General features: G+C 43.1%; 4 protein-coding genes across 6 annotated transcripts in view; 1 reads left to right on the top strand and 3 right to left on the bottom strand.

Moving 5' to 3' along the window:
* The window catches only part of LOC116491445 (cytochrome P450 2H1-like), an 8619-nt gene extending 608 nt beyond the window's left edge, over positions 1–8011 (top strand). Inside the window, exons 2-9 of one of the 2 annotated variants that reach the window (XM_032191398.1) lie at positions 1611–1773; positions 2612–2761; positions 4007–4167; positions 4616–4792; positions 5272–5413; positions 5674–5861; positions 7197–7338; positions 7830–8011. In XM_032191398.1, the coding sequence (XP_032047289.1) occupies positions 1611–1773; positions 2612–2761; positions 4007–4167; positions 4616–4792; positions 5272–5413; positions 5674–5861; positions 7197–7338; positions 7830–8011 (1305 nt within the window). The remainder of the gene's footprint in view (positions 1–1610; positions 1774–2611; positions 2762–4006; positions 4168–4615; positions 4793–5271; positions 5414–5673; positions 5862–7196; positions 7339–7829) is intronic. The other variant, XM_032191399.1, reaches the window with a different exon arrangement.
* A 6866-nt stretch (positions 8012–14877) lies between these two features.
* On the bottom strand, positions 14878–18724 carry BLOC1S2 (biogenesis of lysosomal organelles complex 1 subunit 2). The gene is made up of 5 exons (XM_032191667.1): positions 18619–18724; positions 17796–17912; positions 16774–16893; positions 16148–16252; positions 14878–15581 (listed from the first exon to the last, which is right to left on the bottom strand). The coding sequence occupies exons 1-5, from the start codon at positions 18668–18670 to the stop codon at positions 15550–15552; spliced, it is 426 nt and encodes a 141-aa protein (XP_032047558.1). The 5' UTR covers positions 18671–18724; the 3' UTR covers positions 14878–15549.
* Positions 18725–19364: 640 nt separating this feature from the next.
* LOC116491592 (broad substrate specificity ATP-binding cassette transporter ABCG2-like) lies at positions 19365–36005 on the bottom strand. 2 transcript variants are annotated; one of them, XM_032191708.1, is made up of 16 exons: positions 35881–36005; positions 33138–33424; positions 32458–32517; positions 31065–31179; positions 29306–29458; positions 28384–28541; positions 27120–27271; positions 26102–26218; positions 25018–25283; positions 24413–24495; positions 23978–24067; positions 22530–22654; positions 22020–22174; positions 21510–21599; positions 20698–20810; positions 19365–20211 (listed from the first exon to the last, which is right to left on the bottom strand). In XM_032191708.1, exons 2-16 carry the CDS (start codon positions 33419–33421, stop codon positions 20064–20066), a joined length of 2109 nt encoding a protein of 702 aa, XP_032047599.1. In that variant the 5' UTR covers positions 33422–33424; positions 35881–36005; the 3' UTR covers positions 19365–20063. The 2 variants fall into 2 exon arrangements, with proteins under 2 accessions (XP_032047599.1, XP_032047598.1); XM_032191707.1 differs by having other exon boundaries at positions 33138–33421.
* A 9659-nt stretch (positions 36006–45664) lies between these two features.
* Positions 45665–61831, bottom strand: PKD2L1 (polycystin 2 like 1, transient receptor potential cation channel). The gene is made up of 15 exons (XM_032191341.1): positions 61537–61831; positions 59154–59267; positions 57727–57854; positions 56441–56697; positions 55261–55485; positions 54690–54918; positions 54120–54290; positions 53506–53687; positions 51459–51579; positions 50731–50829; positions 49808–49929; positions 49356–49473; positions 48993–49129; positions 48049–48196; positions 45665–47647 (listed from the first exon to the last, which is right to left on the bottom strand). Exons 1-15 carry the CDS (start codon positions 61829–61831, stop codon positions 47438–47440), a joined length of 2556 nt encoding a protein of 851 aa, XP_032047232.1. The 3' UTR covers positions 45665–47437.
* Between the last annotated feature and the right edge of the window lie 8741 nt (positions 61832–70572).

The raw sequence follows: 70572 nt of genomic DNA, 5'->3' as shown, positions 1-70572 counted from the left end.
TTTGGAGGTGCTGTCCATTCCCTCCCCTGGCTATTGTCATGCATCTGTCAAACAAAACTGGTGTATTGTAATGCCTGGGAGGGGTTTGATGGGGGCAGTTTGGCTGTAGTATCTGTTCCTTAGGGGACTGTGAGGGGATGGTGGTAGATAGATGGGAAGGGGCTGAGTCGTCACTGGGTTTCCAGACACTTTGAGCAGGGCTCTCGTCCACAGGGTGAAGGCTCTCTGGGGCAAATCCCAATCTCTGTGGGAGGTCAGGCAGTTGAGAACCTCCAGGCTTCACATCCAGCCCCAGTGAATCCACAAGTTTTAACAGTAGTATGAAATGGTGATACTCTAGTGTTTTGCCAAATACGAATACAGGGGAGGTCAAGCAGTAACACAGGTGACCAAATCACTAGATTATGCAACAGGAGACTTTTCAGTGTTCTTGTCAGCAATCTGCTACTGTTTCTTTCGTTCAGCTTTCTTTTATTTTCACTCTGTGTGGCAACATCATACAAGCAGCACAATTCCTCGAAACACCTCTCTGGAGAGCTCAAAGGTGTGAGTGCCTGGCACTGTTAAAAAGAAACCCTTGTGGATTAAATATGCTTGAGTCAACATTTATCCCAACTCTAATTTCACACACCCTTAGCATTAAGTGAGATGAGGATCTGTTGAATCAAAGCACACTCCCAGCTTCCACACTGTGAGTGACACTGAGCCTCTAGCTGGGGTGCAGTTAAGCTGCTCCATGTATTGGTGCATATCAGACCTTTTGTCTGTCACAGTATTGTGGGATCTTCAAGTGTTTCCAGAGATTTAAAAAAAAAAAAAAAAAAAAAAAAAAAAAGATTTTCATATGAAAGGCTAGCGTTGACCAAGCCACTTCTGAGTGTTCACTTTGGAAAAAAATGTGGCAATGGCTAGCATCACCATGTCCATCAGCAGATGCACCCATACCCATATGAGCTTCTTTTTGCCTTGCTGCTTGTGACTGTTGAGCATCACAAGCACCCTGCATTGTTTCAGAGCCCTAGGTCACTCGGTTTCCCAAAAATACTGGGACTATAACTGTCTTGTTCTTAAAAAGTGAACTTCAGAAGAGGTGTTCCAGTTCAGACCAAATGGCCCAAGAATCTTTCTGCAGCTATAGCTAAAACCAGATGCTTGGGAAAGAGTACATGATAAGCACAAGGATGCAGTGACTATTCACTGGTGTACTCATCCAATTTACAGAGATCTGTGGATTTTAGAGACAACTGTAGTATTTTATGTGCAAAAACCCTTTAGGGACTTGCTTTATCAAGTGTATATAATTGTTTTTTGAGCTCGTGCAAAGTGTTACTATCTACCACATACAGTAGGAAGGTGTTTCAGACCATTTACCAGCCTCGTGAAGATTAATTTCCTTATCTCTGATTTGGACCTGACACATAACTGTTCCTATTCAGATACCCTATTTCTCACACAATTCCCCTCTAGGTGTACTCCATAAGCGAAAGATCTCTGCACTGCTGCTAATCAATGTCGTGCCTCAGTGATGCTGATCTCTTAGCTACATTTTTTTTTTTTTTTTTAACATGATTAACATCCAGATGTGGTCTTTGTGTTCTTTCTTCCTACAGCTCAGCAAGAAGTATGGTCCTGTCTTCACTATACATTTAGGCCCCCAAAAGGTTGTGGTGCTGTATGGCTATGAAGCTGTGAAAGAAGCCCTGATCGATCAGGCAGATAACTTCAGCGGAAGAGGCAGTCTGCCATTGCTTAAAAAACTCTTTGAAGGCACAGGTATGTCCCTGGTAATGTCAGCATGCAAAGCCCAGGCAGTCAGTGTTTCAGGAATACAGCTGAGAGGGCAGTGGTGGATTTCATTTACTAGTTTCATACATAAAAAATAGTAGGAAAAGATTAAAAGCCCTGCACCTTTGAGTAAACTGAACCCCTGGAGAACTGTTTAAGATCCCAGGCTGGCTTCAGTCTGTTCCTTTCTATTTCCACCACTCTTCTAATTCTGGTTAAAATCTTGTTCATGAAACGTGCCTCTAAGATCTTACTGTCTTTCTCCCATTTCTGAAAATACTGGGAAGATACCCACAGCTCAGGAGCCAGCAAGAGGAAATCCCAGAGCATAATAGCAACAAGCTAATATTGTCTGTCCTTGTAAGGGTCACACTCAGGATTGGGCCCTGGGCCCATTCACTAGGACAGTTCCCAGTATGGCATTTAACCACATAAGTGGTTATTCCAGAGTACTTATGTTCCATGGTATTTTAAGGGATCACACATTGTGTGAAAGTGCACAGCTGAACATCTGGTCAGTTACCTCAGTGCAAAGGCCATGTGCTGGTGGCCAAGTTCAGGTTAGTACCAGTGGTGCCTTCTTATTTACATCCTGATGTAGTTTCTCTTATTCTGTGAATAAAATTCTATTTTACTCAAAGTGCTGTGATCACATTGATCAGATTTGTCATCTCCAGAACTGAAGAAAAGTTAGATTTGGGGGCATACATGTACAGCGATTGTGGTAGAACTCCACAGAGAGGCATATTTGCATGTTGAGAATTTACCACGTAACACCTATTTAGGGGGGAAAACATCTGTTTCTTCTGTTTTTCCTTCCTGTCAGGCATTGTAACCAGCAATGGGGAGACCTGGAGGCAGCTCCGACGATTTGCCCTCACCACTCTGCGTGACTTTGGGATGGGGAAGAAGAGTATTGAGGCACGAATCCAGGAGGAAGCTGGTTTTCTGGTGGAGAGGCTCAGGAACACACGTGGTAGGACATGGACTTTGTGCCTGCTAGGACACTGAATCTGCAATGGGACAGTGAGGGCAGTGGGGCTGCTTCGCCAAACCTGTGACCCAGGAAGTGGGTATACAGCTCCTGTTTCTGCTATTTCAACCTACAAATGCATTTTTTTAGTAGTATGCAAATTAAGACTACTTATTTTATGTACCTCCCCTGAGAGTGGCACCACCCTGGACTACAGGCTTCCTTTGCACAACCAACCTTCATGAGTGATAATCAGCAAGGGAGGAAAAGCAGATGGACCTAAATAGATGACAATCACTGTTTCCTATGAGCCTCTAGGAAATTGTGACCCTTCATCTCTGGGTCACTTTGTTCTGGCATCTTTTACTATGTACTAAAATGTTGCGCAAGCAAGATATATGCAAATGAAAAGTATAAAGCATATTTATTCTTAAAGCTAACAATAAATAGCTAGGAGTACTAATCTACTAGGCTTAGGGTTACTATGCTCACCACTTCTAATGGGACTGTGGATGGGTCTTTGCTGGCCAGGGAGTCATCAGACAGGCAGGCAGAGAAAGGTCGGCTGCAGTGCTCCTTGGAACAGACTGCTCCTCAGTGCTGTTAAGTTGCCATTTTCTGTTGCCTTTTTTTTCCTTTAAGATTGTATACCTTTTCATCTTGATGCTTCTCCTCTTCCATCCTTGATATGTACCGCTGTCTGCAATTTTATATTTCCTGTCTTTCGTGGGTCTAATACCACTTTTTCTCACACAGGTAATTTTCTAAGAAGTTTATTCAGTTATGTTATCAAAATTCTACTTTTGATCATAGGTATCTGAACCCCTAGGAGAGGGCTAGACAACTGAGGTTATGCTAATAGAGTTTGTACACAGGGTGCAATAACTTAAAGACACGGATAATGCAAAGTCCTTAAAATTTTCCTTAGATTTTGGAGGGATTCTTCAGGCTGTTTCTAATAGTCTATAATGCAGAGAGGCATGTATCATCTGAAGAGGAACCAAGCCACTCAGACCAGTGTTCTGGTGAGAACAGGAAAAAAGAGGTATTTAAACCACCTAGACAGGAAAATCAGATCACTTAAAGTAGAGAAAAATAAATTGGATAAGCCCTCCACCAGCTTCTCAGAGAACTATACAACTCTGAGTCTCAAAGACTCATAGTAGATGCAAAACTTCCCCATAGTGTTGGAGGAGGGAATAATGACCAAAATACTGAAAGCAAGGTACCGTTTTATTTTTGTTGCAGAGAAACCTTTTGACCCTAGCTGTTTCTTAATCCATGCTGTTTCCAACATCATCTGCTCTATTGTCTTTGGGGATCGGTTTGATTATGAGGACAAGAAATTTCTAACTTTAATTCAGTTGATGGAAGAAAATAACAGGCTCCAGAACAGCGTACAGACACAGGTATGTGCAATTTCATTTCAGTAGTAAATTAATTAATTATTATGATTTTAATGAATATTTATTCACATTATTCATTTTTTATTGGGGTAAATTTTCCTAAATGTGGAGAAGAATTTTCCTAAATATGGAGAAGGCCAAAAAGTCAATTAAATGATCAAGTCCTGATTTTGCGTGGTGGTTTTTTGTTGTTGTTGTTGTTGTTTATATGTTTTTCTTTTAATTTACGGACTCCAAATTGTTTGCCCAGAGAAGGGTATCATTGCAAAAGTAGCTCAAGTGGAGTCTATCCTTGAAACCATAATGTAAAAAGCATTAAAATCCACTTGAATAATATAGGCCTACTGTTCCAAAATATCTAATTACTAATTTTTGTAGTAATAGTTAGGGGAAAAAAATTATTGTATCTACATTGAGCAAAATGTGCTTTTGCATCATTTTATTTTTACAGATATACAATTTCATCCCAAATATCATGGAACGTTTACCTGGGCCCCATAAGACACTCATAAAAAATGTTGAAGATATAAATCAATTTATTTCTGAAATAGTAACAGCACACCAGGAATCTCTGGATCCCAGTTGTCCTCGAGATTTTATTGATGCTTTCATCAACAAAATGGAACAGGTAATGTAAGAGTGAGAGGATTCTGGATGTCAGAGTGAGAAGGTTTTGGATACTAAGAATACCACTGTTTGAATCCCTGTGTTTTCTCGCAGTTGTAGCAGGTCACTGGGCTTTTGCAAACACAGAGAGGAATACACTTCTATTGGCACCATTGTTCTATGCTCACCTTCATTCTACCCTCTCCATTTTATTTTTAAAGATTTTTAAACACAGAACTAACATTGGCATACAGCACTAGGCAAACCTAGGACAGCTGGTGACAAACCTGACTGATGTAATTTTGAATTATATTCCTCCCATATCAAAAATGTTCACATCATTCAGTAGAAGTACCGTAATTGCTGGTGTTCTGGAGATCATTTTATTTTCAAAAGGAAATTAGATGTACTTAAAAACATATGTTACAGGAACAAGACTTTCCTTTGTAAACAAGCTTCTTAGCTTTCTCATTCAAAGAATTCTGCTAAATCTTCCTTTAGGAGAAAGGGAACAATCACTCAGAATTCACCGCTGAAACCTTGACCAGAACCACGCTCGACTTGTTCCTTGCAGGAACAGGGACAACCAGCATTGCCTTGAGATATGGACTTCTGATACTCCAAAAACACCCACATGTTGAAGGTAAAAGAAAGGGAATAAATACCTGGAAAAAATTTAATAGGACATGGGTGCAATTTGTACAATTCCTGTCACTGCCACAGGTGGCAATGGTCCCCTGGAAGATGTCTGTCAGTCTTAGTTCTATTCATAGGAGAGAGGCATTAGTACTAAGTTTGTTCATATATTCTTGAGGCTCTAAAAGTTTTGCTGTAGCTCTAGGAAGAGGTTTAGGCAAACAGACAAGAGACTTGACCATCCAACACTTACTTATTTCCTAACAGAGAAAATGCACCAGGAGATTGACCGTGTGATTGGCCGAGACCGAAGTCCTTGCATGGCAGACCGGAGCCAGATGCCCTATATAGATGCTGTGATTCATGAAATCCAGAGATTCATTGATTTCCTTCCACTTAATGTCCCACATGCTGTGACCAAAGACACCAAGTTCAGAGACTATTTTATCCCCAAGGTCTGTTCCACTGTTTCCGAGAAAGGTCATAATCTCTTGAAAACAATTATGAGTTCTATTCATTATCTTTTACTTCGCTTATTTTCAAACACAGAGAAATAATATATAGAATCAGAATAATTTAGTATGGGAGAGTATCCTGAAAGTTATTGAGTTTAGCCCCCTCCATTGTATTTGAAAAAAACCTTTCCATCCTCTGTGAGAAGGAGATGGAGCTTTCTATTTTTCACATAAACATGAACAATCAAAGTTCTAATTTATTTAAAAGCAATGTTAAATACTCGAACCAACCTTACTATTAAAATTCATTACAGAACATCTTTAGCATACTTATAGCAGATATTTGTATTTATTAAATACTCATTTTAAACTGGTCAAACTTTGCTGACTCGGATAAAATATGTTCTGTTACCTTTTAAAGAGGTAGGGGAGTAAAGGATCATGAATTGTTTTTCAGTTACAGTGTCTTTCCAGCTGTGCTCTTTTGCTTAGGCAAAGAGTGCTTTTAACCTTATTATAGCATACATGGGTTAAATAGTGATTCTTTTTACCAATTTCCTGTATCATCAGAATTTTTGTGTCCCATGTGCATGTGCAAACTTAGGTATACAGAGATCTGGGATTGACCAGAGGTCTGCTTAGTTTTCCCTTGTTGCTTTCCATCCAATGTGTGTGATGATCACAGAGCTTACCCAGGCCAAAACTACTGGGGAATTAAATAAATGAAAGCTGGAGCTTCCTATTCCAGTCTTCAGGGTTATCAGGATATTGACTCCATACAAACTTTGGCACTGGGTTCTCTTTCTATAACAAATGATTTCAAAGCTGATACAGTTGACAAGAGAATTTACTTTTCAACATTCTAGAAGATGCATATGGTCCTCTTGAGGTATCATTATGCATTAAGCATTATGCAGTGCTCTAAGTTTTTATTTCCCTTTGTGAAATAGTCCTCCTGATTTTTACTTATTATAAAAATAATTGTTATTGAATGAACTGCTTCTCTGGAGGAATGTAGCCAGTTAACTCCTATACATGAATGAGTACTGTTGATCTCAGTCAACTCTTCTGAAAGTTTTTTCCTCAGGAAAAAAAAAAAATCCTGTTTCCCTAAACCTTTTAAATCTCACCCAAAAACCCACTTATGGCTCATGAGGAGTTCTACCAGCCTTTCTCATGAAATTTTAATTTTGCTACTTCTGACAGTTATATGTACTGAGACTACTTAGCATTTAAACCAAAGCAGTGCCATGCTGTTCAGCTGTGGGAACTGCTCAATACTGCTGTGTTTTGGCATGTCCCCACTTGAATTTTCTTCTCTCTTTGCTAATTCAGGACACTATGATATTCCCTATGCTGTCTCCCATCCTAAAAGACAGCAAGGAATTTCCAAATCCTGAAAAATTTGACCCAGGACACTTCCTGAATCCAAACGGTACCTTTAAAAGGAGCGACTACTTCATGCCATTTTCTGCAGGTAAGAGCTCTTTCTGCTTCAGATCCTAGGCTGTGCTTTGCTAGAACCTCCAAACATTTTGGGGGCTCTGTCACCACTGTCTGTACAGTGATGTAGAATAGAAGAGTCACTTCTGGGCAACCCTAACCCCTGTACTAGAGTTTCAGTTGGCTTACTTTCTTAGTAGTTACAAAAGACCACCCTATGCATTCTACACAAAGGGATGCATGAGGTGAGACTCACAGCCATGCCACTTCTCTCTCTCCAGACTTACCATCAAACAGCAGCAGAACATGAAAAACTGAAGCTTTCAAACTGCCTTTCCCCACTGAGTGCACTCACATTATTTTGGATACTGAACCCCTAGTTTAATTCAATTCACTTCCCAAAAAAAGCTCCAGTGCTGCCCATCTATTCTGAGATGTCTGAACTTTCAAAGAACAGGGGTTAAAATAAGTTACCAGAAAAATTACTCTACAATCACCTCCTTTTTTATTATTTGTTCTTTGCAGGAAAACGCATCTGTGCAGGCGAAGGCCTGGCCCGGATGGAGATATTCATATTTCTAACATCCATTCTGCAGAACTTTACTTTGAAACCTGTTATGGATCGGAAGGACATTGACACTTCCCCAATAATCACCAGTCTGGCAAATATGCCCCGATCTTATCAGGTCGGTTTTGTTCCCCGTTAGACAATGAAGACAATTGGCAGCTCCCAAATTCATGAAAATTCTTTTTGCATTGAAGTCATTTCCCAGCTTGATGAGACTGAGATCATTGTTATATTCTTTATGGAGATAAATATTATGCTTTAAAAAAAAATTTGTATGGTGTTTTGATAATCACCACAGCCAGCTCTAAACAGAGGCAGAGTAGGTAACTGCATAGCAATTAGCAAAAACTCCCTATGCTGAACGATAGAGGGTCTCCTCTGCCTAGCTCAGGTTCCTATCTGGTTCCTGACATCCTGATGTGTCAGGCTGTGTGGACTAGTGCTGTGAGAGTCCAGCTGCTGCTGTCTCTGTCACCTGCTCCTCTCAGCACAGCAGGAATAGATGCTTGCATTAGAGGCTTTTTCCAGACCGTGCTTGAGGTACATTTCTACTCTGTTTTCAGTCTGTTTGTGATCTACTTGTAAGCATAAAGCAATATGGAATGATTTTCTTCTGTTAGAAGATGACCATCTACTGTAATCTTGCCCCAGTACAAATCCTCTCATATGATGGGGATGGAGTTAATCTGATGGCTGGGCAGATGGGTCCTCTCTTGTGTGATTATAATGAAGATCTGTAAAATTAGAACTTATACTGCAAAATAAAGAGCAAGTAATGCACTGAATTGCTTTGTTAAGATCCTAGAAGGACATGTTTTACTAGAAAACCCTTCTACACAAAGCTTAGACTCTCAAATGTTTTCCAAGATTTGTACATATTTGACTTTTATTTCACTCATTTATATGAAAAGATTTACAGCTTGAAGACTGAGCTACAATGACCTATAAAACTTATATTTTCAGTAACAAAGTGGTAGAAGGCTCAATTGGCCTTATTAGACCTATCAGAACCAGAACTGTGATTACAGCACTGACCATTGTGCAAAAGAGGACAAATAAAATAATACTGGGATCCCCATGACGTCATTTACTAGCTGAATGGCAGCTTACATCTTCCCAGTACTTTTATGAAGTATGTAAAGATCTCTAAAGCAATTTTACAACCATTAGGCAGAAAGAGATAAAAGGAGTTTACATGAGATGCCAAGCATAGATGTACAAATGTAGAACTAGATTTCCCAACTTGATCGCATTTCCACCAGTGTATAACTTATAGTGATTACAGTGACAACAGAGAGCTGAAACTATGCTATGTGGAACAATGCAGCAATTGTAATATTGCCACAATGGCATTAGCTGTTCATGTAAGCAGCCAAAAGATCTTTCCTTTTGAAGTATTAATTAGTTTGATATACCTTGAGTTGTTAGCATGGCATTACAAAGTCAGTCCATAGCAAAAAATATTACAGAATCACAGAAATATAAATGTAAAAAAAAAAAAATCTAGCTTATAACCATATACAACCAGGACCAACTGTTAGGAGACTTCACGGCAGGAGAAAAAAAAAAAAAAGCACTCTGTACTTCCCCTTCAGTTGTTCCATGACTAAAATAAGCAAAGCAAATGGCCTAAGGGGCAACTTCCCTGTTCCAGATATCTTCATCCATGCTGAATAAATAGAGCAGGCAGCCAGTACAATTCAGCAATAAAACAGCTTTAGCTCACAGAGACTCCACCATGATACCGAGCAGAAATTAGAGATAAAGGAACACTGAGGCTGACTACTGAAATAGTCCTGACTGTTTCAGGAAATACTTGTCCCATAGAGATGACCTACCCAGCTCCTAGTGTGGAAAGCTGGGTGAGAATGACAACACTGCCACCTGTTTTCCAGGTAGTAACCCAGACATTGCAAAATGCAACAGACACCATCTACAATAGCAAGAGAATGGGACCATTTAATGCCTGTAAGCCAAAGGTCTGTTCAGCTTCATACAGGTTTTGCTCCTGTACTAAATGAAACATCAGCTCTTCCCTTTTCTGACTTTGCAGTTACATCCTCCTCCTCTACCCAGCAAGAATCTGTCAGGAAAGTACATGTTCCTCTGGAGAACTACTAGGACAGTGGAATATGTCCTCTTCCACCAGACTCTTTGTCAATCAGAACCACTTTCACAACATCACATCCATATAACACCACTGCACATACTGTGCCCAAAAATACATTGTGAACATGACACCATCCTTCTTACTGAGCTGAAACAATTTACCAAAAAAGAACTTTTAAATTACACCCATATAATTACAAGAACATGAGCAAGTCATACTACATAGAAATGAAAAGTGCTCTTTTAGTTATTCTTTAGCTGCAACATTTTTCCTATGAAGGGCAAAGGAAATGGCCCAGGAAGTAGCTTCCCTGTTTCAGACATCTCCAGTGCTGAAGAGACAAGGAGGCAGACAATGAAAAATAGCAAGGAAATGGTTGTGGCTCCCAGGGGTTCTGTTCCAATGTGAAGCAGAGATGTGGGATCAAAGGAGAGCTGATGCTGCATCCTGAAAGTCTCACTTTATGTAGCCTATGGTAAAAACAACAATGAAAAGATAATCAATAGATCTAATTTCTTCCAGGTTAAACATAACTGGTTAGATAAAATCACTGGCTGCTGACAGACCTGCATGAACTGCTTTAATTTGTTATTTTTGGTGACCTCTGTCAAGGTTCAACTTTGTTCTACTGTAATATCAGAAAGCAGGGACAAATACTAATCATTAACAAACTTCATCATACTTAAATATCATGTTTGTGTTCTTATTACTTTTGCTTGTATGTTAAATATCATGTTTGTGTTCTTATTACTTTTGCTTGTATGTTTTTTCTCAGATGTAACACTCACATACAACAACATATATAATAATTATATATTTAGCTTCAGGCCAATATACATTTGTGATTAGCACCCCATTGGATATCTTTTAACATTTCTATTGAACAAAGAGTTGCATGTAAAAAAGTATACTCCATTCTAGAAGAGTTATTTTTCAGCTGTTGAACACATTGCAGTTTCCATTAATGATTTAAGACCCCATCCTGAATACTCTGGACATTTCCACAGAATATTGTTCAGAAAGTTGGATCAGACTCAGAATCATAGAATCATTTAGGTTGGAAAATACCTCCAAGATCATCAAATCCAACTGTTAAGTCCAACTTCTGAAGAACCTGTTGGAGCAACTGAGTAGAAATGCCTCAAGGGTGTTTGGGAAAAAATCCTTCTCTGGAATTGAACGCTTCTGTTTCTGCTTAGCTGTATTTTCTAGGCTATTAGTCCCTGGTTTGCAGTTACAGTCCTGTCAAGAACTACAGACTTGTCAAGAACTGCTTCAGCTTCAAAGCAGCTGCACAAACCACTTTGACAAGATACTTTGTCCCTTGATTTTTATTTGTCAGCCCCCTCTTCCCTGTGTGATCTTCCATGTTCTTCCCTTCGAGCACATGCTGCTTTCTTATTATCTTTTCCACCAGGAAATGCCACAGAAGAGAAGAGATGATGTTTTAATATCCCTTGTGTCTCCTCTGAGATGTCTAATGGACTTTGTAGGAAAAATGTTTGAGCAACAACCAAGCTGTGCCTTGGCTTTTAGACTATACAATTCACTAGTAATATGCTGTCCACACACACTTCTCCATGCCTCTTCTGTGGTGCTGCTTTTCAAGGACCTGCCAACCTTGCCGTGATTTGAATTCTACCAGTCACACAGAGGGCCCTCAGGCAGAGAAGGGAATGGTCATTTAGAGACAGAACTGAGAAAGCAGCTGCCAGCTCTTACCACTGGCATATAAACACTCAGGTACCCATTCTCGAAAATTTCGTCAGTAAAAATTCACTTGTGGGACAAGCTCCTCTTCCCATCTCTGCTTCCTGGAGATATGATACTCAAAACGTTTGTGAAAGAGTTTGCTATTTCTTAGCTCTCTTACCTGAAAACACTACGTGAAATCCATGGCTAGACAGACTTCCATCTTCAGAATTCCTGAGGCTCCAGAGTTCAAAGAGTTCATCTTTGTAATTGTAAAATATCACTGTATTTTCTACATGTAGAAAAGCAATTATTTCAACACAATATTGGTTCTTACTTTTCCTGCTTTAACTGCTTTATCTTGGCGAAGTTTTCTCTACTGACACATCACCCCCTTGTGGCCATCTTGCAATCCTGTCAAGAAAAGACAATGAGCAGAAAAATGCTGTATTATTTTTCTTTGAAATTTTCTATGCCCTGATCATACAGATTCCCAGAACTTCCAACAGCATTCTGGTTTGTATGTGGTGAGTGGATCTTACCACATCAAGTCTACCTGTGAGTAAAACAAGCCATGGCTAAGCCAGCAGTTCTACTAAACCAGATCCAAACAGGAGTGTCACTGCAGTATATTTAAACCTATTCTTCAGCCTTCTTTGTAAAAAGAATTTTAATTAAAAGAATTTTAGTTAAGAATTCTAAAAGAATGTAAAAGATTCTTTGTAAAGACACAAATCAGACACTAGACCTTTGACTATAAAGAGATAGGATAGGGCAGGCCGGGAAGCTCCATGCAGACTGAGCATTCTCCAGGTTGAGGTAAATGCAGAGGTAACAAGATAAAACGGCTTTTGCTTGCATGGGAGCGTATTTACTTGTCCACTGTCACTCTGTCCCCTTGATGCACTCGGCCCTAAAAGATGAGAAGCAGTACCTGTTAACACCAGCAGTGTGGATGCTCTCTTTAGAGGATTCCAGCTTAGTTTCCAGTTTAGAGGATTCCAGTTTCCAGGATTCTCATTCCAGTTTTAGTTGTGACATTGACAGAATCCTCTGCTTTCAGACATGCCTTTGGAGACCCTATAAGGTGCTGATTAGTGGTGTTCTGTACAGTCATAATCTGCTTAATCAAAATTTTCCAGTTATCTGCTGAGCAGAGGACAAACTCTAGCCTTTGTATCCTTGACAATGTGTTATTGTTTAGCTAGCAACAGTCTTTGAGTGCAGTCTCTTCTATCCAAACACCCTGGCAATACTTGTATCCAACTCCTGTGTTTGGAAAAATTCCTACTGGGTTGCCATAATGTCCAAAGCTACCATTGGCAATATATGATGCTGCATGCACACATTAGGGAAAGAAAGTCTTGCTGGCACAGGATGAGCTTTGTACATTGAACACTACTTGAGGGTGAAAAACACAAGTGTCTCATATTTTCTTTTACGAAAGACTTGTAGCCCTGAAACTTCTTCACCATTGTGTACCTCCCCATGGCCTCAAGACGAGCAGGTGCCCTACTAAAGCAGCCGCAGTAGGAAGTATTAGAGGATGTGAACAAAAACAGAGAGGAGACCTGCATTGTTCTTCATAGTCAGTTCAGATTACACAGCAAGGCTGCTGTAATGATCCCAGTAGCAGAGGATTTTTCTTATTCACGACACTATGAGCCTTGGCATCTTAACTGGAATGTGGATGTAAGTATTAAGGAAAACTGAATGGTGACTGCAACACTTAAAGACAGAGCAGGGCTGCCATGCATCCAGTTCTGCACCCAGCTTGGTGCTGTGGACTGTCTCCGACTGAGGATCTTAGTACATGGCACAGATCCAAGAAGGGAGTGGATTTGCACCTAAATTGAAAGCATGCTGCTATTAGAGTATGGAGCCTGTCTGGGTCATGTTCTCAGTTCAATACCTGATTGGCAGGTTATCTGCCAGGAGCAGAAGAATGTATTTAGCTTGCTGCATAGTGATAGGACAAGCACTTTGTGCTTGGTATTTTCCCTATCGCATAAACATGATCACAATGCTCTAGACAGCATCTTATCCTCAGGAGATTTTACATCATCAGCTGTGATTCTCCTCCATAATGGCAAAGAAAAAGGACAGTACTATCAACTACACTGGTGAGTCTGGCTGAATCATGTCCACCTCTTGTATAATCTAAAAGTGCATGAAACCCTGGAGACACAGGACTTGTAGACTCTCTACCACCTTGTCTTATTGCCATTGATATATTATACTTCCCCATATCAGAGATCACCAAACAGGCCACTGTCCAAGCTGTCATTCATGCCAGTCTCTAGGAATGAAGATTTTAGATCTGCCTGGTGAAGATCCTCTTGTCTAGCATAACTGTGAACACAGCATGAATCCTAAAATTATGATCTGTGAGATTTTAAAACACGTGCTGTTATACATGGTATGATTTCCTCCAACACAGAAATAACTCATCAGTTGGTATCTCTTCCTGTTGGACTGGAGGATGTTGCTTTGATAATGATGCTAAGTGTTTAGTAGCTAACTACGGATAAAAGCAGACAGACACAAATGCATGGATGCCTCTGGGAGACTTAACCCTGTTCTTAAGATACTCATTCAAGAAAATCTTTCAAAGTGAACTTGGCCTTCTCAAATCCTACGTCAAGGCCATCTAGAATAGTATTTACCATGTTACACCCAGGATTTTTAAAGTGATGCTGAAGGCTCTCAGAGGTCTTGCTTCACTGCTTTTACATAGCACTAGGAAAAACTGTCAATCAGTGGCTGTACACAGAATTATGAGTTTTACCATATTGTCACCTGACTAATCATTCTTCTAAATAGTCTGTAAGAAGTTTGAACTTCCTCTTTCCTACATCAGCATTTGTAGTATCATCTACTGCAACTCACTCAAAAGCCAGCTTCAACTAGTATAAGTCAATAGGAACCAAAAACCCACAAATTTTGAGTGGGAGTTTCTGTTCAGTGAAAAGGGCCTTGTTAAATTAGCAATTTGGAGCATTGTTAATCTTGTATAGAAGGAGGTTTATTTGCTGGGCATGCCCCTTCAAAAACTACCAGGATCAAAATATTATACAAAACTTCACTGGGAAAGCAGAGAAAGGATATGCTAAGTTTGCTAAGCATGTGATAATGTGATACAAGAATTCCACCTGAGTTCAGGACAGGTAAAGAATATAAGTGAAGAAATACTTGACACAGAGTTTAAAGCATGTTCTCTTGTATAATCTCCAGTAACTGGAAAGAGTTTGTCTTTATTAACAGACCCTTTGAAAAATAAAAGGACAACTTACATAGTCTTTCCAACAGGAATTTGAGATTCCAGAGAGACAAATGCAGCAAGTTGTTTTATTGTAAATTTATCATAACTAGTCTCTCTGTTGCAAACAGATAAAGATGGATATCAAACTCAAGTATTTTCAGTATCGCATTTATAACTCCAAAGGCCAGGGAATCTTCTTTATGCAGAACTCAATGAAAGAAAAAAATAGGTTTAGGATAAACCTGCTGCTACTATGGGAAAACATCTTTATAGGTTATTCAAAGCTTTTCCTAGGTAGAATGTTTCATGTGAGACATAGGACTAACACAGATAGCCAGTATCAACATACGGGTTAGGAACAAGTTTCAACTTTTCACCGTGTAACAACGGAAGCAACAGAAACATTTTAGAAGAGGAAAATACCATTCAGCCTTAAGCATGAATACAGCCTACTGTATTCAATAGATACAAAAGATTACCAGTCACGATGCTAGCTGTTACCAAATCCTTGTCAACATATAAAACTGGTGTTGTGTAACTTAAGCAGGGATCAGTCTGACTCATACCCCAACTTAAGTCCAACTTAAAATCCAACTTAAAGATTGTTGTAATTTCATCGTTTCTCCAGTTTTTTGTACTTGGCTTCTGCAAGAGGAAAAATAACAGTATTTTAGGACTCAATAGGTAAAAATCTTAAATCTTGTATGCAGCAATACAAGACATCTTACAACCAAGTTAATTTAAAGAAATCACTTGAGACCATTTTTTCCTAAAGTACTTAGGCAAATCTAATTGAAAAATGGGATTGTCAAGATCTAGGTGCTTAAGTCAGACAACTCGTACTAACTTAAGCCAAGAAGACTTGGGTGCCTGGTGGAACTTAATAAATCTCTATTTGTGGGATTAAATATCTATCTTTAAACTTTGCATCAGTGCACACTGCAAAAAAGAAATCAAGCTTCATTAACAAGTTGTAGTTCAATAATACCTGTATTTTATCTCCATGTAATTTGATATATTAATCTTTTATCAACTCTTACCACTTCACACACATTTCTAATGTTCATTAACTGGAAGTGGATCAACACTATGCTGCAGGGGCAACTCTGCCACTCAGACTTGTTAAATAAAGTAAGAGTTTACTTTGTCTTGGGAAATCTCCTTATAAGAGAATATGTTGCTAGGTAGTAACAGTAGAAGATAATAGTTACCAAGTTTTTTGGAATATGCATCCAGTTTATAAGCTGCTTGCTCCAGAGCTGCAACCTGCTCCTCAATTAGGTTGATTTGTTCCAGATATGGCTGAAGAGCAGCATCTTTAAAAAAAAAAAAAAAAAAAAGCAAAGCTGTTAGTTCTTGTTAATTCAATTCCAGGAAACAGTTCATACTTCAAACATAAGAATTTCTCATAATGTTCTCCAGATAAAATACTTCAAAAGCTCCTTCCTTTTCCTACCCCAAAATTGAGTGGTGATGCTGATAGCCATATTCCAGCAACTTACAAAAAGCTTAAGAGGCTAGACTGGATTACTGGAAAAAGCTTACTGGCTAGACTCCACACAAATAGAAAAACAATGTGCAGCAAAAGAATTGTTATTTAATCCCTATCAGTCCAAAATTTGGGGTAGAACAGGACATAAATTCTCTTATGCTAGTCTATGTAGACTGTAGTTTTGTAAAGATATACAGAAGATTGGCATTGTCTAACAGCATGTATATTTCAGTGAGTTTTCTTTCCCTGAGAGCCTATTGGAGTGTAAACTATCAAATCTTAGATGTTTAATTACCCATACAAGTCTATAGTTAATTATACCCCTCCCTTATTTGGTTTACTTACATTTTTGATTTAAATCCTTCAGATTTCTACTGATGTTTATGGCAATATCTTTCATTTCTAGATACTTCAAGCTAGTCAACTTGTTCATGTTTTCCAAGAGTTTGTAGTCTTCACTGGTGGCTTAAAAACAACAGAGTACATTTTAATGTTCATGCAGGTTGAACTGGATGCAGACTCTTCTAGAGAACAAGAAATTTCAAAACAATAGCTAAATATAATGAAGAATAATTTAGGTGGTAGTAGAGGCATTAGTATAATGATGTGCAAAAAGAAATGACATTCTGTGAAATGTAAAAATCAATTGGACTCATGAATTTTTTCTAAAAAAAAAAATAACAAACAAACAAGAAACAAGCAAACTTGAGAAACTTCAGGTGGAAGGAAACTGTCATTCCAAAGACAGGCTCCAATTCAGCAAAACATATAAAGGAAGAATGCTTCAAAGATCAGAATGGTTGATAGAGCTTTGGGCAATCCCTGAATTTTTTTCAGTCTCACAGACTTCCTTGCCTGTTTTACCAAAGTCACTTTCATTCAGATTTTCAAGACAGAATCCAGTGAAATTCAGAAGATAAATTAGCAAGTTTCCACTTCCTGCAGTTCCCTATCTGTTTAACAGAGATAAGAGATCTTCTACACATTCACAGAAATGTGAAAGGATGATCATATCAGACAGATCATCAACCTTATGAAGCATCTCAGCTAGACAGGTATCTACTTAAGTAACCTAACGGCTGAGTTTCCCTTGCTTTTAACGCAGAATTAATTAGATGACCTACAGAGGTCCCTTCCAACCTATATAATTACATGATTGCCTGATACAGGCTCAAAGCAGTTGGACAAGACTGCTGATTTTTAAAACATATGTGTGTGAAGCACCTATGAGGAACAGAACAGTTACTGCCAGCATTGTCAGGTATGATAAAATAGGTATAGTTTATACAAGCAACACAACAGAGTTCCTGGAAAAAATATGAAAAGAAACAAAAATGTACTTGCCTGTCAGTACTGCAGTGCCTTACCTGTCAGTTCACCTGTTAAGTAAGTGGCCATTTTGCTGAACATATCTTTACATAGTTCATTGATGTCCGCTTCTGCGGGCTCCTTAGCTTCCTCTGCTGTTTCAACAGCAGGATCCTCTAATCAGGGCACACACATTACAGAGTTAGAGAAGGTTAGCAGGTACAGAAACAAGACATAAAAATGAAAAGGTCCAAGTGCTTTATTTTTGTTGGTGTTGTTTTGTTGCTGTTGTTGACTATGCCTACTTTCCATATAAATTGTCTACTTTGCACAAAAGGAGAACAAACCAAGCCTTTTCCTTAAAGAAACATCAAGATTATTTTTCAGTAATACGTTGGGAAATGCGTAAGGGGAAGGCACCTGGCCTGACTGCATTTACAAATATCAGCCCTGCCTCAAAGGAGTACGTGGAGAACTTCTGCGGGACGTCGCCTCTAAGAACTTTGTGCACAATTACATTGATTTTTATTTCTAGTCGCTGCCTTAACGTACAAAAACTGCCCCAAGCCCGCTTCACAAGGGACAAACACGGATTGCCATCCACGGCAAACGACGATCAGCGCTCCCCTCCTCGAAACCCATCTCCACCACGCTCGGCCCCTGCTCTGCTCTCCCACAACCTGGCAGCTTGCTCTTTGTCCTGTGACAGCGTTTGCCCGGCCCGAACGCAGAGACGCCCAGTCCCCGCCCGTAGGGGGATCGCAGATCCATGGCAGTTCGCTGCCATCGGACGGACGGACGGACAGACAGCCCCGGGAGCAGGCAGCGCCCCACCACGGCCCCACCGCCGCCACGGAGCCCCCCCGACCCCCGGCCCCTTACGCTTGGCGGGCTGCGCGCCGGCCTCGGGCAGCCCCTCCGCCGCGGTCGCCATGGCGACAGGCCCCTGCCGCGGCCCCCGCCGCCGCCGCCGTCGCCCTCACCCAGGCCGCGGTCCCGCCCCTCGCCATGGCGGCGCAGGCGCGGCCCTGGAGAAGCGGGGCGGGCCGAGGCCTTCTCGCAGCGCTGGGCGCTGCCCGGCGGGGGCGCTGCTGCCCCCCGGCGTGAGGGGAGGCCCCGGCCCCGTACCCCGTACCCCGTACCCCGAGGACACCGTAACCCGAATGTTTATTGCACTTTGACAGGGCAGCCCAGTTCCAAGGGTTGCGGCTCGCACAGCCGTCCCCAGCACATGCTGGCAGCGTTTTCCTTGGCGTAGCAGCTGCGCTGCCGTGTGAGGGGCTTCGTGCAGCCTCAAAGCTGGGGTTGTAAGGGGACAGCTGCTGGCATGCTGCAGGCTGTGCTGTGTCAAGCTTTGCTGCAGTTAGCACAGCAGGAGCTCTGTGTCTTACTCTGTGCATAGTATCATATATAGTATATATATATATATACACACACACGCTATACTATATATAGCATTGATATATAGCATATATATAGCATGGCATAGTATATATATATAGTATAGCATAGTATATATATAGTATAGCATAGTATATATATAGTATATATATATATGCATCTCTATATAGAAATGGCACAGCCAAACAGGAAGCCTGCTAAAAAGATTTACCATACATACAGGTTTTTATTCACTTATTAAAAAAGAGGGGAACAAAATCCCTTCTTAAGTAATATAGAATTCATTTTTACAGTACAACTGTTATCATATTTCTCACTCTTAGGTTCCATGGCTTATACCACTGTTTAGATGCCATCAGCAAAAGCTGCTTCTGCAAGTATCTTCCACAGAGGAGCTACTAGAAGTATAATTCTTGCCTGGCACTGAGAGCACATTCCCTGTATAGACGTCAACCTTGAATGCATCTCCAACTCATTTTGATTGGTTTCTGGCTCTCCTCAGGTGTGACAGGCACCAACAAGAGGCAACATATCGACACATAAATGTCATCATTACTTTATGCCATGTGGTGGAGAAGCTCACACTTTCAAAGGAAAATGTTTCCTTGTGTATATTTGTAAAAGTTAGCCACAGAAGAATGAAGCTCTATAATAAACAGTTTGATAAGCACCTAAGAATTATGACAAATACATTCCCTTACAAAAAAAAAAAAAAAATCATTTATGCAATCTTACAGTAATACATTTCCTCTTAAAAAACAAAATCATACAATTATATGGAGATCATGGTCCAGAAACACTGGGACAGGATTTCCATCTTAAGTCCACTAAAGAGTCAGTTAAAATCTTTGGCAACCTCCAGCAGGCTTTAACAAGCTTTGCTGTTTTAAGACCTGAGAAGTTGCAGAGCAAGGCAGTGCAGGAATCTATGTGAACTTTTTCATAAACCGTAGTTTGGCATAGGCAATGATGAGGAAGATAACAGTCATGCAGAAGAGAGCCACTATGTTTTCCCACATTGCCCAGTTGGTAGGTGCAATTCCTTGGCTGCACAGGTATGCTTCACCAGAACACCTGCAGAAAAGCATGGGACAGAAGTTTATTATATCTGGTGCAAGATACTGTAAGTCTTCAGTTGGTTACTTTTATTTTCCCGTCATACAAAGATTTCTCTACCCACAATTATGCAAGACAGAGGTGATGGAAATAGAGTGACTTACCATGAAAAAATAAAGCTTAAGGGACAAATCTGGATCTTTTGTTCTCATAATTTTTCAGATGATTCGATAGCATCATAATTGTTTCTTACGGATAACTGGCAGTTTATGAGCAAGCCTCAGAACCACATCAGACTATGATACATATAAAAATATTTAGTTTTATGCATCAGTAACTGGAGGTCCACAGCAGGGGTTTGGGGCCCAAAAGCTATAGAAACAGTTCACTTACTCTCACAAACACTTATTCTCTGGGTAATTGTAAGCTCTGAAATAGTCTGACTTGTCCTTTAGCAAGCCATTACAATTCAGACCCAAGAACAGTCATAAGGTAAAGACTTACATTTCTCCTGAAGTAACTGAAGGACAACTGCCTGCATCTCCCACAGACACTGTAACATTTGGATCCTTCTCACCACAGAAGTAGAGACCCCTAAACTCATTCACTTGAAGAGCCTAGGGAAAGAGGCAGACAGCAGTTTTTTACAAAGAGCTAGTGACTTGGGGTGCTAAAGCTGAAACACCTTCAAGGTGCTTGATTATTAGAAGATATATATCACCACTCTTGGAATCATGTTACTTTTAGGTGTGAACTGAGTGGCCCAGAAAAGTTACTTCTCAGCACTTATTCTGAATCTCTTAACCACTAACTTTCCAAGGAACTGCTCCAACGTCTACATGCAGGATGATTTGGTGTCTGAATCTGTAACTTCAGAGTTATATTTCAGTGATTTAGCCATGGGTTTCTGTCTTGCCAGCTACAAGACCCCATTTATCCACCTTTATCTGAGTCAATCTCCTCTCCCAGAAAACCATATGGCTGCATAGTGACACCCCAGCACCAGCACTATGAAGCAGGAGGAGTCAGCTATTCAGGTTAGGAATTAGCGCCTCACTGGGCAGTTTGCTCTGCTGCTGTCAAAACAGTACTAACATTGTGGCACAAATTAATTGTTCAGTCTTTAAGGCTTTCACCTTTTACATAGATTAACTTTTCTTCCTTTTTGAGGATGGCTGGTTTTTTCTTTCACCATGTTCATGTGAGGAAAGAAACCAAGCTAGACTTTTAAGAGAACTGCATTTATACACAAAACCTCCCCAGGATGCAGCATGGTAGCCACTACTCACAGGAGACCAATGCTACATTCTACTCACAGTGAGGCCATATCGAGGGATGCTGAAGTACTTGAGCCAGTTCAGCCAGCCCATTACAGAAGGGAGGTTTACTAGAAGACCTGAAAAGATCTGAAAGAGAACAAAAGAGACTGATGAGTCACAAACAGTTTACTGCAAACCATGTCATTCCTGCAAACCCCACTGGGCAGCCAAGTTACTGCAACAAAATCAGCTAATCTAAAGTTTATTTCAACCTTTTTCCTTTTAAGCAATCTAGTTGATCACTTAGATTTGTAATACTGTCCTTTTTTTTCTAAGGACAATTTACAAAAACACCTTTTTGAGGCACACTTTTAGCACAGCTCTGGTGACACCACACCTACAGAACTGCATTTGAGCAAAGGTTTGACCCTTAGATTACAATTTAGCAGACTGACTGAAGTCTGACTACAGCATCAGTAAAATTGCAGGCAGAGAGTAACAAGCTACTGGACCCATTCCTGTAGAGAGCCTGTCTCCTAAATCCATCTGTGCATCTTATGTACTTACAAGCATCAGGACAAAACAAATAGTGATGAGCAGATTCGCCACAGCCACCACTTCCATCCCAGCACTGATAGCCAGAGACATGGCTGTGGCAGTGTACGACACCAGTATCAGCGCCAGCATGAAGAAGAAGAATCGGCCTGCAACAGCTTGGTATCCTGTCAAAAAGCAGAAAGAAAAAGTCCAGTTAATAGCCACATCACGAACTTCGGAGAGGTACCCTCGGGCTCCTACACAAGACATGAAAAGGAGGAAGAAAGGCTGAGTCTGGAGTTGGCAGCAACTGTGAATGCTCTAAAGCAGTACCAAAAGACATGGACAAGCAGGTCCCCATCTCTGATTGCTGGTGTCTCTGCCCCTGCTCCAGAGTCTTCAGAAGTTATGATGCCAAGCACTTAAAATCAGCTGAGGGTTCAACCAGTTTCAATTTAGATAAACAAAATAAACTTTGGCTAAGTCAGAAATCAAACGTGTTAGAAGACGACAGGTTCAATGAAAGCATCAGTTCATTACCAATCATCCAGTAAGTGATGCATGAGAATATTATGGCTGGAGCAGTTCTCATGGGCAGTAGATCTCCTATCATCAAGGCCAGGAAGTAGGCAGACACACGGTAATATCCACTGGTGTACTGATGACTGTGAGGACAGGAAGGAGGCAAGTTTTACAGGTTTAGAGGTTATCTAGGAAACAGGTTCGGTATATGTGTCTGGTTTATCCTGATTCAGTTTGTTCTTTCTACCACTGACTCCTCTATATGCAAGTTGATTATTTTCTCTGTGCTGCCACTTCCCACTCCAAAGTAAGGGCTGATCTATCTCACAGGCCCTGCAGCAATGCTGGGAGCACTCTGAGAAGATGAATGAGAATGATTTAGACTACTAAATAGCATATTGGAAAAAGGCTCCTAAAGCTCTGTTCAAAGAGAATGATCCTAAACACAAGAGCAGGGGAAAGTATGAGATTAACTGGAGGAACAGTTTATCCACAGCTATCTCATACAACTGTTTCTAAGGGAGAAGGAATGATAGCCAAGAATGAGAAAACACCTGTAGGACATTAACTCACCTCCAGTTCACAGGGCAATTAAATATCATTATGATTGCCTTGCTGCATAATGGAGCTCATGGAAAGACTCAAGTGGTGAGGTGCCAGAATCCCCACCAAGAGTAAGCAGGCCAGACTAGCAAGAAATGTCAGAGATTCATTCCTGAGCAGCTGTTAGGGGTAGTACTAAGCAGTTCTGAGTAAGCTGCCAGTGGTCATGTGCACATCTAAACTAGTGCCTCACAAAAACACAACACTCATTTTCCAGGCACAAATCTCTGTTTTCCTTTTTACTGCATGTCTTTTGCCCTTTCATCCCATGAGCTGGAGGCTATTCCAAACCATGTTTTCAACATGTATATATACACACTTCTTTATGCACACATATACATACACACATTTATATATGCATTTAATATACATATATATATAGACAGATATACTTGATTGTTAAAAATATCTTGTAAGCCAGTCAGCAGCCCTTTTCTTCTGCTCATCCATTGAGAAGATTTTCTAAGAACTCCCCCTTCATCTTTGCACAGTCTTACCACTTTGGGACCACTGCAAAACCCTGTTTCAACCAGGCCAGCAAGAGGGCAGGCAGGGTTCACAATCTTCAGGATTCACATGCAGACTTCAAGAACAGGCTGTTACCAGAAGTGGAAAAAGCACTTCTTGGTAAACCGTGATACAGCAAGCAAGTAAAAGCATTTTACTTCTCCCTTCCTTCCCTCACTTCTTAGCATTTGAGCTCCTTGCTTTACTGACTGATTTAGCACTACTATTGCATCCTGATGTTGGAAGAAGAAATCAACTCTCAAGTCCTCGTTGGTAGAAATATTTTTTGTTAGCTTTTAAGATATTTCCCCCCCTCACTGCAGGGTAGGAAACAGTCCAAGAACATCTCTACTTACACAAATAGTTTCTTGTCTCTGATGAACAACTCAATTGCAGAGACACTGGAAAAGCATTGGTTTGTGGTGACAAAAAACAAGGATCCAACACTAGAAAGACAAAACAGAAGTCAAGAAGTGAAGAAACAGCCAAGTTCAAGTCAGCACTTTTCTGTCTCTGTCCATAGAACAGAGAGGTTTAATTGTGCTACTGTAGATCTTAGCTGCAAAGTCAGGTTTATTCCTTTGTCTTCACCTGCACATCTCCTTCAGACATGTGGAAGCCCAATGGAACTGTGGGTCCTTTAGGACCTCTGATAGTACCATTCTGCAGGGTGTTCAGGCTGGTGAACCCAAGCCGCCTTTGTGGTCCAAGCAGAGACCAGAGCCTTTCTTGTGGCTGAAACCTGTGGTCTATCAGCACAGAAATGAGCAAGCTGCATCTTTCCAACTTACCGATTCTGAATGCCACTTTGATCCAGTTTTACACCAAAAAAAATGGCCCCCACAACCAAGGCTAGAATTATCGTCACTGCAATCTGGAAGTGAAAAGAGGAAAGGGAGAATGGAGTCCTTCAGATGGGCAAACAGGGACAAAGCACTAGATGGTCATTAAGGTATATACAGGGTTTAACATTCATGCCTACCTAAAACTTTGCAGTGTGAATCCATGTAAACATAAAACACATACAATTAAAAACCTTTAGCCAAATTGTCGTGGTTTATCCTTTTCCCTTTTCTCCTTCCTTTGATCTTTAGCTCGTAAAAGCTAGCAGAAGCACACTCAAAGAACATCCCAGCTTGAAATGTCAAGTAAGCCTCAAGATCTATGTCTCCCTCGAAGCTCCCCATGGGAACCAGATAATGGAGCATTTCCCCCACTCCCCAGTATTCAGTGCCGTAGTCCTTCTGCTATTTTTTTTTTCCAAAGGCAACAACCTGAGTGGTAGTGGTACATGACTTTTCTGTTCCCCTGACTTTGAAAACAGAAGTGTGCTCAACAAACTTCAGACTGTGGGACTGAAATCAGAAGTCTGAGACTTCTAACAATTGTTACCAACCTGTGCAACAGAGGCCTGTGGGTTCCTGATGAGGTTTTTCAGGGAACGCTTGGACACCCAGTACAGCTGGGTGAAGAATCCATTTGCATAGGTAATCTCGTGCCCTTGCTTGGATATTTTATGATTGCTTCCCCGTCCCAGCTCCACTTTTGCCAGCGCTTCCTTTGTGCTCTGGTACAGGCTGGAGTTGAGGTACTTCTGGTGTAGCACATCCACCACACTGCTGACCACATTCTGTTCCACTGCTCCATTTTCACTGTTTACCTCTAAGTGGCAAAGACAAGATACGGCTTGTGATTCCCCATGAACCCCTATCTTCAAACATGGCCCATCAACATGGGTCTGCTCTGGAGGCTGGACAAAGATATGATCAGGAATAGCCAGAGAATTTGAATAATTCAAACTGTAGCTCTGAGCTTAAGAGAAGAGCTTGAGTGAGAGGGTTTCCTTGCAGTTTTAATCCAGCCTGGATCATCTGCGTGTTCTTTGTGGCATAAACATGGCCACAGTCTTAGAATAAGCCATTAGAAAACCTTCATGGGATTTTTGGGAAATCAATGATTTGCCATGATCCGTTTCCCAAAAGGCATCACTATGAACACTGTTCCCTTAAAATCCTTCAGTCATGGATATGCTAAAGCATCCCCAGACAAATCTTCCAACATTCACTCACAATATTGTTAGAGAATTTGTTTTCACGTGTAGTTCTATCTAATCATTCTTGATGCCACATAAATCTATTACTCTTAGGCCTATCTGTCTTCTTCCATATGGCAGCCCCTTACATGACTGAAAGCTTGTCTTCTTTTCTCAGCTATTTCTTGAGACTAAGCAATTCTAGTTTTTCTGTCTTTCCTACATTTTGCAGACAACTAATATCTATCACTGTCCTCCTATATTACTGAAGGAAGAAAAAAATCCCTTTTAAGTCTTCTGAGATCTTGAAACAAGCCCAAAGCAAAGTTTATCTATTAGTAGGAAAAATAAAAAGATAGTAAAGTGTCTTTAGAATGGAGAAAACACAGAGAATGAAAGCTTGCCATAACTACGTTTAACCCAGGTGGGTTTCTCCTTGACAAGTTACCTTTTCCTGTGTCCACGGGTTCATTAACTTCCTTGTTCGCTGCTACAGCAGTTGAATCACCATTTATGATATCAAGGAAGAAGTCAGCTGGGTTGTTAAAGGGTTCACATTCATATCCTTAAAAATAAATAAATAAACAAAACCCATACAACAACATGTTTGTACTACACAGAGCACAGCTTGAAAAGTGAGGTTTAATACTATATCACCCTGCTATGAGAGAAAACCACTGCTTCACTGCTTTTCATGAACATTAGTTTACAACAGTAGAATGGGCAGGATTTGGCAGATGGTGAAACTGAGGTATCTATACAGAGTTTCAGAGCTGCTTATTCCTCACTGATTTCAGATAAGGAGAAATCTTCAGCTTGCTTCTTTCTACAGAGCTCAGCATGGACAACTCTTGGCTCCTTCCCAGTGAAAAAAGCTTGCAATCAAAGCTTGCAATCCAATGTCCATGACTGCATCTATACTGGGAATTCACTCCATGTTCTCTGTCCATTATAGTCAGAAACCCTCATCCTCCTTATCAGTAGAGGGGACAACCAACCAACACTGCTATTATTAATCCAACTTAAGTCACACCATGGTTTTGCCCATTCAGTCACCCACCTATGTTCAGACTAGAGCAGATTCTTGGATCAGCCTCTGCAGATTGCTGCCAATCTGCAGGCTGTGGTTCAAAACTGACCGGGTCTGCCATCTAGGCTTGGCAGAACTAGGAGCATCATCTTGTCTGTTGTGCATCATGCTTCTAAATGTCCAAGCAATTTTGTTTCTTTGGCCTGGTACAAGTCAAAACAAAGGCAAGAGACGGCTGTGCTCTATTCTACCTTTTTTATTTTTATTATTTCATGTTTTCTAATTCTAACCCAACACTATTCGGATTGTCTATGTACAGCCTACAGTATTGTAGTGATAAAATAGCACAAGAGTTTTATCAAGCACAAGGGTAAGAACCTACTGACAGTTTAAGCTTGGTAGCTGATTAATGTTACTCTTGGCACAGAAAGCTTACCAATAGAACTAAAATAGTCCAGGGCCTGATTTGCAGGACCATGGTACAGCACCTTCCCCAAGGCCAGTAACGTCAGGCTGTCAAACAGCTTGAATATGGAATAGCGGGGCTGATGGATGGAAAATATGATGGTTCGGCCTCTTCTAGAGAGCCTGAAATAGAAACAAAAATTCTCCCAAATACACCACACTTTGCAATTCAAAATAGTCATATTAGCTGAAGCAAAATATAAGCATCCAAATCCAAGACAAAAGCTTGTCAGCTTGCTAGAGTCTCAATCCATTAAAGTTCTAGTTCCTACTTCTCTCTCACCATGTCAGATGCTGCCTGCAAGACCTTCAAGCACCCATCATTACAAGAGACTTGCTGCAGTCCAGGTAGGCAGAATGTTATGTTGTCTGTGGCTAGCAAAGGTTAAGCACAAAGGTTAACCACAGCTGTATATAAATCCTCGTTATAAGTTTTCTGTACCAGGTTTCAGCGTGGCTAACAGGAAAGGTCCCATTGCACTCAGTGGCATAGCCAGGCTTTACACAGCAGGCTGCTGAAGTCTGGTCAGCTGAGGTTTCTCCTAGCTCTGCTGAGGACGTACTCTTTACAGCAGTCAAAACTAGTTTTTCTTCAGGTTTGTCAGATGCTTTTTCAATGCTTTGTCACTGATGCCCAACAAGTATCTCCCGTGATTAAGACCCTCTATCCACAAGCAGCAGGGTAAGAGGTACCCCTGGACAAAATCAGACAATATGCCACAAACACAGGAGGAGTGTTAGGAACTCATTCTCATTACATGAGCCTCATTTGGACCTCTTTGCAGCAGAAGATAGTTCATCTCCAAAGCAGATAACAGGGAGCACTGAGGGCAAAAATGCAGGTGAAGTTGGATCTGAGTTACAGGCCATTGTCATAACAGAGGAAAAGCTTTTGTAATAGGCTCAGCTGGAAGGCCAATAAACTATGATTACAAGGCTTGACCTCACAGTCCACCCCTCTCTGTGGCAAAGGGAAGCTGTCCAAGCTACATCTGCTTTTTGGGCTCCAGTCCAATGCTTGCTGTGGAAAGATTCCCATCAACTTCAAAAAGCTTTGGACAAGACCCAGATAAAGAGTTTACAACCACTTCTGAGTCTGCTAGTCTAGCTTTAAGAAAAAAAAACAACAAACACATACCACAAACATTGTAGCTACTAAGTCATAGCAACATTCCTTTTTTAAATAATGAGATAGCAAAGAAATTTCAGCAGAGCCCTGAGGAATCAACTCTTACTTCTTCAGGAGGATGAGAACAGCGTTGGCTGTGCTGGCATCAAGGCCAGTTGTTGGCTCATCCAGAAAAAGAACTGGTGGCTCTGTGATGAGCTCCATCCCAATGTTGGTTCTCTTCCGCTCCCCTCCGGACACTCCCCGGATCAATTCAGTTCCTACCTACAAGCAGAAGAAGTCAGGCATTTGCAACTATTTGTTCTGGAATTCAAGGCTCACCAAACCCATGAAAAGCAGACCTTTTCATTTTCAGTTTCCCATCAGTGGACTCTCAGAGCCAGCAGCAGATGATGGGTCTGATTCAAAGGGCACTGTGAGGGACCGTGTAGCAGTGAGCAGACAGTGTGATTTTTAGTAGTGCCAGACACCTTTGGCATCGGGAAACAAAGATGACACTGACAAGAGCCATGAGGAGGCCAGAACAACCAGAGACAACTTTGGTAATCGGGGATGCCTTGCATGGGTAGCTCACCTGCTACCCAAGTAAGTGGGGATAAGTAATATAAAGTTAAAATAAGAGTACAAATGCAGCTGGGAGGAGCAAGCTCTGCACAGAACTCCTCCATCACAGCCCAGTTTCCCACCCGCATAGCGTTCAGCATGGTAAAAACAATTCCCCTGTCTTGTCCTACAAAGCCAGGAAGCCACCACGCAGCGTTCCAAGGTGCTATGACTAGTCAACTTTTTCCCCTCTGCTTATACAACATGCTGGATGTGGCCCAAAATCTTCCCTGTTTAGTAACAAATACACATACCTCTTTCCAAGCTACCTCCTGAGCTGGAGTGATTTCCTGTGTGTATTATGATCTTTTCAGATTCCTGCTTAGCTTAGTGTAGCTATGCTACATAGTCCATACAGCCCAGAGTCAAGTAGCTTAATTTCCAGAGGTAGCAAGATTTCTAAAATGGATATTCTCACTGCTCACCTTAGAATTAGCCACTTTGCTCAATCCCAGCTCGCTGATTATCTGGGTGACTCGCTCTTCCTTCTCCTGAAAGCTGATGGAGCTGGGGAGTCGCAGGGCAGCAGAGAAGTGCAGGTTCTCCCTCACTGTCATGGTGCCCATGACAACATCATCCTGAAAGCAGCACAAATTGACAGCTGAAAAGCCTCACTCTCAGCTACCTGACTGGGCACTGGAGTCCCTGTGGTGGCAGTTACTGGATAAGCTGTTTGTGGACCACGGGGGAAACTGGACTGAGTGACAACTCCTGCTTCAAAGCATATAGAACACAGAATTCAAGACCACTCAAAAGTCAAAGGGAGAATGCAGCTTTCAGGCTCAGGAGTGTAAGTGCAGATGGTACTATACTGTTCTGGAAGTGCACTTTCCTTACAAGCTATAGTGAGGCAGAGCAGGTAGCTGTTTCTGCTGCCGGTGCTCAGCATTTGCAAGATGTGAGTGCAGAGACCATTAGCAGTTTAATAGTGATAACACATGACTTAGCAGGTTTACACACCCATCTGCATAGAATAGATAATACATTAAATATGTATGCATTTAGCCTTCAGTTTGTTATGACTCTTTGGGTCATTTTTATCAATATAGGGAGTAGTGCACAGGGGTGGGAGGGGAGAGCAACTGTTTAATGTCTTGCCCAGTTGCCAATCATTTCAAGGTTTCATTTGTTTGCTTTTGACATTGGAGAAACAGATGTCTCAAACTGGGAACACTTGCAAGAAACTTCCTGGCCATTTATGAGGATTTGGGGATCTTTAACCTGCAGCACCAAGATTTATCACCAGTCTTGTCACATGCATCCTCTCAAAAGCCCCCCAGCTGTCAGCTTTCAGAAAGGCTGCATATTTTGTATCTGCCTGCAGGCAGAAGCCTGGATGGATTCCAGATTTAGAGGCTCATATAACTGCCAAGAATCCCCTTCTCCTCAGCTCCCCCAGGGCTGTGAGGGTCTATTATTGGTCCAGGCCTCCACCCACTTCCGCAGATTCAGCCAGCTTTTCCTGTCTGAGTGGAACGAAGCTCTGCCCCAGCCAGCCAGAATCAGAGGAAGAACAGTAAGGATCTGCTTACTTCCTAGAATTATTGTTGGACAGCTTGAAGGTACCTCTGCTGACTAGAACTGCCACTGAGTTTTACAACAGGAGATTTCGGGTGTTGAGAGGTTCCCACCAACCAATCCCTGTTTTAAATTTAATTATTTTTTTTTTATTTTTAGAACTCTTGCTGGAACTTCAGGAGATCAAAAAACAAAGAAAAAAAAAAACAAGCCACAGTAGCCGGGTGGCTTGGGCACCCATGCAGGTTTGGGAAGCCAAACACCTCCACGCTTTACTTGGCTGGAGCAAAAAGTTTGCTCCTCTGTTTTCAGTGTTACAGGACAACACTGTAACACCTGAATTATCAAATTAGACTCTGTAGGGATCATTGAACATTACCTTACTTAATGTTTTCATGCTTTTGCTCATCTTTGCTCCATGCTTTTCTCATCTTATGCAACAGAGCCCTGCCTTTTTTGAGAAGCTGTTCCTCTTCCCACAGCAGACCTACTCACTCACCAGGGAAGACCACGCTCTCTCTCATTCATGTAGTGGTGAGCTCCATCCAATGTGTTCCCCACACATACACCTCTTCTCATGGAGGACACTTTTCAAAGGCTTTACACCAAAACCTATGCTCTTCCCTCCCAAGGTCTCCCAGGCCTCCGCTGAAGGCATTTACTCACCTGCACGACATATCCTGAGATGCACTTGAAATTTGGAGGCTGTGGGATGCCATCTATAAGCACTTCTCCAGACAGGCCTGCCGGGTCCTTTCTGGCAGCCAGCACATCTAGCAGACTTCAGACAGACACCAGACGTTAGGTTTTGCCATGACAACTGCTTTTATGTTTGACTGGGTGAGTGCCACCACTCAGGACTGCAGCTACAGCCTGCTCATGGCACGCTCCAGACCAAACACAGGGCACTGAAAGGGGCTTCCTCTGCTCTGGGGGCTTCATTTTTTTGTACAGAAAGCCTGATGCAGATGGAGGATTCTCAAGTGCCAGCTATGCCACAGCAGTATTGCAATATACAGACCCTCAGAGCCATCAGCCCCCTACAGACATTAACTCAGCCTCCACGCTAACAGTTAATCTCAGACGTGCACACAAAAGCACCCTGCCAAGCAGCTGCTGTCTGCTCTCCAGCCAGGAGAGCACAGAAGAAACTACTTTGATCTCAAGCAAATTAATCCAAATTGGTATAAACAAGACTACAGTCAAGATTAATTTCAAAAAGTCATTTTGGTTTAACATATCTCTGGTTTCTCCTTACTGCAAATTAGAGGTCAGACTGTCTACTAGCTATGTAAATACCAATGAGGTCTGGCTCTTGCAAACATCCTGATCAGTTGGCAGTCTCCTTAGAGGGGAAGATCAAGGGTCACCACAACAACACACCTGCATGAACCCTGGCCATATTTGCCTGTCCAAGACAGTCTCAAAGGAAGAATGACATAGCACTCTCTTAACATTTTTATACAGGAGAGAAAACAGCATCAGCAGTGGCTGGAGAGAGCCTGCAAGGTACTTCTCAGTGCTTTCATCCAAAGTTTTCAAGCATGTGCACTCCCACCACCAGGACACAGCCAGGCTGGGGTGATGATCCCCAGCAGGTATCCTACAGCCTGACATTACCCTATTCTTGGCAGTCGGGGGGGTTGACCCTGCATCTCGGAGGAAGTTTTGCTACAGCAACATCACCAGGTTGACTTCCCTCCTGCCCCTGAGGGACCTTGCCCTCATCCCCACCCCAGGGCAGGTCTGGGACAAAGCCTACACCTGAGCTTCAGTCACCCCAGTTCAGCCTGGTATCTTCGCTCTGGCCACCATTAACGATGAAAGCAGTAATATGGATCGTCAGCTGGAGCAGATGAGGGGCGTGACACCACTGCAGGGCTAGAACTCGAGCAAAGCCAACATCAAAGGGACAGGAGGTCTGGCTGCATCTCCAGATTTCTCCCAGGCACATGCAAGTCTAAGCTTGGGGCTCCCTCATATCTTCCCCAACCCTAACAGTCCCACAACCCCTTTGAGCAGCTGACTGCCCATTTAAAGAGCAAAAGAAAGTACTCACGAAGATTTACCGCTCCCTGTTGGCCCCAGGATAGCATTCAAGCCTGGCTTCATAATGCCACTGAAAGAAGGAAAGAGTTATTCCCAAATGCAGGACTGTTCACATGCAGCTCATAGTAGAAGTCAGATGTGAACAAAATTATTGACATTTTCAGAATTGTTGAAAGAAAAAATTCAAGATTATTAGGAACTTCTCCTTAAATGTGAAATCAGTAAGCATTTTCCTTTCTTGTCCCAAACTGCCACTCAGAACAAAATCAGAGCTGGACATGCAGAGCAACCTACAAAAGGCAAATTATGCATCTTCCCAGCTGAGCTGGGTCTGGAAAAGAAGAAACAATTCCCCTCTGTTACTTATTTCCTCCCACCACAGCTCAGTCCATAGTTAAGGAAACCTTCAGATCTTCTGGCAGAAGAGTTCACACAAGTTTGGTCCTAATCTGCCTAGATCTGAAACTGCTCCAGTTATATCCTAATTGTTATGCCTAAGGCAAATTAGCAAGTGCTCACATGAACGGCAGACAGGAGGGTAGTCAGTACAACAGTACAGTACAGCTGAATCTGGAAAGTGACACTCAGGTCACTGATTCACAGCAGCAGATTAATTCCTAGTTACGTCAGTTAGGTCTAGTTAGGTCAAGTTCTAGTTAGTTGACTTGACAGTTCTAGTTAGGAACTTACTAAACATTTTGAAGGATCTTCTTTTCCACAGTCTTCCGTCTACACAGGAATCCACTGGACTGCTTAACGGAGTACTGGATGTTATGGAAACTCACGACAGAGCCCCGAGGGGATCGGAGGGACTCCCGTGTTGGAAGAGAACGTTGGAAATTGCCTGCTCCTTCCTCTTCTCCAACAGAAATGATGCTGTGATCAAATGTGTCTGCCATTGTGTCCTTGTTGCACAGGTCGAACTCCACTGCATGAAGATTTTTGGGGCTGCTGTTGTTTTGGACAGTTCCCATCTACTGAGACAAAGAACACAAAAACACTCAGGGAAGAAGACACGTGAGCAAAGAGGTCTGCAGAAGGTGTCCTGAAAAAGCACGTTCATGCACACCACTCCAGTTCTTACAAGTGCCAAGTTTCCAAAAGGATGGACATCCGCACTGGAAGACATCCAGTAGTCCCCAAAGGCATGGAAACACTTAGAACAATGCACGCAGCCTTTAGGAACAAGACATGGATGTTCTTGAAGAAGTGACACTAGTTCAAAGAACATCCGATGAGGTAAAAACCAAGCCTGTTTGTGATGGTCAATGCCTTGCTTGACACAGTGGGGGCTACAGATGCAAGCCGCTATGCTTAAGCTAAAGAGACTGAAGCTCCCCTCCATCAGGTAGAACATGCTTAATCCGCTTCATACCCCCACAAAGACAGAAGAGAAAACCTTATTTGCTGGCACGAGTTTGTTTCAGTGATATCAATTTGATTAAAATGCAGTTATACATATCGCTTAGCATGTTTCAGTCATGCCAGTATCAAGATGCTTCACAGCTACAAGGAGGAAGAGAAGCTTGGATTTGTCTGCAAGCACAATTCATTTTGAAGAACGGCAGTATTCCCTTCTCCCACAGGTACATCCCACAGTAAAGAAAAGAAGGGTATAAATGGGTATATTACGGAAAATTAAATATGGTATCTGTTTGAAATCATGGGGAAAGTTATAAGCCATCCCAGTTCCAGCAGATAAGCTGCTTCTGTAGCGCAGGATGGAAGCACCTGGAAGGAAGGGCATGAGACCAGCAAAGGGAAAGAGCTGTTCTCCTTGCCCATGCAGCAGCACCTACACAGCAGGAAAAGTATTAATACTGCCATAACCATTAACACTGCTTCCCTCAGTAGTCATAGCAACAGAGCTATTTTGTCAAGGGGGTGCTTCACTTTCTGCTGCTGTAAATGACTGAGACCAAGTTTGAACCCCTTCTCTCGTTTAAAAAATAGAAAAATAAAGGTTTAAACTTCTTGTCTTGACATTGCATGGGAAGAACTTGGAAACCCTGCAGTCCACACGTTCTGCAGCCCAGGCAAGGGTTGAGCTTAGCCTGCACCCTGCCTTTTATCCAGGTGACCTCACAACCAAAAACCTTCTTGTCCCCTTTCCAGGCAATCACAGCAAGGAAGATGGGAAACACGACATGCCCTTTCCAGAAACTGAAGGGAACAGGTTAAAATAACACAAACTAGTCTAATCATTTACTTCCCTTTTAGCTGCTGGCACAAAGGTGTTTGTTGGAAAGCTTAAAAAGTTACTGTGATTGTGTGGAAAGCCAAGACTGTCACCAGGATAATGAATGAGGAGAAAGAACCATGCACAAAGACATCTGCTGCTGATTATCTGAGTTTTATGGGAAGGCAGATGTATTCCACAAGTGATCTTTTTCCTGCCATCTGCACCCACAAAACACCCTTTTCCCACCATTTTCCCTCCAGGACTGAGATGGTGAAAACCAATAGGACCAATCACTGCAGAAGCAACAGATAGCTCAGGAGGTGAGATGGTCTCACTCTTAAGAAATGGGAACTCCAAGAGCCAGGTTAAAAAACAAAGACAACAAAAACAAAACAAACAAACAAAACAAACAAACAAACAGAAAACAGAAACTATCCCTTTCCTATCACTTAAAGTCGCTTGGACACTGCCCTGGGCAACCAGCTATTGGTGGCCCTGCCTGAGCAGAGGGTTGGACCAGATGACCTCCGGAGGTCCCTTCTAACATCAATCATTCTATGAAAGCTCAAGAAATCATAGTAGTTTTTATTTCTTTATAAGTAAAGGAAGAGTGACAGGGGGGAGAAGAGGAAGGGTTGTTTAACTTGGATGCATCCTGTGGCTGGTGACCCCTGGGAAAGCCTTGCCTGTGGGAAGCAAGAAAGGATCTGCTGCTTACATCAGCAAGAGAAGGCTTATATATAAAGGTTGCACAACACATTCGAGGGAAAAAAAAAAAAAAAAAAAAAGATGACCACGACAGCAAGGGCAAAGACCCGGTTAGACTTTTGAACATTCGACTGTTTGTAAACCTCACATGTGCTTCGGATAGCCAGGTTCCTCCCTTTACAACCCCAGAGGTTGTAAAGGCTCCCTTTACGAACCCTTCTATACGTGTTTTTGCAGGGTTACCGATAAGCACCGCTCCACCTTGCCAGCGCCCTGCGGGCACGAGGGAGGATGACAGAAGGATGCAGCCGGCCCGGCAGAGGCTACAGGTGGGCGCGGGCAGCAGCACCCCGCGGGCAGCCACCCCCCGACCCCGGTACCGGCACCGGTACCAGCACCGGCACCGCACCCCAAAACGCTCGGGGACAGCGCCGCCCGCAGGGGCTCGGGGTCCCGGTCCCGGTCCCGTTCCAGGTCCCTGCCGCGCTCCCGGTCCCTGTCCCTGTCCCTGTCCCTGCCCCGCTCCCGGTCCCTGCCCGTTACCTCCGGGCCGCCAGGCGCTCCGGGCGGCGGACACGCGGCTCTGGCTGCGGCGCTGCCTCGGCGGCGTTTTATAACCGGGTGCGGGCGGCGGGTTATATAAAGCGGTGGCGGGGAGTGCCCGATGCTCTCACGCAACCCCCGCCGGGACCCGGGCAAAGGCGGCGAAGCCGTCCCGTCCCGTCCCGTCCCGTCCCGTCCCGTCCCGGGGCGGTGCCGCCGTGCCGGGCCGCCCCCCGCTCCGGGGGCCGCGCAAGGGGAACCGGCGGTGCGGGGCGGAGCGGTGGAGCCCCCCGGCGCCGGGATGCCGAGGGTTTGCTTTCTTAGTGGAAGCTGCCAAAACGCCGCGGTGCGGCCGGTACGTGGTCCACGGCCCATGCACATCCATCGAAGGGAACGGCTGGAGGGTGGGGGGCAGCCCCCTATTTCCCTCCTTCCCTCCCTCACCCCTCTGGAAGGCTTATTGCTCCCAGGGGGGATTTCTCTGGAAATCCTCAGCTGGGCTCAGGGATGGTCCTGGCAGTGTCACCTTTCGAGGGTGCCACACTGAGACAATACCACCTAGCTGCACGCCTGCTGAGGCCCTGTGACCCCCCCGGGGGGTCATGGCAGCCCTCCCTGGTCACCCGTCATCCATCACGCTGCCATGTGTCCCCGGCTCCAAGAACGTGTGAAAGCAGGAAGATTGGTTTCCGCTGGTTTGCTGTCACAGTTTCTCCTCAACCTCCTGTTCCCAAGCACTATTGTCTTACTATAAATAAGCTTGTTCTGCTCAGGCTCCTTGGAGTTACAAGTGCAGGAAAGGCCTGCTTTTTTGGTTTATAAAGATAATTTATATCAGCGCTGTCAAGTCACGCTATCAATTGCCTCCGGTTTGACCACCCTCTGCACAGCAGCTCTGTACAGAATTGCATTTTCCTAACAACAGCTCTTGCTGACGGTTTGAGGGTCAGATAAGCAGGAGCATGCCTCTAGCTACTCAATAAATACCAGTAATAAAAAACTCCAAAGGTTCACCTATCTGCATACTTGCCTATATGCATGCCTTTATCACCTGTATGCAGACATGCTGACTCAGTAAGCAAAACAGGTACTCACGTTCCATGCAGCTGCAATGCTCTACAGGGCTGAGAGGAGTCAAGAACAGCGGGGATTGTGGGGGTTCTGAAACAGTTTTAGAGATCTGTCAAGAGGGCAAATTTTGCCATAGATACACTCAAGATTCAGGCTTGCTGAATAAGGATGTTATTTGCAGTCACTCTGCGGGGCAGAAGCAGCTCAAGTTCATGTTTAGTTTGCACTTTAACTTCCCCCTTTGAGAAAAATTTGTGTGCACTGAAGACTTTTGTCCTAGTGCTTCACCAAGCATGCACATCTGTGTCCAAGGGTATTTCCATCATAAACGCTCCCTCACCCTCCCTGTGCTGTGGTGACAGCCCTCTCATCACATGCCTGGGACAGTGAGAAAAGAAACCGGTGTGCTTGGGAGCAGGAGTCTTCTTCTGAGCCACGAATTCGCTGCTCCACATGGTGCCTGCACAGTGGTGCAGGAGAAGCGCTCTCTGAAGTAGCACAATTAGAGGTTTGGGTTTCTCTTGACAGGTGGTTTCAGTTACTCGGCTGCTCTTCAGGCAGAGGTGCTGCTTCCCTTCACTTCGTGGAATGTAAAAAAAAAAAAAAAAAAACACAAAACAAACCACTTCTCTGCCCCTGTGCCTAAGTACATCCCAATGGCATAGAAATGCAGAACTGAGATATGGGGAGGAACCAGATCTGCCAACTAAAGCATCTGGCTGGAGGCTCTTGCTTTCCTCTAGCCCACTCCTGAAGTGACAGTCTTCTGGGCTTCTTCAAGGGCCTTTTGATCCTCAGACTTTTTCATCTCCAGCTGGGCAGCCTGGGGGAGGACAAAAGCTCTCCCTTGCTGGGTGCACACACAGGCTGTGCCTCAGCTGCCCTCTTACATCTGACCGTACCACAGGAATTGGGTCTGGCTGCAATTAAGCTAGCAACAGGAAAGAAACGAGGGAGGGGAGAATTTTTCTGCTGTGTCATTTTACTGACCCAGTTGATCTGAATCACAACACTGCTGAGGCAGACTTCTGTCCACACAGGAGCAGAAACCGTTGGCCAGAGTGGTGGCTTGAGACAAATACGCATAGCAAGCCAGGAGATCCTCACATCAAACACTGTATTTTTCTCTCACCAAACCACTTGTAGGTTGGTGCTTTTTGCTTTCTGATGCTCATCCACACAGAGGGGCATTTGCCTTGCAAATTCTCAGTCTTTGCTTCTGATTAAAGGATGTGGTCTTCAAAGAAAGACAACCAAGGTATTATTAGCCCAGCATAAATCTCTAGCAAGCACCAAGCCACAAAGCCTTGTCACTTTTACTGAGAGATTTTAAATTCAGCTACAAGCTTGGCCTTGATACACTATGGCAGCAAGGCAAGATGAGCCTGGGCCATGTGTTAAATCCCATGCAGGTTTTAGCACATGTTTTGGGTCTTCATTCTTGCTTCTTAGATGATGCTGCCTTGAGTTTCTGACCTGTTTGTTACTACAAGGTTGCAGAGCAGGAGAGACCCTGATCCTGAACATGGGGAAGGGAACCTGGCAGGAAGTCAGGCTTAGAGGAGTCCTGCTGAAAAGAATTATTCTCGTTTGAAGCTAATTTAAACATTGTTCCTTTCTTAGGGGATCTGGTCACACTAGACATGTCCTGCATGTGCCCCAGCACACAGAGTGGAGATGTTGCCAAGTACTATGTGTTCATCTCTCTGTTGAAGGTCCAGTCCTGGCCTCTTCTTCCCTCCTTCCTGCAGCTTGAGGCACAGGTTTGCAAAAACATCTGATTGAAGAGGGTGGTGGGGGTTCCCTCTAGTCCAGCTTTACACTTGGGCCTCGGCTTGCCACCACTTAACTCAGAAACAGCTTTGTCTAGCAGAATTGCCAGACAGAAATTTTTCAGGTCTGTTTCTTCATTGCTTTCCTTGGGCTGCTGCCTTCATTGTCCTGAGGATCCAGGTTGTTTTAATCCCACCTAATGCTGAATTTCATAAAGCTCGTAAAACATTTCAGGGACTCAAGCCAGCAAGAGAGTGGATGAAAAACATGTGCGGGAGGAATTGCATGCTGATGAGTACGATTTGCTTCTCTATTGAATGCAGCAAGAAGCAGATCCCAAATGCTCACAGTGCAAAAGCAGCTCTGAGAACAGTGAAGAAGACAGCAGTATCAGACATGGTGCATGAGTGAGGAGCATTTCTTTTCCAAAAGTTCCAGATAAAACTAAACCAGTCTTGGCTTTTGCAAGACTTGAAGATTATGTAGAAGAAATATGATTTTGTCAAGTTTTGTTAATCATTTAGTCCATTATCTGAATACCTAGTAGTGCTACAGTGGTAATAGGTTAAAGATAAGAAAGGATTCAAACAAATCTAAGAGGAAAGAAGATCAATCTTTAACTAGTGTGCTACATTCAGATATCACTGTCTTGACTGACAAAAATCAAGAACAGCTAAACAATAGGATCAATAGAACCACACATAGACATTATCTGGATAAAGCAGGTAGACAAGGATTAAATATCTGTAGTCTAAAGTATCTAGATGATATAAACCACCATTCCACTTCTTTGGTAGATAAAACACTAATATCATAAATATTTACAGATATTTACAGCACCAACTTGCTGCTGTTAGTGAGGTTACAGAGAACCTAAGATTAGCATAAGATGTATAATGCAAACACAGAGAGATGCTCCTTCCCTCCTTCCCCCTCCCCCCCACATCTAGAAAAATGAGATATGATGAGAAATGAGAGGGAGATAAAATAGGTAGAAAAAGCAGAAAATGTAAAGTTTAATTAGAAAGCTTGACATAGCAATCTAGACCAGGAATATCTCTAAGTCATGCAGAATAGCAGCTATGAGGTGGGTAAATTTTGAGAGCCTGCTAAGAAAGAAAGCCCCCAGGTCCTCTCTAAAAAAGCAGGTATGAAGAGACACCAGCCATGACTGCTGCATGCTCTTACATCTTTAGGACAAGGCCTGGGACTGCAGACTGCCAGGAGGCGAAGCAGACCTGAGGTAAGCAGAGGCAGGCACACAAATTCTCCTACATTCACCAAGAGCTCCTGGGGCAGGATTCCCTCAAATGCAGTTCATGTTGCCATTTGCAAGTCAGGCATGGCCACTCTGCAGTTCTGCTTCCCGTTTGAGTGCTTCATTGCCCACAGCAGTTTACAGGCTTACAGTGTGTTTTATCTGCCCAAAGTTAGCTCTCCAGAGGTCTGCTCTGTCCCTAGGCATGAATGTTGACATACACAAGGTTACGTAGGCATTTCATGTCCTTCCTCAGGAGCAAAGTCCAGGCCACCCTACCAGCCGTTCCTAAAAGCAGTTTAAATTTTATACATTCCTATGTCCTGATTCATTAGCATTTGCTGCTGCAGCCCTGGACAGATTTGATTTTTTTTTCAATAGGTGCTATACACCCAGAGGCGCGGTGTCTCTCCCCGAAGGGACGCTGCACAACAGCAGAATTAGAGACAGCATGACAGTAAACAGCCTGTATGCAGGAGGAGGAGAGAGAAACAAAACCAGCTCTGGTTTGTTTATAGCTTCTCCCTTCTTTCGCACTTTCCTAGTTGCCTGACAGTGCTCTGTGACCCTGACAGAGTACTGCACTACATCCTTCCAACACAGGACAGAGCCTTGCATTAGATGACAGAAAAAGACAGAGTGCAAAGACTCAGAAATCACAGTTGTCCTCTGCTCTGGTGCAGACTGCAGGAGAACAACATGAAAACCAAGGTAGAAAGACAAGAAATCACTAAGTAGCACATGTTGTCAAAGAGAATCCAAAGCAGTGGACCAGGTTACATGTTTGACTTCAAGAGGAAGGTAGTGACATGGATGAAGGGGAGAACAAAAAGAAAAAAAGCACTTGGTTGCAGAGCTCACCCAGATATGCCACAGGAAAGAGCTCCACACTCCTGCATTACTTATCCCAGATCTCTTTATGCTTACCTTCTGGCTGATCCAGCTGGTTACACCCTACTATGTCCTAGGTGCATCTCAATACTTAACAATTTTATCCATTAAAGACACTGTCTGGTATTTGTCTTAGCCACTGAAACTTTTTTTTTTTTTTTGACAGTGTCATTCTGCTCCTCTCCAGACCTAATTTTCTCTCCTACTTTGGAAACCTTTATGCAGCTGGGGATGACCTTTATGCAGCTGGGGATGACTAATGCATGCAAAAGGAGCAGAGGGAGCCCAGAGCTACCCAGGGACCACTGAATGGCAACTGGATGTCCTAGGGCAGTAAACGGTAATTCAAGAGAGGCAGAGAGAATAAAGAAACGTATCAGGAAGTCTAAGATAGATATGAATGGAGAGTAAATGAGAGTCTGAGTGTGGAACACCAGGAGGGGTCACAGGTGTTGATGGCACTGAGCTTAGCAATTCATCAGGACATCAACACATCTAGGTGTAGCTTCTCTGGGCACTCAGACTGGGAGAGAAACAAGACAATATCTTTATGACTCACATTGACTCATGACAAGATAAGAAACTGAACACTATCATCTCTCTTAAGGGCATGGTTATGAAAATGCACCTGCAAGACCAACCATTTTCACTCATCTAAGAGGAAACCAGGAGATATGAGAACTTGACAACTGTCATTCCTTGTTCTCTGTCATCAACAAGGATACCCCTTACCACATCACCTGAACACAAGTCTCGGTGCTCAAATTCTGAACAGCCAACAGTCCATTTGGACAAACATGACAAGGCTAGCAAAGCAGAGCTGGAAAGGCTTTCATCAAAGGCTCTGCATTCCTTTAATGCTTCTGGAAAGTCTTGAAGTGGGTTGGATGCCACAAGTTTCCTTCCACCATTTCCTTCCACCACTGCTTACCTCTTCTTTTAAAGGCACACTCCTTGTCACATACCTTAGCGTGATCCAGTAAGCAGCTCAGGAGCAAGACCCTGGCACTCTGTCATTTCAGCTGGTCCACTGCCTTTGTCACCATATGGCAGCGGTGAAGAATGCAGGCCTGTGGCAGGGCTTCTTCTGGGGCTGTACAGGACAAAACCTGCTGTGGCAGGACGGGTTGATTCCTGAAAAGATTCTGAAAGACTGCCATCTCCCATTTATGTAACTGCTGTCTATCCCTTATGAAACTAAGGAAAAGCTCTGCCCTTTTGTTTGTCCTAGAAATCTTTGTGCACAGATCCAAATCTTGCTTTGTTCAGCTAACTCCGGACGTGTCTGAACAATCTTTTGCCATGTTCAGGCAACATGTGTGCGCGTGCATATGCAGTTTCTCTATCTCTAAGAAAGCCATTTGCTATTATTTCTGGTGCCTTTCACAGAAGGGGACCCTGAAAGTAATCACAGCCAACAGAAATGATTGCTTGGGATGGCTTCTCAGCCCTTTCTCAGGCAGCACAAGCCTGGTTATCTTCAGGCTCCTCAGCCTTACCTGTTGCTCTGACGGGCTGTTCTTCAGGCTGCTGTGCCCTCTGGCCCCTGGAGGCAAGCATGGTAGCTGAGAAATGGCTGGTGTCCTCAGGGGATGGCAGTGGTCAGGATACATGACCAGGCAGAGCTGGTCTGGGACACGCTGTGCTGTAGGGCCCTGTCACAACGCCAGGTGTGCAGGCTCTATTGGTGACATGCCGTGGCATGCCCCGGTGAAGCCCGGCTTTGAAGCGTGACCTGAGGCCAGAGACCTGCCACCAAACTCTACATTCTGTTTTACCAGCTTGACTTTGGTGTTCCTCTTTCAGAGGCGGGGTGCAGCCCTAGCTCACCGCACCCAGGGGCCGGCACCCTTCAGCCACCTGCTTCAGCTCACAGTACCTGTGTGGCTGGCTGTCAGCTATGCCTGGCATTTCCCACCTCTGAACCCGGGCTACCAGTGAAGCTTCCTAGTTGGTTTCTCAAGCAGTGTCCTTGTTCAAGAGTCCAGCAAAAGTCCTCTCCAGAATCCAGTGCATTCCTTTTAATGCCCCCCTTGATGACTGAGCTCAGGAGTAAGGCTGGGCCTCACACACACTGAAATTCCTCCTCCTTCTACTGCTCTCCCAGTACCTGGCTCCTTGTGTTCAGGTTTGGAGGCCCTAACTGGCATTTTATCTGGGTTTGTGATCAGCTGGCTCATCGCATGATGATAGCTTCTTGCCTCCCTTTTCCCAGGTCTCTAATAAACTGTAGCTTTATACTGTTAGTTGTCCCCTAGTGTTACTCTCCAAGCAGCTTCTGCTATGGAGTGTTTGTGGGAAGTGTGAGGGAAGACCTGGTATCATAAAGTGTGTTTTGGGAACCCTGGTTTCTGCTTCTGTCTTTTTGCCACTGAGGAAGTCATTTTTTCTGTGCCTCAGTTTGCCTCAGTAAGGTAAACATAACACTTGCAGCAGAGGTCTTTTGAGAACAGTTTGCAGGTGTTTTCTGTTAATGGTGCTGAATGATGTCTGCTGGAACACCAAATACTTTTCTTATGGTATCTCCAGAAGCTCAGCTGTATTTGTCAGGGTATGGGGAGTCATGTGTTCCTTTTAAATGTGCCAAGTTGGACTTGCTCATTGGTGAGGCAAATACATGTATGCCATATTCCTCAGAGACACAGCAAAGAGACACTGCAAGAGCTTCCCTCGTTCATGGCCACTGCTGGCTGGGGCTGCCTCTCGCCAGCAGCCCAAGTCCATTTTCAGACACTGCTGCTCTGCCTCCCCCTGTGCAAGGCAAGAAGTCTCCCCATGCCTCGCTCATGCTTTGACACTGTGGTTGTGACACTGCTTTCTCCTCCTGGCTGGCTCTGTGAGCTCTTTAACCACCCTAATGCACAGCAGTTCTCTGTGAGTTCTCTGTGAGACAGGAGCTCCCCAGCTGGATGCTGCAGTTTGTATGGGGCACCTTCCAAATTGGAACAAAACACATCCGTGCTCCCACTATCGAGGAAAAAAACACTTTACTTTCCTCACGAGACGTGTGTCATCTAAATAATACCAGCTGCTGCTGGAGGCCTGACAACATGCATCTGAACACAGCAACTACATGAACTTACCATTCAGTGTATTTATATTGTTTCTCAACCAGCTTGAACACACAATTGAGTATTACACATGAGTGACTGCTGGGGGCAAGTAATTGCCTTGCTCTGCTCTAGGACACATTGTTTACATGACAGCATGTCAAGGAACAGACCAGACACAATTGCATGGAGATGTACATGTAAGAGAAGTCAATACAGGCACAGGAATCTAATAGTAACAGAGCTGGTTTTACACCCAGTGACACTTACACAACCAAAATCACAGCACATGGTGAGCAGAGTGGCCTTTCTGACTAAAAGCAGGGAGAAAGGAGCTCATTGACCAGATTCTGGCTGAGACCCAGGAGACCCTGGGTTCTCATCTGATCCCTGCCAGACCCGGATCAAAGTTTCTCAGCAGAAGAGTATGGAGACTCCACACTCACTTTGCAGGGAAAGCTGCCTTCCCAGGTCCTGAGCATGAACAAACACAACAGTGAAACATGATCATTTTGCTCCTCCAGTAGCCTGCTGCCCTACATAGCAGCCTATGTTACACATGACTTGGTTGCCTGCGGACAATTGTCCCTGCCCTGTTGCCCCACCATCACCTTTTTGCCTCACCTATCTTCCTTGACATTTACAGGGGTCTCTGAAAGAGAGGAGAGGTTGGCTCCTGGTGTGCAGTGACAGCAGGGCTTTCGTGCTGCCCTGCAGTGGCTGCAGCATCCCTGCCCCTGTGGGTGAGCTGCAGGAGGGAAACAGGAACACCGGGTGGTGCCAATAAACAAGGAGGTCTTGTGCCAGCTTCTCTGCTGGGCAGAAACACTCTCCCTGTGAGAAATCTGAGACTTAATTAGAGCAAGGCCTCACCTTCTTGTTTCTGGTGGGACCTGGATGCAGGATCTTGTGGTCCTCATGGTAATTGCTATGCTGAGGAGCAGAACCTCATCCAACAACATATCTTCCACTGACTCTGCCAGCACAGCATCAGCCACCTGAAGCAGACATTTGCTGCTTGGATGTTTTCCATGGTGCCAAGCTTAGTTCTTCACGAATTCCAAATTATTTGATATCTGCGCAGTAATGCAGACCCAGGCCCTCTCCTGCTATTCTGTGTTTCTGGAGGAGGTAGGCACCCCTCTGGAGATTTCGAGGAACATCTTGGTGGTGTTTTTTTTGCTTGTTTGTTTGTTTTTGTTTCAGTTAGGTCTCAGTAATCATTGTCTGCTATTGAGGCAGGATCTCAGACAACGTCCAGCAAATAATTTTAAGGAAGAACTTTCCTCTCTGCTTCTTGAGATGCTGAGCACCCAGTTCATTAACCACAAATTTTCCACCTGCAGTCACAAACATTCTAATTAGAAGCACATAGTTCTTCTGATGGATTATAATTTTGCAAATAGACTTTCTGTTTAATTAAAATTTTCAAGAGTTTCTCAGGTCTCTGACATAGGGCATTTTCTCCTGAATAAGACAATAGCTTCAATAAGACAATAGCTTCAATGCTGAGAGTAGAAAGAAATAAGCAGTATCCTTGCACTGTGTTCAGCTGGAAAAGCTGAAAGCAAAGAGCTCTTGCTCAATTCTGAATTGAATGGAACTGGGAATCAAGAACCATGGCAATGTCTCACAGGGAAATCTCATCCCCAGTAGTAGCTGATGGGACTTAGAGCTGTGTGACCCTGCAGGTTGTGGATCCACAGCTCCTGGCAGAAGTCCAAGCACCAAGTGGGCTGAGTAACAAGGTCTCACAGCTCCTGCTGGGCTCTTGCAGATGAATGACCCTCTTCTTCAGTTTGTCAATGATGTTGTGTAGCTGTGACTGGAGCTTGGACCATCTGGGGACAGCATTGATCCTCCTGAGGTCCCTCAGACACTCCCAGGGAGGCTTTCCCCCAGAACAGATGGACACATCCATCTTGGAAGCATGGCAATACAAGCTGCCACTGCTCAATATCCCCACTGAGCCTTTCACTACACTGCATAGCACATTAAATAGTGCAGCATTCACCTGACTTGTTAGCAATGGTCTGGTACAATTCACATTTCCATTGGCTTTAAGCCTACAGAACCTATTGCAGTTAACTATTGTGGAATACCAGCAGTTAACATAATTCAAATAACCTTGACAGTGGTCCTGTCCTGAAGTTTTTCCCCAAATGACTTTTTTTCTTTTTTTTTTTTTTTTTTTTTAAGTCTGTCGGTGGTTGCCTTTCAGTGGTGAAGTGATCTCTAAGCTAAACTTCACAGCAGCCTGAGGATGAAGTTTACTATAAAAAGTGGAAAATAGTGTAACCAACAAGTAAAGTTTTGCCCCTGCTCATTTCACAAGATGATCTTGTGACAGCATTCCTCAAATATATTAACCATTCATGTGCTTGTTAGGGTTACAATAACATAGACAACACAAAACTGAACTGATGAGCTGGAATGTAGAACAACAGACCAGATTCTCCAAAGGTGTAAATTAGAACACATTCCTCAAATGCTGTGCTGACTTGTATTAGCTGCAATATCTGCCCCAACTGCAAGGAAAGAGGAGTCTCCAAGTGAAAAATGCCTGGAAAAAAAGCATCTTGCATGGGATTGAGAGGCTGATGTTCATCACATCTTTCACAATATTCCTCAAACAAAATTGGTGTCAACATCCACAAGTGCAAGCAAAATCATTACCTTGACAAAAATGGGAAGTGTCATAACTTTGTAAATATGGTGCTAGTTTTGTTCAGTACCTTGAAATGCAGTACAAGGAGTGTGAAATAGACAACATATAGATATTTTTTTTGGTGCCAACACCTGTGTTAGAAACTATGAAGTCTGTTCCCTAACTTTCAGACCTAGGACTTTACCAGTAACAGATGTTTCTCCATTTGTATGTCAGATTTCCTCCTAATTACTCTGGGAGTTAAATCTCATTTTAATTATCCTGAGTTAGATGTTTGTATCCTCTTTTCTCAAATTCTGAATCTAAGGTACAGAGAAGGTTACCAATGTGTTCTGGAAACAAACACCAACAGAAGAAAGTTGGTGGTAACCAGGTAGATGCAAATAACTATTCTTTCCTTTCTGTCTCACACTAACGATTGTATTCTGCCATGTTTACACTTTTACCACCTCTTTTCCTGTACACAATTCTAACAGTAACCATACATTGTAGAGAACAAGTTGCAATTTCCCACTTTGGATCCAAGTGTTTCCAGAGCACTGAGGTCTTTACATGTCAGAAAAGTATAGGTAAAAGTACTTTAAGTTGTCCTATTCAAAGACAAAAACCTAATACAATGCCTGGTTCCAAATTTCCACCTGGTCCAGAGACAGTGGGGCTAGAAGTTTCAGGTTTGCAACATCACACTTTGTTACACTGGTAAAGAGCATCCCTGATTTTTCCCATCATCAGTCCCTGGCAAGAGTGGTGTCTGCGTTCAGCTGTTCTTACTATTCTAACAGCGGGGAAAAGAGCTGACAGTGACTTAGCACTGCAGGAGCCAGACAGGGAGCACTGGGCTGTTCACTAGAAGTGCACGTCAGATTGCAGCTGGATGTTCTTGGGCACCTGAGACCCTGGTACACTCGATCTGGGCAAGATGGGGCAGACCCCATTTTGGGAAGAGTTGTCACTTGGGTTGTTTCCCTGTAGACATTCCATTCCCCAGCCTTCTGCTTCTTCTTTCACCAGCTGGTCTAGGTTCTCGTGGAGCAGTTCTGGACTGGCTTCTTCATCCTGTTAACCAGAAGAAATTGTGACCTTCTTTGTTAGTAACATAGCGAGAAGTCTAGCAGCACTCCAGGAGAGAGACAAGCTGTACATGATACTTAAAAAAAAAATTGTTAAAGATCCAATATACTGTTTGCTGCAATGCTTTGATTAATATAAAAACAAGTATTAGACAGATGAGAATAGAGATATTCCTTTTTGTCCTTTAAAAGAATGCTCACAGAAATCCTGTGTCACTTCTTGTGACCAAAGGAGGCTGGTTCATGTAAAATTCTGACCCTGCCCAACCCTTTTTGTCTTAAATCAATGGGGATTTGAAATACAAAGATAATACCAGGCCCATTTGCACAGCAGGGCTGGTCACCTACCCTGAAGTTGGTTCAAATGAGTGGTGGAGCACTACCAACCTTCCTACCACTATCCAGTGGCTTGCCCATCAGGTCCTTTCTCTTCAGCTTGTTTCTTTCCAGGACTTCGAGCTTGCTCACAACTGCATCAATCTTGGAGCCAATGCTGTTTATGGACTGTTCCAGATGCAGCACACGTTGCAGGAGGCTGGGGAAGACATGAAGAACTTTTACAACGTCTTTTCTTGTGATGAACACTAAGATTTGCAGCAGGTATCTTATGGACAATGGGCCAGATCTCAATCAGGAATGAATGCTCCACATCAGAGATGCTGATTCATACTCACTGAGCACATAACTTCCTGCTGCATTGGATTTTCATCTGTGATCAGTGATTCTGCAGGGGATGGATCCCAACCAGTTTGATTACAGTCCAGACACCTTATAATCATACTATTATTTAATGCTTTACCCTCTTCTCTTTTCATGTGCCCCTATGTGAATTGCTTAGTGTTTCTCAGTAGCAGAATTGGGATACCCTGATTCTCTGTACTGTATTTATCCAATGCTCCTCTCTTGGAACAAGCAGCCACGTGTTATTCTCTGGCATGGATGATGACATTTAGCTAGGCTATAAACCAAGGATGTTTATTCCCACAGGGACTCTGTAAAAGTATCAAATTTCCCTGGGCAGGTTATCCAAGCTACTTTCTGACCTGAAACATGACAGCGTATTGCTTGTAGCTAGCTGACAGCTGCAGAGTTTTTTCAAGAAGCAGAAAAAAAAATCTTAGCCTGATCTTTTACGCGAGCAAGCAAAACATATTACAAGAAATGCCTTGATTATTTCCTGACATGAGCAGTTACACATGTGCAAGATAAAAAAGGACAAGATCTTACTGCAAATGCTCAGCACCAGTGTGAATAGTTACATCAGGGGAGAAAGCAGCAGGGATCAGACTTTTATTTGCAGAGGGGTTAAACTAATACCAGCACCAACATACACTTGGAACTCTTCTTTGGAGACCCAGCTGGCCTTATTGGCACGGTTATTCTTTGCTTCCACATAGGTCAGACTCTCATCTAAGTTGTTGCCACCATAGGACTTCCCCAAATTTTCAATCTCTGTATTCAGAGCAACCTGGAAGATAGATAAAGTTACTCCTACAAAACTGGATATTAGCTGCATGACAGTTTCACTTTGAATAACACACAGCTTCACAGGCAGGTCACATACTCAGCTGCTATTCAGACAAAACTGGAGCTGTGTTGCCTGCTTCATTTACACCACTAACCCCAATAGTCCTGTGACCACTTAGGAATGATCTCTACCAAACAGAAAGTTTCTTTCCTTGCCCTTCTTTTACCCTTTTTGCCTCTAGGTCATGCTTCATCTGCTGCTGCTCCTCTTCATCAAGGATGTGGTTGCCATCTTTATCAAATCTGGAGAAAGCTGCTGTGATCTCATGGTCTGCATGGCCCAGTCTGCAGAAGAACAGAAAGGGAAAGCTCAAGGCACTGAATTACACAGGTAGGCTCTAACTGTACAGGAACACCCCTTTTGAAATCAGTGTATTGCTGCCTCTTGCAAGGGATAATTATATATCCCATATAGGAAGGAGACAGCAATGCAACCCCACTTAGATCAGGAGATTAAACATGTGAGGAAAGATAAGAACTATTGTGTGTGTGTGCGCACATGCATGTGGCATTGCCCCAGTCTGAGCTAACTGCTCTCTAGGTCTTGAGTACCACAGAATTTAAATTACAAGTGTGACTGAAAGGGATAAATGGTTACCCCTCAAGTTGACTCACTCACTCTTTCAAACTGTTCTTGAAGTCCTCAAAGTCCAGTTCTTTAGTTCCATTCTGCAGTGCTTTCTGCACATCGGAAATCCGCTCCTTTTTCAGCTTCAACCTCATGAGTGTCCGGTTGTAACTCTGTTAATAAAGGTGTAAATGGGTATGGAATCATGTAGGCAGAAGAGTGAAAAACAAGAAAGAATTGAAAACACAATATGGGTGGAGCAGATGCTGAGTAATGCAAGGAGCTGTTGAGCTTTCCAGAAGTACAGATACAATGTAATAAAGTATATAAATATATATGTTATATATTATTATATATACTTATATATAAAGTATAAACTAGCTTCACTTCTCCAAAGCAACACCAACATGGTACCCAGTCTCCATGAGAAAATTTACCTGACCTTCCACTCATCCACTGCTTAAGATAATGTCTCAAATACCGTTCTTTGCAAAATATTGGTTCTAAAACATAGACACTTGTGAACTTTCAGGACCTTTTCTGGAATTTGTCCATGGGAAATCCAGATGTAACCCACCAGATTTGCATCACTGTAAAATGCTCAGTTCATCAAAGCAGAACCTGTCACTTTATTTGTTATTGATCAAAGTGCACAATATTAACTATATCAAGGACTGAAGAAGCTTTGTCAATAGACTATCCAGGGAAGGGAAGTCACTCAAAAACTCTACCAGCATTCTCAAGCAACAGGATTCCCCCAACCTTTGCTTTATCGTCATCCAATTGCCAAAGCACCTGTAAGCTTGATCTATCCCAAAGGGAACTGTGACTCCTGTTGCTACTGTGCATGTTAGAAAGGTGGACCTGGAGCTGGCAACCATTTTTTTCTCTAATACATTCCACATAGGTCAAGAACTCCAAGAAAATGTTTCAGGATTTGGCTAGAAAGTAGCACAGCTTTTGCTATTCATCACCTGCTTCAAGATGTCCGAGAGCTGCAGCTCATCCTTCTGGCTTGAAAGTTCCTCCTTGACTTCTGAATAGGTGTCATTGATGATGGCCAGAAACATGTTCTAGAGAAAGGAGAAGAAAATAGATGAATTAGCTTGAGTCACCTTGCCTGCTCCAGCAGCTGAGGCAGCAAGAGACAGACATCTATGTGCAGAGTTTAGTTAAACAAGCATCTGTTTTCACATGGGGCATACCTTGTGCAAATTAAAGTGGGCAAAGGGAAGGACCAGGGAGGAAAGCTTTGCAGCTAGAACAATGGCCTAAGATACATTTGTTGCCAGGTCTAACACCTTCTCTGTTAGCTTCTCCTGCAAGATCTTAAGTTACTTTTGAATCCCTGGTACTCAGAATTTAACATAATGAACAACCCTCTGGGTCCACTGCCTAGGAAGACAGCTGAACTGATCCTCTTGAGTTCAGGTACTACACAAGTGGCATTCCCAATCAGTTTTAGTCTTCAAGATAAATGATGGAAATATGGCCCTTAATCTCCCTGAGTATCAATCAAATCCCCAAACGCAATGATGTGCTCTGTGTCTACTTTGGACTATTTGTACCACAAAGCTGTTGTAAAGGAAACTTTCTTTCTCTCTAAGCATTTGCACTGCACCTAACATAGGGGAGGGATTGCTATGACGGGTATCTCCAGCACTGCTGTCAAAACAGAGGCAAGGAGGCCTTTCTTACTTACCAGGAGCACGAAGAAGACAAAGAACACGTAGGTGACAAAATAAATAGGCCCAAGGACCCTGTTGGCATTGTCAATGGAATTGTAGTCAAAGTCACCAAGAATGATCCGAAACTGGGTGAAGCTGGAGGAGAGGTAGAGCACAAGGTCACACAAAGGCACATACATTTATTCTACCTCCTAAGATAGTCCTGAGGAGAACCCTGAACCCACCTGCAGCCTGAATGGTCACAGGCGGAAGCCTGTGAGAGAGAGAGGTAACCTCTCACAGGACCAGATGCCAGAGGACTATGGAGCACAGGCTGAAAAACACTGCTATAGCATATGCCTCCCTAACATCACGTGTTGCCTGACTGGGCACGTGGACTGAAGGATTGTCCTTCTTAACTTGCTTCCCTGACACCCTTACTAGGGTACTCATCTACCCGCTATTCTTGCCCCCATTTAAGGTATCCTGATCATTATTTATGGGGCTTCTCTGGAAATTGGCCACTGAGGTGACTCTGTTAAACAAACGAACCAACAAACAAATATTTTGCAATTAAAAAGGAAAAAAAAAAAAAAAAAAAAAAAAGGAAAATAGAGACAGAAAGGGACACACAGACCATGAAGCTCAGAGAAAAGGGTCTGGACATCCTGGAGTCTGAAAATCCTGTTTAGGAAAGGCAAAGCTCCATTTTGGATTCCTTACTTTTCATCTATTGAGAGAGCTGGGAATGTTTTTCATGTCTAAGAGAGAAGAATAGGGTTTTGCTTCCTCTTTGGTTCAAGTTGTGCCAATTCTGTGATGTTGAAATGTCTTCTTCTGGTAAGAAATTATTTATATTTGTTCTCCTTTGAAAATGTCTATCTTACCTTCTTTAAGTTACTATATGGCTTAATTTAGGAAGCATTGTGTTAAATTTGTGTTATAATTGGCATATTAAATGACTACCAACTTTCAGAATGACCTGTTATGTTGAGGCAGAAATGTTATATTAAAATCAGATATAAATGTAAAATATATCAAATATAAAATAATTATTTTAATTGGATAAGCATAGTTGTGAAATATCAACTACTATTATATTTAATTTTATATATTCAATATTAATTCCAACACTCTTATTTTTTATATTTAATGTTTTATATAAAACAAAAATAACAAACAGTTTGACTTTTTCCATCTTGGTGTTTAAAGCTAAATATTGATAAATGCATTACTTCCAATCTTTCTTTTGAAAGCCCTGAAGCAAGAAACAATATTTGTATCAAATCTTTGTTTTTATTAAAATGCACTATCTGAGGAAAAATGGACAAGTTTTCAAGCAGCTATTGTACACTGAAATGATGTGATCTGTGGCTTTATCTAGAAGCTAGAGAATTTCAAAGCTCCAGAGCTTCTATCTAGACCTCTTCCTTATTAAAGAGAAAACACTTTTATCTTACCTCAGAAGACTTATTTTGAGTTATTTAGTTCCTACTCCCAGAATTAGAGAAGTTGAACCTAAGTAGACCAAAAGCCACCTGCTGGTGTATAAAAACACAATTGCCAAGGTCTCAGCAGCAATCAAAACCATTCTACCTCTTTTATGGACTCACAGCAGATGAGAAGAAGACATAATGATCTGGTGAACACAAACTATATTAACAGCTCAGCTACAATAATTTTCTGCAGAATGACTATATGCTACACTGCACGCAAAGCGTCCTTGGTGTGCCTAACAACTCCACATTAGCTGAAAGCTGCCTAGACTACAACAAAACAGAACTGAACTCTCAGCCTGAAAAGGCTGGGCTTTCCTTTGACCCAATGGGCTGCTTACAAACATCAGACAAACAAAAATCTGTCTGTAACCTTCCATTTTCTCACTACATTCTTTTGTCCACAAGGATGTTATAGGTGTGGAACTGTGAGCAACTTTTTAGCCATCGTGACTTTATCACATGAAATACAACAGGTGTCTGAATGACATCCATATTTGCAATTGTGGATAGGTTGGAAAGCAGTTAAAGTTCTTTTGACGACAGCTGGTAATGATGAAAATGTGGTTACAACTAATACACTTACATGCATTTAACAAAGGTACTGAAGTTTTCCACTTGTGTCCCAAAAAGAAGGTAACCCAGCTGGGCATAGGCAAAGAAGACAATGAAGAACATAATGGCAAAGCCCAGGATGTCCTTGGCACAACGTGCCAGTGTGGAGGAGAGCTGCGTCATTGTTTTGTTAAAGCTAATATACTTGAATATCTGCAAGAAGAAAGAACAGGGACAAAATTAGGCCAAACCACCAGCTAGATCAGTCTCTTTCCTACATGTACTTGCTTACTAAGACAAAGTTTCTCCATGGTACCAAAGCACTGAGGAGACAACCAAGCTGGGGGAATAGAGGCCTAGAGTTCAGGTTGTTTGCCCTGGGTGTGCCACCATTTTATGACTGGGTCATAAATATATGACTTTTTTCCCTGAGTCAAATGAAAATTTAAAGGAGGGAGTGCTATGAAGGTGAAAAGCTGCCTGGATTTACTACAAAACAGAGCACATGACACTTGAGGAAATCCTTCCCTGTTCTACAGGTGTTATCCTCATTCACTACGAGAGATGGAGGAGTTAGCCCTCAGGATATCCAACAGAACAGGTCTGAGACTGGAGCCCAGGCACCCCCCAGATCCCCTACAATACCTTGATCCAGGCAAAGAATAAGTTGACTGCATTCATGTTGTTGTACTGAGTCTGCCAGAATGCCAAAAACTCAAAGTCTGCATAGGTGTCAGGGTGTTTCAACAACTCTCCCAACAGTCTGTTCACCTCAATGGTGCGAAAGATGTGAAATCCAATAGCAACAATGGAGAGCTGTGAAAAAGAAGGGTCTGCAGTGAGTGTAGAAGTGTCCACAGATATTAAAGTGCCACAGAATTACGTGGTATCACACTTCATACCTACACTCTACTGGTGGGGGATGGAAATAAGGCCCTAATGGACTGAGTGATGACCTGACTTCACAGCTTCTCAAGCATCATTAAGGGAAGAATTTTCTTCTAATACCTGATAGAAAAGCATATGACTATTTACTCTGCCGGTCCATTTTTCTATTGGAGCAAAACACGTGTCAGCTCGTCTTATCTAGACCAGTTTCCCCATTCTTTCATTAGCTGTGTCTTGTACCCCTTTGCCCTTTTCCCTCCCTTCCCCTTCCCCCCACCCAAAAAAAAAAAAAAAAAAAAAAAAAAAAAAGTGTGCAAGCATCCTCACCAGGATGACAACCACATCCAAGATGTTCCAGATGCTGGTGAAGTACTGAAGCTTGTGGATACGCAACTCCAAAATCTCCTCCACCACATAGTAGAAGATGAAGACACAGAAGACGATTTCACAGGCAACAATGAAGAAGTCCCATGCACTGACATATCGTATAAGCTTGACTGTCCGGATTTGCCAGGAGGGGATGGCACCACCAGTGGCTGGAAACTCAACCACTAACCTTGAAGGGAATGAGAAAACACTGTTAATTACAAATAGTGGGATGGAAGCATCAAATCTGAGCACGAGCTATCCACCAAATCGCGACTGGAAGAGTTGTGCGTGTGTTTATGCATTCTTCTCTCTGCTGCTTCACTACTTGTGATAGAAAAGCATGAAAGCTCAAAAGAAGTGTGTCTACTTGTGTCAGAAAGACCAAGTCTTCTTGCTAATCCATACAATATCTACTGATGCCATTCAGTCCTACACCCCATAGTGGAACAGATTATTTTTGCATTTTAAGAATCTGTGACATTGAGAAACAAGCAAGAGGCAGAAGAATTTCCAGTGGGACTCAGCCTACCTCAGAACACAGAACAGATTGATATTTGCATTATACACAGAGAAATCAATGAAGACAACTCGTGTCCCCCGATCCAGCCACAACTTCTCCTTCAGGATTTGCAGGGCTTCAGCACTCTCTTCTCTGGTCAACTTGAGGTCTATGTAGTATCCTCCCCCACTATAACTGGTTAGTCTTCCCCAGTGAGATGAGCCACCCAGCTCTTCCTCAGAATGGTACCTCCACCTGCAACAGACAAGCCATGAGAAAAGGCATCACTTACCACCCACAGCCTTGGATAGAACCTTGCAGTCAGAACCTTTCATCTTCAAAGGACAGAGCAGTTTAATCAAAGAGTTGGCACATAACTCCTACTCCAGTTCTGAGCTTACACCAGTTTTTCATTGTTGATAGATTTCTGATCTAGTGCTTCCCAGCAGTGACACAACACAAATGGAGGGAAAATTCTGCAGGCTCATTGGCTATGCCATGGCCTTGTTTGCTTTTAAGGTTATTCACAGGGTCTGTTGTATTGCCTCCTACCATGTTGCACGCAGTTCTCTGCTTAGAACGCTCTTCGCTCTTGCACACAAATTTCCGTATGAACAATAGCTTTTTTTTTCACAGATCAAGACTCAAGCAGCAAGCAAGGGGTCATTAAATGGCAGCTGCCTCACTTTATTATAGAGGAAAATCCACATCAGTTACATGAATCATCAGTAATAAATAAATAAATAACCAAGTGTGACGGTGATTTTACATGTTATATTCCATCTCAGTGTAGAATTAGAAGTTAAGAAATCTGGGTCTTAAGAAAATGGTTCAGACACCTCTGTCTGGAGAAAAAAAAAAAAAAAAAAAAGGCAAAAAAAGCTGGGAATAGGTTTTCAAGATGAAAGAGGTGCACTCCTTTAAAAACAGACAAACAATGTCTACCTAATTCTCATCTGGATTTCTCATGGCTTTCTCAGCAGGTTCCACTCCAGCATTCAGTCCGTCTTTCCTCAAAGAGTCTTGATGCAAAGGACTTGCTGCCTCTAACTGCAAGGGGAATTCCAGCCTTGTGTGAGAAACTCACCCCTACTAATTCATTCTGCAGCTCAGCATATCTTATTTTAACCAGAAGAGACTAATTTGGGGCAATTTAAAAAATGTAAAAATCACAAATATTCTAATCCCAAACAGCAGAAGATGTACTTACGCTGTTCCATTGACAAGTCCAAAGGAGACTCTTTCCTCCTTGTCTTCTGAGTATACGTCATAGCAGCCTGAGATTTCCTCCTTGAAGTCATCATGGACCACACAGGAATTGTTCTTCACCTTCAGCTGTCGCATCCGTGGGACACCCAGCAGCAGGTTCTCATAATAGATGTACGACTGGGTATTGTGTGCTGCTAGGGACTCATTGTTGTACCACTTTGTCCAGTAAAGATTATCCAGAAGAGGACCTTGTGCATACTGCGTGAGAGGGAGAAGAAAGCAACTCGTTCATAGCCTACATATCAGAGGAATTTTGTTAGTTTGGGCTTGAGATAAGACCTGACCCACACTGCTCTACTAGTAGAGCTCGCGTTGCCTATATGCTAAGGAGGGGAGCCCCCATATGGAGCTGGGTGGAGCTGCATGGTAGAAGAGGGATGCTGGGCAGCAGGGTAGTGTGGTGGCTCCTCTCAGGCCTGTAATGTGCTTGCTGCACCTCGTTATGCTAACAAGGAGACAGGGGCCCTACAACCTCTTTGTCCCTTCCTTTTCAGGGAACACAAGTCTGGAGGAACTGTCCTGGCATAAGGTATGAATTATTAAAACAAGGTGTACTAGTTCCATGTAAACAGTGGGGGAAACAATAGTGCCATAGTTCGTTGTGCTTTTTTAATATATCAGAAAAAAGGCAAAGCTAACGGACCATTAATTTATGGCTGGCCATTAGAGGTATGTGGTTGCAATATCTCAACGACATTCACTGTGGACCATATTATTCCTTCTCCAGTTCTTTAATAAAAATGTGACAGATCCCAACATTTTTTCCCCTCTTTATTTTCTTTGGTAAAAGTCAGTGCAAATTTGAATCCAGTTTCTCCATAAAGAATGTACAGGTCAGGCCAGGCCATGCATAAATTACAAGTTAACTACACTGATCCCATTTTGCCCGTGAAAATGGAGATAAAATTATTACTAAGAGACCAGCATGAAGACATTAGACTGCAGGATTCAAAGCTATGTCTGTCACAAGAAAGCCTGGAATGGACTTTTCTGGACGCACACAATACTTAGCCTAGTCAGTATTCTGGCCACAGTGCTCAAAGGGATATATAATGTTCTAAATCAGTGTGTATTCTGCATGTAAATGATACCATATCTACTGCTAGTAGCTGGCAAGCAGCAGAATGGCTTGCTGAAAGCACTAGGTAGCACATTCAGAGGTAACTGAATATCCCACCCTAGCTGAGATTTCCAGGGCTCCCCATGCCAGGCCAGATGTGTACTCACCACCCAGAAGTCAGACATGCTGCCAATGGACTGGAAAGAAACACGGCTGTCTGAAGAGGTCTGCAAGAAGAGCTCAGACATCACTTTGGTGTAGTAATAGGCATTGGAACTTGTCATTCCATATGTCACTAAGGGAAGAGACAAAAGGAAGGTCCTCTCTTACACCTAAATATCAAAGCCTGGTATATACATTCATTTTCTGCATAGCTTCTACTGTCATAAGTAAGCTGAGCAGGGCAGAAGAGAAGAAACCTTGAAACCTCTAATCACATTACTTTCTTGATTGCTTAGGGAGTTCGACTTTATTTTCTGCATCCTCCAGAATTTAAACTGTCAAAATGACATATTTTAGGAGTTTAAATGCCAAAGAAGACCACTGGATGATGCAACTGAACATCCTGGGTGACATTTTCTCTCAGAAATTTTGTCTTTCTGAGGGGGAAAAGAAATCTTCTTTCTCATAACAAAATTCATGAGCTGTATTTTGTGTGCACTTTGTTCTGATATAAAGCTATGAAAGTATAGAGACTAACCTGTAGTGGAAAATTCCAGTTAATTTTTTGTCTACCAAAAAAAAAAAAATCAAATAAGTATGTGTTGTTTCGACTACCCAGAGCTCCTCCCTGCAGAAGAGCATCCATCACGGCAATCACTAGGAACAAGTCCTACTGTTGAAAGGATACTGTGAAAATAAAGCAGCAGATATTCAACATTCACCTCCCAAACACTTCTAGATGAGTCAGACTGCATGTACGTCTGTGTGCATGCCCTGCTTCTTCAGGAAGGACGGTCTCCATGGGTCAGTGTGATAGTAACTTGGGTTGGTATTGTCTGTCTATCTCTCCTACTACAGGGTCCATGAAATATAATCCTCTTCACTGTTCTATGTCACAGGTGCTCATTTGTGATAGTGAATGAACCTTCCCAAAAAACAAACAGTCATTGTTCTAACCACACAAAGGCCATTAGCATTCAGTACAGGGCTGCACTAAATCTACCCAAGAACAACACAAGCTGCCACCTGCATTATCACCTCAGGCACCTCATCAGCCTCAGAGAAAAAAATCTCTCTGAACCCCATGTCTCTGATCCCAAGAAGTTTCTAGAGCTGCTGTCTGATGTTTGAACATTTGCTGTGAAAATAATCTTGCTGTACAGATTCTTCCAGGACTGTGATGTCAACAGAGTTGATATCGTGGTTTACGTAAATCTAGCAGGTAACAATTCAGTCTAGGGCAATAGTCAGCCATTTTACTTGTGTGTGCAGCAGCTATTCTGTGAGTCAACAGCACACCTGCTTGCTGCAGTGATTATATGTACAATCAGTTTAACACCTACAACAGGGTGAGGAAGTCTAATAATAAAACCTCACCTTCTTCCCCTCATGTAGCGTGAAAAGACAGCTATGAGATATGATATGTACTTACATAGACAAATGTCCACCAAGAACACAATATAGACTAGAAGCTCTCGCAGTGTGGTCTTCACATAAAGCTCTCTGTTTTCAGCTGTGTTCTCAGTGAGCGTAGTACCCCACAGACCTGAGAGATGTAAAGAAAAAAAATTGAGAAGTTTTATGGCCATTCTCAAAGGCTATAGGAGGACTCCCATTCCCAAAGAACACTCTTGTGAGTTGCTAGATTTTTGTAACTTTTCAAAACAGAACTATTTTTCATCTCAAAACTTTACTAAAACTTGTTAAATAACCTCTAAAATGAAAAATTCCAGTGTGAACAAAAGATTTGAGGCTGGCCAAAACTGAAATTTGTTGACCATTATGTTTTGCTAAATCACTCTTCAGTTTTCTGCCAGACTTCAATATGGACTGATTTTATTTATTTATTTATTTATTTATGTTTTTCAGCTTACTTTTTGCAGAAATTCAGTCTTTGTCACAAGACTTTGTCACATTCCTGGAATGTCATAGTTTCATCTCAGTCATGCATGTGCCAACATCTGACCTTCTGATAAGGACTTCCATAGCAGAACTGCATCTGATTTTAGCTTTACAGCTATTAGTTCTTTTTATGTATACTGAGCTATCAAGCTCCAAATATTTGTCCCTTGCTTACTCACATACTTGAAGATATATGTCATAAGACTCAATCAAATAGCCCAACTCAATATTTTCAGCATATAATTTAGAGCCAAATCGTGTTCAGGATGTCTATCAATGGAGCTCTGCTGGCTTCAGTGCAGATTTATACCAGCTAATGTTCTGATTCCTTCACAAAGTAAAAGCAACTCATTAAATGTCATCAGGATTGATCAAAAAGACAGGAACACTTTCTTTAAAAGAAGCCTCAATATTTTGGTTTTGATGAACCGCCTAACACCATTAGTTTGTTTACTTGTTCTTGCTGTAATGGCTTTGTGTTGTGTTTTCAGAATCTCTCCTTAAGTTGAAAGGCATAAGAAACTCCACTTGAAAGCCTAGTGATGGAATTGGCATCAATAATACCCACAATCTTCCTGCTTTCTGCACCTCCTAGAGAGCTCAGCCCTGATACCTATCCCCACTGGTGCACAACTATCATCCCCCTGCAAATCGGGATCAAAGGCCACACATCTCAAGTCATCACAGGTAGAGGAAGGAGACAGGCTTTTTTGCTTTTGCTTGTTCCAAAGCGCACATTCACTTCTGTCCTAATGATAACTCTTTGGCATCTCAACAAAGTAGAGAGCTTTTTTGCTGCCATGATGGCTGCCACCCTCACTCATGATGGCATCCACCCTCACTCCTGGACAGACAAATCAACAGACTGCTCTGGCCATGCAATAGACCAGAAACAGAAACAAGAGCCTAAAGAAGATGTGGCTTTACTCTAGTGCAGGAGGATAGCATGTGGCCAGTGTTAAAACTCCACAACAGAAACAAACAAAAAACAGTGGGTAACAACAGAGCAGAGACATTACTGCAAGTGGTAACATTAAGGCTGATTCAGTATATAGTAAAGGCCAGCTGCTCAGAGAAGGGCACAAAGCTCATTGTAGTCATTGGGCTCCTGAAGATTTGAATCTTATTCTCATTTTTTGTGTTATAAGCACAGTTATAAGATGTTAGTGCACTCCAGTGCAACAAATGTACTTTAAAGGAATGGAACTATGTCCTTGTGAACGAACACCCCATGAGGCAGGGAACCCCTAGTACCAAATGTTGAGCAAAGAGGCAAAGGAATAAAAAAGTGCACTTAGGAATATTTGAATGCAGCAACACTCAAATATCCTTGAAAATTTGGTTCAGAAACTGGACCAAAATTATACCTGGAGGACCACGAGTCTTGTCCAGTATCATTCAGGTTGCACCCTGTAATTGTGAAACTATACCAGTTGAGGTTTTATTTCAGGTATTTCTTTAGAAAACATGCCATGAAAAATATACCACCTCATACATGAAGTATGTACCCGTCTGTGTCTCCTTTGGCACCTTCCAACCTTGGAAGCCTGGAAAGTCAAAGTCATCTCTTTTGAACACGACATTTGGACTGAAGGATAGTCCCATTCTCTCTGTACCTCCTGCTTTGTAGCAAAGATGACAGTACAGACTCAGGAGGCACAGCAAGACACACGAGAGGATGATCCTTTCAGATCAGCTAAAGATGATGTTCAGAATAATGTCGCTCTGTAGTCAGCAGGTTCCCGTACTACACAGATACTATGTACTTTCTACCTTCTGCACCCCTGCAGTCCACACAAACGCCCCCCCCCCCCCCCCCCCCCAATGGGATATGTAAGATATATCAGTTTATATATAAGATATATCTTCCCAATGGTTAGTAAATCCTTTCTACTGAAATATCAGAACTTTACCTCGGATGCCTCTGAAGATGTAGAAGCAGCACTTGAGGAAAGGACTTGTCTTTCCATCCACAGCTTTGTTCTGCTCTGTCTGGTAGGGCAGTGGATCTCCCACCTCTTCAAAGTTCTCATAGGGATTCTCCAGGATGGACTTGGGGTTGTAGATGGCTCGAATCTTCAAGGAGGTAGAGGGAGAGCCATTGTAAACAGGATTATCCCAAGCTTTCTTCCCCACAGTCTCCAGTTCGTGTTCCTCTGGGGCTCGAAAGTGGCTCTCAGCTCTGTTGTTTAGGTGAGAAGAGCTCATGGCTATTCACTGACAGCAAAAGTGCTAATTAGCTGGAATTGTAGATGTAGCCTGCTCAGACTGGAGTTGTAAGCTAGCGGAGAGGGAATCAGTCAATGCCAAACAGCATGTCTGCCTCAGCAGCCTGAAGGAGGGTGCACCAGCAGCATCCCACAGACAGCATGCATCCTCCCCCTGCTTTATACCAGCTCAGCTGGTGACACGAATGGGAGGGTGGCACTGCCCCTTGTAAGAGCCACCACCAGCCCTATCAGTCCCAGTTACACCAACACAGCCAGGACACTGTCTCTGCTTCCAGAGATGAGACCCAGCTGGAGCTGTGGGAAAGGGAGGCTGCCAGGAGACAGCCCCCGAGCTGCGAGGGGAGGCTAGGATTTATTTGGACCCTTCGGGCTACCCGCAGCCCAGGTCAGCTCCAGCAGCGAGCTGGCACAGGATGCCCGAGCAAACACCGTTCGGCTCAGCGCGGAGCCTTTGCTCTGAAGCTGAGGGATGGCTCGAGTGGCCAGCGAAGGGTCAGAGAGCAGAAATTCTCCCCCCTCAAAGCAGGCGGTGAGGACCCGGGCCGGGCAGGTCACCAGGTGGCGCTGGCAGCTCGCCCCTGGAGCCTAGCTTGTGGGATTGCGACTCTGGAAAACCAGGAGGCATCGCCTCTGCTCTCGGTTAGACACCGGCCTTAAACGCGATCCCCGAGAGTTTTCCTAGCTTTCTCTTTGCTACATTATTGTTAAAGGCAGGAGTAGTGAGCAGGAGTAAACTCCGTGCTTGCTCTGGAAACCAGAGGCTGAGCTCTTCAGCTTCCGTAGGATTTCCATAAGCCCTGCAGGGTCTGCTTGCCCAGAGGCAAACCAGGATCGTATCAGGCAAAACTGGAAATAATAGCAGCTAAGGGGTGTCAATATTCATCCACTTTTTGCAAAATAGTCCCAGGCCTCATAGGTGCTGTGGTAAGATGTTAAAGGAAGATGTAGTCTGAACCTGCCCCCTCCTCAAGACTGAATACATAACTTCAGCAGGTGCTTTTCCACAGGTACTCGTGACAGCAATTTTTCCTGACATTACCCAGGGAAGCAACATGACTTTTGCAGCTCTAGGACCACAGGGCTCAAAGGTACAAACAGGGATATTTTCTCTGGACTATCGTATTCATACAGCTGGACATGGATGTCCCCTTTGCTCACCTATGTGACGATGGCATTGAGAATGCTTGAATAACAGTGAGGCAGGACCTCATCTGTTACAGAGAAGTGAGAGGGCAGCAACTGTTAATTTGTTTAGTAGGTTGAAAGTTTATTGTTGGTCAGGGCTGGATCCTTGGGCTGAGTTTGGTACAGTATTTGCTGGTTTTGGAATCACACCTGTCTGATGGCACCTTTCTGACCTTGGGCCTTATTCACCAATCTGCCAATCTTGTTGAAAGCCAGCAAATGGGATTTCTCTTCCTTCCTTCCTTTTCTCTGGTGAAGTCTGTTTTTCAGCAGCCCTACAAGAAGCATTTCAAAGGTACCCAGGCAGAGTCTCTTCCTAAACCCAGAAACCATCTTCACAGTGGGATTCAGCATGGTAGGGGAACAAAAAAGCACAGCCCCAGAATTTTCCTTAAAATACCTTGTGGGTCAGAGTGGTTCCTGAACTGAGCACTCATTCGCTGCACGCAAATCCACTGAGCAGTTGAGAGGAACAAAGCCACAGAAATGTTCACCTAGGGAGAGGATAAGCTCTCTGTTGCTGGATAATTTGTTAAGAGCAGGCTAGGTGAAGCTCAGAGATGAGCTCTCTGTCAGCTGGCCAGCTGCTTCGTTGGGTAGCCCGTGAGCTATTCCTACCTGGCACATCAAGTCTTCATGCAGGATACAGCAGCACGCTGCTGGCCAGTGCCTTTCAGCTGGCTTCCCTTCCCCCATGGGACTGGCAATATGCTCTCTTGGCCTTGCCACAGCTTCCATTCTTTAACAGCCTGTGGCCACAGGCCGGTTTCAATGAATAACAGAGCAATGCTAGCTAGCAAGAAGGCTGGCAAGAGACCAAAGTAAAACACTGGGTGTTGCTGATATGCGCTGCCAGGCATGTACACGCACACACATAGTCTGGGCAAGAAATATGACTTCCTCCTTTTTATTATTATTATTTAAACAGATTAAAAGATGAATCATGGGAGGGAGAAGAATATTGTTAGTTGTTGGATTTTCTAAATCATGGTGCATTGTTTGAATAATGTCAGTGCTTTGGCTTTATTTATATTGCTAATTTAAATGATAAATTGAAACAAAATGATTAAGAAAAAAAGACTAGTTACCTTGGGGTACACTTGCACATACCACTATTATTTGCTGTCGAGATCCCCACCAACTCCTGTCAGAGAGCACTGAAGATCAGTGCTAAACAAAATAAAATATAAAGATACTTCAAGTAATTAATGCTGCTGCTAATAAAAAAAAAAAAAAAAAGTCTGTAAGAACCTATTAAAGGTTCTTTAATAGGCCACGTGGTGGACTTGGAAAACAACTGGCCTGTTTCTACATGCATAAACCCTCTCTCATATTCCTGCAAGTCTCACAAGAAAAGGCTTATGATTCTGAAAATGTCTTTCCTAATAATGTCTTCTGGCTTAATACAATTTATTGCCTTTCCTTGCATCCCTTGTCTTGGTTATAACAACATCAGTTGGATCATCAACAGCTATCACTACTATTCCAACACCATCAAATTCTGTAACACTCAGTTGTAGTTTAGCAGCAGCCGGGCAGGCATTGAAACTCTGCTCAGAAATAGTTATATAACAATCATCTGCAAAGACGTCCAGAAACAGAAAAGACTGTGATGGTAGGAAATGAACACACATGCCAGGTACAGTTCTAGTGCTCACGGACTATCTTAGCAATTGCAATGCAAATCTGTGGATACTAAACATGCATTACCATGAGCCCATAAACAATCTCTGAACCTGATCCAAACTTCCTCTTTTTCATTAGCTTTTCATGGAGTTGTGAACTAAGCTGATTTGGGTAGTAAAATACTTTTCTTTCATTGGCACAATACAGTTTAGTTTTCTTTAAAAAAATATATATATTATTTAGTTTTTACTAAAAGGAAATAAGCTGTCAAAGGCTCTCAAGAAAATTGGCATCATAGCACATACAGAAGAGGTATGCAGGGACCTTTGAAGGTTTTTGTTTTGTTTTAAAAAATGCTGTTTCTCTACATAGCTAATATAAAGTGTTTATATGGCATGAATAAATCTACCCTGCTTCTTCACAGGGGATAATTTTTTTTTTTATAACATTCATTCATTGCAAAGCAAAAGTCCAATCACCTTCTGCACAGCAAAGGATAAAAGAGTAGGGATTTTTGCTGTCCCTAAATAATTCAATTAACAATTAAATTTATCAGCAGTAGTTTCCTTCAAATTTTCCACCGTGAAGTTATTTTCTGCCAAAATCAATATATTGTTGAACTGTTTTATAGAAGTATAAGCTACAGCTAATTTTGCCATGATTACATCTAATACAGCTAATTTTGTGATGATCACATCCTGCCACAGATACGTGATAGTGAGCTGAAATAGAAGGACCTCATAAAGGAATAACAGATTACCTATGTAGAGCTAAAATAGCATTCATTTTCAAACAATCCAAATTAAAATACCAACCAACAACAACAACAAAAAACTATAAATAGTATGCAGTGGAGAAAAGAGGAGTGAATGCATGTAACACCACAATTCAATTATTATTTAATTTCCTGGTATTCTCTTTCCCTAAAAAACAAATCCTCCAGTATAGCAGATATCCAAGATAACGAACAATTTTTGTAAAAAGAACGTTTTCTGTTATTGAATTATCAGTGTTAGATTCTTGCACTTTAGCAGTGGATGTCAGGTTCTCACCATTCTTGACTTTAAAGCTGACATTAATAAAAACAGTATCTCTGCCATGGCAGCACTGCTTGAGGTCATACCCCAACTCAAAATACTATGGCCACAGCCCCCCCACCTCAAAAGGAAGGAACTGGCCCCACTCCTGGCTTGTGGTGGCCTGTTTTACGTACCTCACACCACGATTCTGGGGCACCTCAAGAGCCCCTTGCCTGGTGTCTGCAGTCCAGCCCCTCTGTCAACTCCACACCCCTCCTTACCCAAGGACACAACAATCTCTGTGTCTTTTTCACTGGGAGAAAGGTGGCCCATTAACATTGGGAGCAGGAGAATGTAATGTAGGCTTAAGATGATAAAAGGAGGAACCTTATTGGATTCCTTTAATTTGGCAGAGAGGAGAGGGACATTCTAAACGTAAATGCCTTATTATACACAGTACATTGAGAAGGAATTAAACAGACTAAAACACTCTCAAAGGTAACGAGATAGTACATTTGATTTTGTTTTCACTATATAGTCCACACCCCTTTTACCTGTCTTTCAGTTCAGCTAGGATGAACTTGAGTGTCTCTATTATTTCTAGTTACTATCATGTGATAAGAATTAAGCATGGGAAAAAAAAATAAATAAAAAGAAAAAAAAAAAAGCTTTATTTTGATAATGTGCAATACAGTCAAAAATGTAATTTTAGAAATAGGTGAAATAGCATGTGTACTCTGGTCTTCCTGGACAGAGGAGAATTCACCATCCATATAGGCATGTTATCATTTGAAACCAGGTTTACCCACCTTTGTTTTTCTTTCTCCAGAAAGAGATGTTCAAGTTTGCAGTGTGGTACTCCAATGGGGTCTGGTAACACTACAACCACGCCTTGGCTTCCTCAGCCCTACTACAGTGAGGGAAAAGGTCTGAAGCAGCCAGATGATTTATAAGTCTTAGGGTCACTTGCAAAAGCCCACTTCTGATTAGCATTCCACACCTACACAATTACACCACACATGCAAAGCCAACTTTGCACCCTATGCTACACCTAACTCACACACCAACAACTGCCCAACCAACAACAGTTCAAGACCTACCTTGGAACTCACCAGATTTCATTCCTTCACATTAAACTGCTCTTACACCCTCTACTGAATCTCATAGACAAGCAGTCACAAAGTAAGCCACTCTTCCTGCAGTACTCCTCCAACATCAACAAACACCTGCATAAGGACTTCCAGAACAACACTACCAGCTCCTGCGTGAAAAGCTTCACGTTCTCCTCAAGAGTCCACCCTACAGCAACTGCTGACGAACACACACTAGCCTCACCAAAGCCAAACACTGCTACAAGAACTGCAAAGTTAAAATTGCATGTGCAGGGCTATATTGTAGGTGTGCGTTTCTTTTCCCAAAGTAGAGTTTCCTCAAAGTTTCTTTCCCAAAGCAGAGTTGCTGCAATTCTACATACATTCTAGGAAGCCTAATCAGAGTTTTGCCATTCCCCCATACTTTACATTAGTATTTTCTATCCAAAACAATTTGTTGACCCATCTAAGGTGCTTCAGGGCTTCTGCCCCACCAACCCCTCTGAAGTACCTCTGCATTTCCCTTTGAACTCTCCCTCTCCAGTGGCATCCCGTCTCTGTGTTTTGTGGAAACACCTCGGTGCTTCCAGCTAATGCCGCCCCGGTACTGCCCCCTCTCGGAGGTAGCTCAGTATTTCCCATTGAAGCACCCCTGACGCGATCCCCTCTCTGAGGTACCTCGGTGTTTCCCTTTGGAACCCTCCTGCCTCCGACCCTCTCTGAGGCACTTCAGCGTTTACTTTTGAACAAGTCTTGACCATCTGCTGTGTTGTGGGGCTGGGAGGGGAAGCACTCAGAGCATTCAAAGGCTGTGAGGCAGCAGATTTCACATCCCTCCCACCTCATAGCTTATAGGACTGTGTGCTTTCTGATGGTTTAGCTCTAGCATCTTTCTTACTTCTAAATGTACGGCAGTAACACTTGCAAAAGCCCATTGCTGATTAGCTTTCTACACCAATTAAATTGCACCACACAGGCAAAGGTAAAATTGCCTCCGTGCTTCTGATAATCGAAAAGCTGCCCCAAAACTACCTGCATGTTGACCAGATCCCACCCATTTGCATCAACTTGCTGTCTTACTCTCTGTGCTTCATCACACAGGGAAGCTTCCACAAAGAAGACCACTTGACCAGCAGTAATACTGCAACATCAACAAACTCCTACATGAAGACTTACATCTTTCTGTAAGACCTAATAGGATGTGGTATGCTTCTATGATAAGGTAGCACAAGGAGCAGTTGAAATCTACAGAGGTAGGAAGAGCTGGGATTGGGACTTGCCATCAGTTTTGCTAGCATGACAGAAAACAGGGTTACATCCAGTTGCCTGATGGAGTAATGCACATCATGAGAAACTAGTAAAAACATCTCTGTTGTGATGTTGTTCGCTTTGTTATTCAATTGCATTTCTGCTGGTGTTTCCACCTTCAGATGTACTCAAGCATTTAGTCTGAGGTACAGGTAAGGCCTCTACTCTTTTCAGTTTACTTACAGTAAAACTTACATTAAAACACTGTGTAGTTTCATTAGCTATTGTTTGCACTTCATTTGTTTTTATAGTGCTCACTGATTACATGCTTGAGAGTTCAGTAAAGCTCTCATACTCACTACTGTGACAACCTAGTTGTGCTGGGCAGCTCCTAAAAAAATTTACGGCATGCAACTCTTGCCTACAAACTGACACGTGCTGAGCCAGGAGACCATCTTACATTCACAGGGCTGCCCTGTTTGAGAAAGCTCAGTGGGAGCATCGGGCCTTTTCTGCCCTTCAGGATGCATTCTCCAAGGATGGTGTTCAAATCCCTCAGCAATCTGGGTCCAGACTACCTGAGACACTTGCTCCCTGACAGGGGTGCAAATCAGCAACTGAAATCCCCACGGGACGCTGAGAGCTGCGCTCTCATACTTCCATTTTTTGCTGGGATTTGGCAACCCTTCAGAACCAATGGGCTAAATACGCTTCTCCATTTCTTCCCTTCCACCACCCCGAAGTCTGAAGCTCTCTGTGAGCATCCCAGCTGACCTGAGGGGCTTTCCGGAGCGGGTCGGGCGCGGCGGCACCGCCGGGGCTCGGCCAGCAGGGGGCAGCCGCGCTCCGTCCTCCCGCCGCCGCCACAGCTGCTGAGGGCCCCGGCCGCCTGCCCCGCACCTGAGGCCGCCCTAGCACGGACAGTCCAATCCTGTTGTGCTGCAACATAGCCCCCTTCCCTCTTGTTCAGTAAAGAAAAGGGGCAGATGGGCTGATTATTGTCTCCTTCTGCCTCCTTGTCCTTGCCTTCCTTCGTTTCTGCCTTGGGTACCACCTGCTGGCCCTTTCAGGCTAACCACACACCTTGCATCCCCTCCTGTTTTCCTCCCTCCCTCCTGGATTGTCCCCAGAACTCACTCTCTCTGAGGGCGTGGTGCCCACTGTTAGACACATTTCTTCAGCTGGTACCTTCACAATAGCAGAATGACTCCACATAGTGACCTTTGGTGGTCCTAGTGTCACAGCCCAAGCTTTATGATCTTATTTAGCAACCCTCTGGTACTGCTGACTTGTGTTCAGCTGTGGCTCCACAAGGCCTCCTGGGCCAGGCAGCACAGAACAGATGCCTGTGCACTTGCAGACTTGTCCCCTTTGTGCAGCTGGTTGCTCCTGCCTTCATGGCCCTCTTCTCAATTGGCTCCTATTGCCTGGGACCGCAGCTCACAGCAGCCACAAGCCCCGGGAACCACGACCCCACTAGTACTCACTCCCCAAATCAGCTTGGTATTGTCCTCTGCCAAACTCATTCAATTATTACCCACTCTATCACCTTGGTTAATAAAGGGCAGAGCCAGCAAAACCCATCCTATCGCTGCCTGGACAGAGCTACAGAGACATCTGCCAACGATGTGAAAGGCAGCAAATCCTATGCAAGAGCCAGGCACGGCACTTGGCTATCAGTAGTCTCTGAGGATCAGCACAAGTGTTTGGGGTGAAGCAAATGCAATTTGTTCCACCTGGGAAAACATTCTCTGGCAGGCTACTGCTCCCTGCACGTCATTCACATACTGTAGCACAAGGGATGGGACTGGGGGGATAAAATTGGATTAAGAATTCAAACTAACATCCACAGCACTGGTTAGCTATCACGTAACTCTCACCTGGCTAGGGCAACCCACCCCTGCCTGTTCCTGTCATGCCCAGAGCAAGCTTTAGAGATAAGATATGCAGAGATCAGGGACCTCCAGAGCAAAATCTCACGCGTCTCTGACACCTGCTTCAGGATTGTCTCTCTCCTCTTCCTCCACGTGTCACCTGCTGACAGTTTGGTGCTGTTTTTTCCCCCCTGCTGAAACTCATGTTAGCACCCACATGCTGAAGATGAGTAACAGACAGTCCCCAGGGGTGCAAGAAATGGCTATTATTGATCCAGCAGCACCAGGGAAGAGGTGGGTCCCTGCACCTAAGGTACAGTGATATCCCAAGATCCAGCAACAAGCCCCAGCATGGAAATACAGAATGAGGAATCCGGGCACCTTTGGAAACAGAGGCAGGGACTCTGGGCACCAAAGAGCTGCTCTAGTCCTATCCCAGCATGTCCTGAGGAGCTCACTCCCATGATTCTCAAGCTGATGGTGCTGGCCAAGTCGTGGTGAGAGAGCAGAGGAGTGGATTCCTCAGAAGCTGCAAATGATTCACCACCTTTCTACCTCTGTCCATCCCATTTCTCTAACCAAAATATTTTTTAGATTAAGATCATTTTTCCACAGAACATAAACTCCACCTTCACAGTCCTGTGTTGCACAGTACTCTATGTTTATTCATTCCCA

The sequence above is a fragment of the Aythya fuligula genome, chromosome 7 (assembly GCF_009819795.1).
Source record: "Aythya fuligula isolate bAytFul2 chromosome 7, bAytFul2.pri, whole genome shotgun sequence".
Classification (NCBI taxonomy): domain Eukaryota; kingdom Metazoa; phylum Chordata; class Aves; order Anseriformes; family Anatidae; genus Aythya; species Aythya fuligula.
This window is presented reverse-complemented; position numbering and strand designations above follow the sequence as displayed.

Excerpts from the sequence above, each read along its gene's own strand:
- LOC116491592 (XM_032191708.1), bottom strand. The coding sequence starts at position 33,421 with ATGGGAACTGTCCAAAACAACAGCAGCCCCAAAAATCTTCATGCAGTG. Across the intron at positions 26,219-27,119 it reads GGACTATTTTAGTTCTATTG|GATATGAATGTGAACCCTTT; the intron begins GTAAGCTTTCTG and ends TTTATTTTTAAG. Across the intron at positions 22,175-22,529 it reads CATCACTTACTGGATGATTG|GATACCAAGCTGTTGCAGGC; the intron begins GTAATGAACTGA and ends GCTTTTTGACAG.
- BLOC1S2 (XM_032191667.1), bottom strand. The coding sequence starts at position 18,670 with ATGGCGACCGCGGCGGAGGGGCTGCCCGAGGCCGGCGCGCAGCCCGCC. Across the intron at positions 16,894-17,795 it reads CTTAACAGGTGAACTGACAG|CCACCAGTGAAGACTACAAA; the intron begins GTAAGGCACTGC and ends GTTGTTTTTAAG. Across the intron at positions 16,253-16,773 it reads GAAGGATTTAAATCAAAAAT|ATGCTGCTCTTCAGCCATAT; the intron begins GTAAGTAAACCA and ends TTTTTTTTAAAG.
- PKD2L1 (XM_032191341.1), bottom strand. The coding sequence starts at position 61,831 with ATGAGCTCTTCTCACCTAAACAACAGAGCTGAGAGCCACTTTCGAGCC. Across the intron at positions 54,291-54,689 it reads TGGATGTGGTTGTCATCCTG|CTCTCCATTGTTGCTATTGG; the intron begins GTGAGGATGCTT and ends TCTTTTTCACAG. Across the intron at positions 50,830-51,458 it reads TTGTCTTCTTCGTGCTCCTG|AACATGTTTCTGGCCATCAT; the intron begins GTAAGTAAGAAA and ends TCCTTTCTCTAG.